Source organism: Cnephaeus nilssonii (genome assembly GCF_951640355.1).
Source record: "Cnephaeus nilssonii genome assembly, chromosome: 1".
Taxonomy (NCBI): Eukaryota; Metazoa; Chordata; class Mammalia; order Chiroptera; family Vespertilionidae; genus Cnephaeus; species Cnephaeus nilssonii.
Window position 1 is genome coordinate 113,432,171 of NC_137072.1, and position 72,089 is coordinate 113,504,259.

At 47.0% G+C, this 72,089-nt stretch overlaps 1 protein-coding gene across 1 annotated transcript; it reads left to right on the forward strand.

The window, feature by feature from the left end:
• The first annotated feature begins 26,497 nt into the window (after positions 1–26,497).
• On the forward strand, positions 26,498–56,025 carry HS3ST1 (heparan sulfate-glucosamine 3-sulfotransferase 1). Its single transcript, XM_079772763.1, has 3 exons — positions 26,498–26,590; positions 27,022–27,316; positions 54,695–56,025. The coding sequence occupies exon 3, from the start codon at positions 54,804–54,806 to the stop codon at positions 55,737–55,739; it is 936 nt and encodes a 311-aa protein (XP_079628889.1). The 5' UTR covers positions 26,498–26,590; positions 27,022–27,316; positions 54,695–54,803; the 3' UTR covers positions 55,740–56,025.
• Positions 56,026–72,089: the final 16,064 nt, after the last annotated feature.

Sequence of the window (72,089 nt, forward strand, 5' to 3'; positions counted from 1 at the left end):
AGCTGCCTCCTGCACACCCCCTGCTGGGGATGTGCCCGAAACCAAGGTATATGCCCTTGACCCGAACCAAACCTGGGACCCTTCAGACTGCAGGCAGACACTCTATCCACTGAGCCAAACCGGTTAGGGCTCTTGTTTGTTTTTTTAAAGAAAAAGATTATTTCCCTTTTCCTCTCCTCCCCTACCCCTTTGAAAAGAATAAAATAATGCTAAATTTGCCTAAACACAATTACAGACAGAGGCCATGCCACTGAATTTTTATTTTGATGATGGTAAATTACATCACCTAGCCTCCTTGGCACCCAAAATGATGAGATTTTTATACCTCCCATGGTAATTGGTCACCAAAAAGGAGTCACTATTGTATCAGTCAGGTTGAGCTGGGCTGTGCTACAGTAACAAATAAGTTTTACAATCATGACGGCTTCACACAACAGAAGTCCATTTCTTCCATACATAAAATCTATTGTGGTTTGCTTTGTATGCTTCTCCATCTAGGAACTCAGGGATCTAAGCTCTCTTCATCTTATAATATAGCCACCTTAATATGTTTCTTCTAAGGTCCCTTCACACAGGGAGAGTGATCAGGAAGAAACACGCTGGCTGGTAACTGCCTCAGCCTGGAGGTCATTCTGCTTCCGATTCTTAAGAGTCACCTGGCCTCAACCCAAGTGCAAGGGAGAGTGGGAAATGAGGGGAACACATGGAATATTTGGTAAGCAATAACTCCTTCTGTGTTAATTACGTGATTGACGGCATTCGGTTCTATGCTAGGCCGAGTTCAGAAGAGGCACACGGACCGCATGGGTTTCTGCATACTGAAATCATGGTCCAGGAGTGACCTGGATTGCACAGTATATGTTCTGGAAGCAGTAAAATTGCTGCCTGGCCTGCCACTTTGCAACCATAAGACCTTTGGCGGATCTCACTGACATTCTGAACTGCAGTGTCTTCATCTGTAAAGTGCAGAGAACACCAACAGAGCAAGGCAGCTGAGCGGATCAGAGTAATGACCGTTAAGCACCCAGAAAAGGGTCTAGCAACTGCTTCCCATTCAATTTTTAAAGTAGCAATTATTATTATTGTATTTCAGGGAAAATAATGAAATGGGAATATCATTATCATCACGCCAAATAATTAAATAGTTACATTTAATTGACCCAAAATAATGGAAACAGTTTGGAAGTGGAAGCCTCTCTGAGACGTCCTGGCTGAGTTCAGAATCAGCTTTAACCCTGCATTTAGTTTACTTTTAGCAGAAAATGTAATATATCATTACCTTTAGAATTTCTCATTTCAGATGGAAAAAAAAATTGAGCTTTTAGAGTAATTGCAAAATTTTTAAAGGGACCTCAGTGAAAGCAGGGGGGTGAGTTTCCATGGCAATATCTGAACAACAAGCAGGGAAGGGGAGGAGGGATGGAGACATTTAATGAGCACTTACATGATGTTAAGCAGCGGGCCTGGCACTTTACCTCCAATGTCTGTCTCAAACCCAGGCAAATGCTGTGCGGTCAGTACGATGGTCACAGTTTTACGGAAGAACACACCAGGCTCCATGGGACTGGGATTTGGCTCAGCCAACCATGTAGAATGTGGCCGGAGCGGGACGGGACCGCCTTTGCCTGCAAGGTGCCGGGCTCTCTCTGCACATGGTCACTTCTGCTCAATGCCCAGTGCTTTGTGGCCTTTCTCAGAGCTTCCCCAGGGTTAACGTACCCGCCTCCCTCTCCAGCCTGAGTTCCCCCAGCACACGAGGCTCCGCTCTGCTTCTGAGCATAGAATGAAGTGCCTTAGATGCCTGGCTTTGGCTACTTGTAGAGTCAAAAGCCCGTAATAAAAACCTGCGAGCGTGGTGGAGTAGCAAAGTCGCCAGGCAGATCCATCCTGGACGAGATTCATGGATGGACTTCAGGTCGAGGAGCAGGGTACGCGCGTGGTCTCCAAAGGTCTCCCCATAGACTGCGAGTGAGTTGAAAGGGGGAAAGCAGAGCGACGCGGTGGTGAAAGCGATGGCATTTGTGTGATCAGAATTGGCCCCAGCACTGAGGAGCGATGGGAATCACCTGCCCGGTGGCGCAGGGAAGCAAACACGGCCGAGGCCCAGCATTGGGCTGGGAGGCAGGTCACCTGCATTTAATCATGAGACAAACCAGACAAACCCACGCTGAAGAACTATGAGGAGCCTGCATGCAGGGAAGTCCGAAAGACGGAGAACATTCCAGATCAAAGGACATTAGACAGACGTGGCCACTGAATGGACCAGATTCTGTAAAGGGCATTATTGAGACATTTGGCAAATATGGCATATTGGAAGGTACGTTAGATAAAAGTATTGTAACAGTGTTAAATTTCCTAAATGTAATGGTGTTGTGGTTAAGAGGTTATTCTTTTCCTTTTTAAAAAATAGTTTTCGAGTTCAGTTGACCTTCAATAGCAGTTTCAGGTGTACAGCACAATGGTTAGACATTTATATAATTTACAATGACCCCTTCCCCCCCCCCCCCATAGGTCTAGTACCCACCTGGCACCACTCATTGTTATTACAGTATTATTAATTATAGAGAATATTTTTAGTCTTAGGAATTGAAATATCAACTGTTAAAAGGGAAGAATAATGTCACCTACTTTCAAATGGTTCAAAAAACAAATAATCATTTTAGAATTTATAATGTACACATACATACATGTATGCAGATATATGGCTCTACATAAAATGTGCATATATATATATATATATATATATATATATATATATATATATAGAGAGAGAGAGAGAGAGAGAGAGAGAGATGATAAAACAAACATGGCAAACCGTTACAATTGCTGAATCTGGAAAAAGTCTATCCAGACGAAGAGCATGCATTTGCAGCAATTCAATGAGCTTCAGGCGTTGAAACAAATTGGGATTCCCATGAATAGCAAGCAATTACCGTGAGCCCATCGTTCGCTGATTGTCTCAGGCTGATCACCTGAGTTCTTTCTGAGTGTTTTTCAGAGCTGTGGATGTGCAATTGTCTTCATTGTCACCTTCAGATCCGAGGAAATTGAAACAGGTTACTACTCCCTGCAAGACAAGGCAGGGTCCTGGATTCGCAGATCGGGCTCACTTCCTTTCGCCGCAAGAAGGAACAGTTCATGGATGTCAGACAGCAAGAGGGGAGGCCCCAGCTTTAGGAGCAGAAAGACAGACAAGTAACTAGAGGAGGAAGACAGACAAGTAACTATAAACCCTGGAGTGGTGGGGTGAGTGCTGTGAAATTCTTCCAGCCAGTGCTGATGGGACACATCCCAGGTGTCAGGTGTTCTGCTAAGCCCTCTGGGACCAGAGCTGTGGACCACAGAGCCCCGAGCTCCATCCTTCAGGAAGTCCCACTGCAGTGGACATGGCTGTCACTAGTCGGCACAGTGCTGTGGGGACCTCAGGCCCAGACCAGGGAAAGGCAGGCTTTGAGGGGTCCTGACTGTCCTTGTAATGGATGTTCAGAGATGGAGCAGCCTGTGCAATTTTTTTTAAAATATATTTTTCTTGATTTCAGAGAGGAAGGGAGAGGGAAAGAGATAGAAACATCAATGATGAGAGAGAATCATTGATCGGCTGCCTCCTGCATGCCCCACACTGGGAGATGGAGCCCACAACCCAGGCATGTGTCCTGATTGGGAATTGAACCATGACCTCCCAGTTCATAGGCCGAAGCTCAACCACACCAGCCAGGCACAACCGGTATAATCTTGCTCTTCCTGATGGGAACTCACAGGTTGGTGAATCTGGAACAAGGGTAATACAGGTTCTCCAGTGGGTGTACTCTGCCTGATTCCTGATTGAGTGAGTGAATGTGTGAATCCCACCTGTAAGGGTAGGAGCCCAGTGGGATGAGCCAGTCTAGGAGGTTCTCCCCTCTGTCATCCTTCCAGGTCACCCCATTGAACTGGCAAGTCCCAGCAAGCTGTCTGCGAGGACAATGTCGGGATGGCAGCCTGGTGACTACCCACAGCCATGGGGGTTCCCTGGCTTCTGCATTTCACTTTCAGATGAGGAGAAAGGCCTGATTAAGAAAAACCATTCAGAGAGCAATCTCTCTCTTTCTCTCTCTCTCATCTTTCCTGAGTTGCTCAATACCCTTTCGGACTGCTATTCTCTTGGAGGAGAACAAAGCTGCCTTCCAGAAACTGCACCTTGGGTTTTGTTTGCCCCCATGCCATGCCAGGCCAGCAGCACGCATGCCCTTAAATGAGGCCCAAGGGCTCTCCACTGGTCCCAAGATCACAGTGGTCAGAGTCAGGAAACAATATGCTTTCCCTTTTCCTGGGCACTTGCCCTTACATGATCTCCTTTCACTTCCGGAATTGACTTGCAGAATGTTAGAGACCCTTGTGCATAAAATGCCCCGGGGATTTCCAACACCCCTTTTGGGGAAGTCCCAGGAAGCTGTGGCAATGCCTTGACCTGTCCCTGGCGGGGGTGGGGGTGGGGCTTGATCTGGGTAAGAAGCCCAGCTGGTTGGTGCTCTGCCCTCTGCTCAGCCAACCGTGCCAAGGGGAGCTGCTTCCCGGTGTTGGTCCCACATTCTGGAGTCCCAGCTCAGATTTCACTAGAAAAACCAGATCTTACAGCAAGGGGGAGGGAGCAGGGGGGAGGGGCGACTTTGGAGACTGCTGATCAGTTTCAATACCTGTGAAAATAAAATAAAAGTAAAAGTAGAGGCCCAGAAGGGGAAGCCATTTGCCTAAAACCACAAAGCTAATTAGTGGCAGAGTGGGGACTAAGCCTCCTCCTGGGTGTTGTTTTGGTTTCTATCTTAGGGCCTGTGATCACGGGATTTGGCTAAACCATTGTAGTGGTGGAAAGGCCCAATGGTTTGGTCCAAGAGGAGAGAAAAATAATGTTTTTTCAAAATCCCTAAAAGGTGAAGTTTCTGGCATGCCCTCCCCCCTTCCCTTGCCCAGCCATGTGCCCATGGGATCTGAACTCCCTGACTCTGAGGGAAGAGAAGGCCTGTTGCCACCACCTCTTCCTCCTGGAGCCTCACTTTCCCCTCCCGACACTGACCCGGGCACATTAGGTAGCTCACCACTATCTTGTCTGGCTCCTGAATGCCCTTCCCTCACCCCTTTCCTAACTAAACGTGAACGTGAGGCTTGACAGAAATCATGGATGGGAATACAGGCTTCTCTAATGTGAACTGTGAAGGGCCTGTCATGTTCTGGGTCCTCTAGGTGCCCCCAGGATCACAGAAAGAGGGTCACCTTCCAGGCAAGGGAATGAGGCTTCCTCCGCTTTCAAAAACCATAGTAGGGAGGACGTTCCCAAGCTGCAGAGCGTTCCTTTGAGAAGGTGACCATGGGTCTCTTTCAGCTCCTTCCTGTGAGGGTGCTGGGCCTGGAGAAGGTTTCCCAGAGCAGGGCCACCAGAGTAACACTGGGCGTGCCATCGAGAGGCCTGGGGCAGGAGGGGGAGGCCAAGGCAGAGGCCGCAGTGCAATCAGCAGCACCTGGAGGGTGAGGGGCAACATCCCCAAGCATCCAGCAGGCCCACACATGCTTAGACCCACTTCTTTCCTCTGTAGAGAAAAGGTGTCTTACAGCTTCCTCACCTGCAGCTCCTTGGATGGTTTTCATAGTCAGTTATTTCCTTCCTTCCCGGTAAGTCACTCTCGCTCTCCCACTCTTTCTCCGGCTCCCTTATTCTCTTCCTACCTGTGGCCAGAACAACAGTACTTCTTCCTGTTCAGTCCCTTTAGAGAGCACCAATTATATTTATTTTTTAAATGATGACAACAGTAAAATTACTGAAAACCATAGAAAGCAGTTAAGAGCTAAGAGCATCAAGGGCTGGTGCTCAGTGCAATGAGGCTGACTTGATAGATTCTAGGGTCCGTCCCAGCTTTCTTATGTCCTGGGAGTAAAATGTGGTCTTATCATTCAGTGGGTGTGTTGCTGACGTCCAAGGGGAGTCCCCCTCCTGTGAAGACTCATTTTCATGGTCTCAGAGGAACCAAGGGGTGTATACTCAGTGTTCACTGCTCGAAGCAGGCACTAAATGTCTCAGCTTCTCTCCACTCTGACTGCTTGGAGGAGCCAAAGGTAAGTGGATTTTATTGTTGTTTGTCACATTGCAAGAGGATGATATTGTCCAGATAAACAAATTGGGTGACCTGTCAAATTTTCCACGCATATCATAGATGAGAGTTGACCAAATGCCTCACCTCCAGCTCCATGACTATGCATATATATATGTATATATGTGTATATGTATACGTGTGTGTGTTTGTGTGTGTGTGTTTGGCAAACATGCACACATTTAGGTTCCATAGAGTGCTATTTCTTGAGCTTAAGGTCTAATTGCCCAAGGATATAACTTTCAGGCTGAATAAACTTTACCCTCTCTCTTCCCCTCTCTTGGACCTTACTTAACTCATCTACGGTGTATGTAGGGTATCCCCCCAAAATGTATCCACACACTTTGAATAATTATGAAAGCAGTGCTTATTAAAATACATTTCAGTTTCAAAATTTTTGAGCTGTCAGTTTTACAGTGTGTATACATTTTGGGGGGACACTCTATTTTTTTTTTAACTAAAAAAAAAAAAAGGTCATATCTCAAATTCTGTGATTCTGCAGTGAATCAGGTCCAGGGTCAAATCTGCTTCGTGGATTGAGGGTCTTTACAGGAGCAACATGGAGGGAAGGATAGAGAGCCCTGAGCACCCCCAGTCCTGGGAACCAAATGCTGACCCATCAGCCAGTCCTTCCCTCTGAACTGGAGATTGAAAGGGTAAGACTTAGTGAAAACACCATATAAACCTAAAATTGTGTAAATTGCATTTTTATTACCAACTATAGCCCCGGTGCATGAAATTCCTGCATGGGTAGGGTCCCTAGGACTGGCTGGCGATCAGGGCCAATCTGTGGGGTGACCAGTGGGGCAATTGGGGGGCCCCCCACTCTCACCTGCCTTGGCCTGGTGCTGCCTGCTCACCGGCCTCACCCCTTGCCACCACCACCGTTTGCTGTCTGTGGGGCAACCAGCAGGGCAATCGCCCCCCCCCCCTCCGCTCACACCCGCCTTGGCCTGGTGCCGCCCACTCACCTGCTCCACCATCCCACCACGGTCCCGCTCTCATCAGAGCCCATCGGGACCAGCAGTGCCTCCACTGCCACCCAGTACCAGTGCCGCATCACCAATGCCCACCATGTTCTGCGCCACCCCCTAGTGGTCAGTGTACATCTAACTCCTGGTCAGTCGAACTCCCACTCATGGGAAAAATTTGCATATTAGCCTTTCATTATATAGGACTAGAGGCCCGGTGCACAAAAATTCATGCACTTGGCGGGGGAGGGGGGTTCCCTCAGCCCGACCTGCCCCCTTTCATAGTCTGGGAACTCTCAGGGGATGACCTACTGGCCTCTGTGGGAGGCAACCGGCCAATCAGGGGAAGGCACTGCCCCATCACCCCCTCGCTGCTGCTGTCTCTGGCCTCCCTCTGCGGGAGGCGACTGGGCCAATCAGGGGAAGGCGACGTACCCATCACTCCGCCGCTGCTGCTGCCACTGCCGCCACTGCAGCTGCCTGAGCCTCGGCCCTCGCAGCAGCAGCCACCATCCGTGGCTGCCTGAGCCTTGACTGCGAGGGCCAAGGCTCAGGCAGCCACTGCAGCTTTGTCCGGAAGGACATCCGGTCTAATTAGTATATTACCCTTTAATTAGTATAGATTACCAATCATGATAATGCTTGAGTTCCTCCAGGCATTAAGCTGCTAAGGCACTAGCCTAAGGCAGCAACGTCCTTACAAAATCCAAGTTGCCTGAGTCTCCAATTCAGTGCTCAATCACCAGATTATGCAGCATTTCAATTATGAAAATGAATTCCATGGGTGAAAAGCAGTCACTAGCCCCTGGGCCAGGCTCTCATCTGTTCCTGCACACCTGTAGGGAAGAAATCCAACCAGAAAGGCCCCAGTTACCTGAGATAAAGGGCCCTGGGCTAAGGACTGTGAGGCCAGGTGCTGTGCCCTCAGGCCCCGTAGCAGAGAGCTGCATGGGATGTGAGGCATGCAAGCCTTCCTGGCCTGTGTTATTCATTCTGGTGTCCTGGGACAAGCCTCCAAAATGAATTAGAGGCATTCCTTTGTTTCCGTTATCATACAGTCCAGGAAAGCAAAGTCAGGACACAGCAGTGCAAGCAGAGTATGCAAACTGTCCTGTTTCCCTCTTGTTTGTCCTGTGTCACAGGTCGTGCCTATATATAGGAGAGGAGAACACAGCTCAGCAAAGGGGGGATGAAAACAAACAATGCAAGCAGTCTGCATCCTCCACATCAGTGTGGGAGGAAAGGTGGTGAGGGATGAAGGGCCACCAACTTGCTGCCACAGGTGCCATCCATCATGCGCACCATTCACCACACTGCCTTGTGGGATGCCTTTGGTTAAGCCATGTCTCTTTGGCATGGCAGAAGAGTGAAGCATATACATTGCAAACAGTACATTTTTTTGGTAAATTTATTTTGTAAATATGCATACATGAAAGGACTCTTTTTTATGTACAGTTTTATGAGATTTGACACATGCCTGGGGCGGTGTAACCACCACCACAATCAGGATATGAAACAGCTCCTTCCCCACATAGGTGCTTTGTGTTCAAAGACTCCGCCTACCCTGTAACCATGGTCACCATTATCAGCTCTTCATCCCTATAGCCTCATTCATTTGCATAATGTATAACGTATTTTAGATGGGTCCATGTACTTGTGTGTATCAGTAATGTGTTCCTTCTTGTGCTTGTAGCATTCTGTTCTATGGATGCACCAGTATGTGTCTAGTTAGAGGACATTTGGGTTATTTCCAGGTTTTGGTGATTACTAATGGAACTGCTGTGAACATTTAAATACAAGTTTTTGTGTGCCATAACTTTACTTACTTCCCCGGGTAAATACCAAAGGGTAGGACTGCTATGAATAATATGAAGAGTGTGTATTTAACTTTCTAAGACCGTTGTCCAACTGCTATTCAAAGTGACTGGCCTAGTTGGCATTCCCATCTGCATTGTACCAGAGCATACTTAGTCCATGGAAGCAGAGCCTCACCAACACTTACTAGTAGCACTGGCAGGTATTATTACGATTGTTATTTTTATTGCAATTCTAACTCTGGTTTTAATTTGCATTCTTATGACTAATGCTGAGCATCTTTTCATGTCCTTTCTTGCCATATTTTTCTTCAGTGAAATTTATCTTCAAACCTTTGGCCCATGTTTGAATTAATTATTTTCTTGTTCCTGGGTTCACTGAATGATTTCTAAGCTTAACATTTTCATTAACTATTTTTTTTTATTAAATAAAAGGCAAATACTGAGATTATTATCAGCAGCATTGGGATTAATGATAGCAACAGAAAGCTATGTCTTAACGAGGCCAAATATTCACAGTTCTAGAACAATGCTTCTCAAAGTTTAGTGTCTACATGAATCATCTGGGGGTCTGGTTGAAAATGTAGGTTGTGCTTAGTAGGTCTGGGTGGAGTCTGAGAATCTGTATTTTTTTCAGCCCTCTAATTTTTTTTCATGCATTTGCACTACTCTAGAGCTTCTATTTATTTATTTTTTTATTTTTTAAATTATTCTTTATTGTTGAAAGTATTACATATGTCCCCCTTCTCCTCCCATTGACCCCCTTCAGCCGCCCCTGCTCTCCCTCCCCTCCCCCCACCCCTGTTCTCCCTCCCCTCCCCCCTCCCTACCCCAGGTCTTTAGCACTCTATTGTCTGTGTCCATGCATTATGCATATATGCATACAAAGTCTTAGGTTGATTACTTCCCACCCACCCACCACCCACCCTCCCTCACCTTCTCTCTGAGATTCTGCACTTTGTTCTATGCTTTGAGTCTCTGGATCCACTCCATTCATCAGTGCATTTTGTTACTTAGGAGCATCAGTATTTCTAATAAGCTCCCAGATGCTGCTGCTGCTGGTGTCTGCATCACATTTTGACTAAAAGAGTCTAGGAGATCCTGGCTCACATTTCCTTGTATAACACCAAAGCTGACCAACACTCATTAGATAAGTAAATATTTTATTTTGGAAGCAAAAGAAACACGAAATTAATAAATACATCAAGATAATTACATCTCTCCCTTAGGGCCTAATGCATGCTGGTAGATCTTGAGCAGGTATATCACGAGTCTCTGTACCAAATATTGGTCCAGAAATTATGCTGGCATGTCATTTAACTTTGCTACTAAGAAACATAGAGAGAGCTGCCCATTGAAGTCACTCCAATGAAGAAATCTATCTATATAAAGAGCCAGGTTTGTAACGACCGAAGGCTCAACCGAACACCAGGCTGCATGCACAGCAGGGAAGCGGGTTGGATTGCTGACCTCTGGGAGAGAGATAGAGGCGGGGCTGATCAGCAGCAGCTGGCTGCTGGCGAGAGGGAGAGAGAAGCCTTGCCAACAGCCAAGCCTCTCTCTCTCTCCCAGAGGTCAGAAGTTCAGCCCTGCTGATCAGCCCCGCCTCTGTGATCAGGCCCAGAGATAGGCCCAGAGATGCTAACTGGCATAGAAACTGACCAATCAGAACCAAATCTGTGTGAAGTGTGAGAAGCCAATGGCTGCCTAGAAGGCAGAGCTTTTGACACTGACTGGCATAGAAACTGACCAATCAGAACCAAATTTGTGTGAAGTGTGAGGAGCCAATGGCTGCCTAAGAGACAGAGCTTTTGACACTGACTGGCATAGAAACCAACCAATCAGAATCTAATCTGGGTGAACTGTGAAGGCAGAACCTAAGGTGGGGGCTGAGGAGGGGTTTCAAGGGCAACAGCTGTTTGGTGTAAGGTGTAAGAAAGTGATTCAATTTTTTAATGACCGGTTTGGTGGTATAGTGCATTTGGCTGGCTATTAGTCCAGAGATAGGGATTATGTATTTTTGTTTGCCAATCTGCCAAGAGCATCTCCTCATGCTCCCCCACCTCTCCATTTAAGCAATCCTATCCTATATAATCTATCTATACTTCTATCTATACTAATAAAAGGGTAATATGCACATTAGTCTGGGTCGACCGGCCATCTTCCAAATGTCTGACTTCCTTTCGGACAAAGCCATGGTGGTGGGGGCCAAGGCAGAGGCAGTTAGGGGTGATGAGGCAGGCAGGCAGGCAAGGTAGGGGTGATCAGGCTGGTAGACAGAGGGGTTAGGGGTGATCAGGCAGGCAGGCAAGTGGTTAGGAGCCAGTCATCCTGGATTGCGAGAGGGATGTCTGACTGCCGGTTTAGGCCCAATCCGTGATTGAAGAGGGTGTAGGCCTGGCTGAGGAACACCCCCTCTGTGCATGAATTTCTTGCACCAGGCCTCTAATAGTTATATATGTCTCTTATTAGAATTCATTTTTTTTTGCCCCCCAAATAGTTTGATGTAGTCACTGGTTGCAATAAAATCTTCATTTTTCTCCCCATAAACAATGATGTGGGAGTTGGTGGGTAGTGTCTAGGTATGCCAGGACCTTATTTTAAAGCCTCATCCACAGAGGGGAGGAGTTAGGTGAATACTAGCTAACTGATATGTAACATTGCATTGGATATAAAGAAGAAAAACATTTTATTGTCCAAGTCTCCTTGAAGCCTGGGATTTCTGTTGCATTTCTGAATTTAAAAAAAAAATTTCTACTAGCCCAGAGAAGGCAATCATCTATGATTTTGGCAAATGCAAACACTGGTTTTAAGGGTGCTGTTTAGATTTTAGAGAGGAACCAAGATGAGCCAATTGGGATTCAGGAGAAAAAATATTAGAAGGTTTATTTCCATTCATTTTTAAATTAAAAAATAACAAAATTCCATTTCACCAATGTTGACTATATCAACACCATAGAGTGGATAATAAAGAATTCAACTTTGAATGTACGTCTGAAATATCTGAGGGACACTTTAAATGAGATGCCAAGGAGGCAGTTAGACTGTCGATTCCAACCATCTGCTGCCTTCAGGTTCCTATTTCAGCCACTTGGGGTCAGAACTAGACAAAAGGGATGATATGCAATAAGAGAGATAACCTCTGACTTGAGAAAGATTTTAGTCTGGAAAGATGGACAGCCCATTTACAGCTAACACTGACTCAAGGCTGATTATGAGTATGGATGTTTCTGTCTGACTGAAGGCAATGGGGACGCAGAGGAGGGGATTGTGAGAGTAGATGGCAAGTTGTGGAGAAGGTGACAGAGGAGGCTTTTATTCTAGGTCCTAAATGGATTGCAAGAAAAAAAATAGATAAATAAATAAACAAATAACTGAAGAGTCCCTTCAAGGTTGGCATTTGAACCAGATTGTCTTGGAGGAAGAATCAGCTGATGCTGAGGCTCTGGCTTCATTTTCTCCAATTCTTTTTTCTTGGCATCCCCCTCTGGTTCCCAATAACACCATCCAGTGGCCTCCCAGGGTGGTAATCTTATTCACACACTGGCCCAGACAGAAAAGACCTTTCCTTTAACTCCTCCAGTGCACAGTCAAGGTGAGGCTGGAATTAGAAATAATGGAAATCAATAGGCCTTTTACTAAGTGCTCAGGAGAAGTAACAAGAAAATAAACAGTCCTATAATATCAAAACTTGGACTAAGAGGCTGCCATCCGACACGGAGGCCCTGGGGACAGATTCCATGCCTGACTTCTCCTCCTAGACCGTGGTCTCCCCAGGCTTAGCAGGTACTATTCTCATCCCTACCAGTTATCCAGACTCCTCACAGTCTAGACAGAGATGGTGAATTTCCATCTTTGGCTCTGTTGCCTGTTTTCTCAGGGCCAGCATCCTTTGTTCTAGGTCACCTCTCCTCCAAGTATTTGGAGTGATTGACTGTCCTCTCTGGCCTTTCATTTCTTTATGAACTTTCAAAGAAAAGCATGGCTACCTCGCTTGAAATCAAATCTGGATGCTGCCATTAGTTCACTGCATAAATTAGATCTAGGCATTTCACCTTTCCGAGTTTCTGTTTTTCTGTTGATAAGATTCAGGGTTTGAATAGTCGATAGCTTAGTCCTATTTCTGATCTCTCTATAAATCTAGGGCTTCCCCTGGGTGTGATTCAAGTTGCTCATAGCATATGTTTTGCCTCAGCAGTAATACATTAAGGGAAATTGCCTGAACCAGAAAGGTCAAGTCTAAGAGGAGACCCATGTCCCCAGCTCAAAGGTCCTTTTGATTTTAAAGAACAAACCTGAGTGAGCGGGACCTGGGCTCCTGGGTTCTCTCTCTATATAAATACATTGCATTTAAAGTGCATTAGGACTAAGGGAATCCAGGAGCCCTTTTTGTCTCTGCAGCTCAGCTGCGTGTAAAAATAGCCTGGCTGGTCAAAACACAAAGGCCGAGTCATCAGCTTCTCCCTCAGGCCCCAGTGTCCAGTCTCTGAGCCATCAGAGTTACAAGCAGGATTTAAGTGAGCCTTATGACTTCTATCACTTTCCCAGGAACTACAAACCGTGGCCTGAGGTCATTCACCAATGGTCCATCGGTACATGTATGCAAGTGACTTAAGACATAGCCACTGGTACTCATAAGTCTCTTTTTACATGTGAAGATGTGCACAGAATTTTATTATGATGATGGCAATGACAAGGATGGTGCTCAAAGCGGAAAAGAACCCCAGTGGAAATAACAAAATGCTTGAGTTGACCCCACTGACATCACCAATATCTATTATTGTGTCAAAGGCAGGAGGCTTTTCACCATTAAGAGGCCAAGAACATTAGGTGTTTCTCCTTTGGCAGGTTGTCTGGTAGAAAGAGACCTGGAAGATACAAGTATAACAAAACCAAGATGGAAATGCCTCCCAATGAGAGTGCAGGAGAGATCAAAACTTGGAACACTGATTCAATAGAGTATCAAAGTTCAGAGGCTGGGAGGGCAGGAACAAAATACTCGGGCCTGGGTATAGAACCAAGGGATCCAAAAGGCAGGAAAAGAAGAGAGCTGAACCACTGAATGAGATAGATGGGCAGAAGGTCATTCTGAACAAATACTAGGAAAGAAATCTCTATTGTCTGCGATTGGGATATTAGGTGGTCTTTTAACATCCTGGTGGGGTGGTACATGGGTCATCTAAGATTCTGTAAGTTGACTCAACCTGCAAAAAAGAGACAATGGGTGTGTTTTCTGGGCTTCATTATGTCATTGGATTCCAACTGAATTTGGTTGCTATCATATGATTTCATGGAATATTAGTTACGTATTGCTAAGTAATAATTTGCAACAAACCTAGCTACTTACAACAACATACATTTATTGTACCATAGTGGCTGTGGATCAGGAGTCCAGGCCTGAATTGGTTGGGCTCTCTGCTTCAGAGTCTCATCTGAAAGTGTCAATCAAGGAGTTGGCCAGGGCTGTAGCCTCACATCAAGGTTCGACTGAGGAAGGAACCCCTTCCAGGTCCATGTGACTATTGGCAGCATCCACTTCTTGCAAGCTGTAAGACTGAGGAGCTCAGTGCCTTGCTGACTGTCACTTAAAAGCTTCTCTCAGTTCCTTGCTTTCCTCCATAGGGCAGCGCACAACATGCATGACTTCTTCACAGCCAGCAAGGAGAGTCTCCTCAGCCAACAATGCGACAATCTCATGTGATGTAACCACGCACATGCAATCACACCTGTCCTACCACATTTGCCATATTCCAGTAAATTGAAGCAAGTTAGAGGACACAGCCACACTCAAGTAAAGGGAATTAGCAAAGGCATGAATACTAGGTGGTGGAGATCATGGGAGCCAAGTCTGTCACCCATAAATAAAGATGCTTGTTGGTGTTAGAGCTCAATGCTACTCTTCTGTTCTGGAGAAATGAAGCAAAGACACCACAGTATGCAATGCAGTCAAGTACATGCTCCTGAACCTGACGTTGGGGCTCACTAGTCATGCCAGAGTTGATGGGACAATGTTGTTTTTCCTGTCTGTTGGCTTGTAGTTGAATGACCATTCCCAGAAATAATGTCTTTCTTTCCCAAATAGACAGGACCAATGAACCAAGTGAAATGAGGTGGAAAATTTAACAAGGAAAAGTGTTAGGATGTACATTGGAGGCTCCTAAACCTATTGCACAAGTTGAGGCAGAGCTTGGTAATAAAAGCTTGTGAATAAGGCTTAAGGGATTTGGTTGACTGCATATGAGTCAGCCTTGAGAAGTGGCTGCCAAAAATAGCAAAGGCTATGTTAGACTCAGTGTAATTAGTCCAGACAGAGGATTAGTACAGAGGAGATGACCCTTTCTAACTTGTGGTGCTCCTACCCCACATGGAGGCTGCAGCTAATTCCATATCCCACATTCGAGAAGAGACATGGGCAAATTAGAACACCTCTGAAGGAGAGTCCTCAGGAGGTAGAGGAGGCTAAAACCATGGAAGGTAATAAAACGGTGAGGACAGAAATATTTAGTCTGCAAAGGCAAACTTCTGAAGTGAGTATAGTAGCATTGTTTTAAAACCCTAAAGAACTCTCTTACAAATGAGGTGTTAGAGTTTTTATATGAGCCCAAGGAACAGGACCAATACCCATAATAGAAGCCTGGTAGGATCAGATTTTTGCTCAGGGTGACAAAAATCTCCCAGTAGGCAGAGCTGCCTTAGTGAAGGATAAGATACTAATCACTGGAGGTCTTCATAGAGTCATTTAGTTACTCAACAAACATTGATCAGTTCCTACTGCCTTCCAAGCACTGGACTAGAAAATCATAAAAGAAGGTGCATCCCTGTCTTCTAGGAAGGTCCCTTGAACAAGACAAGTGAACAAAGAAATTTTGATGAAAGATGGGAAGTAACCAATGAGCCCCAAGCCTCAGACATTTGCCTCTTCCTCATGTCACAAGTAGGAGGCCACTGCTGGGCTCCTGTGGCTCCATGTGCATTCTCATCCTGGGAATCAGGACGAAGGAACTTCAAATAGAAGAAGAGAAATAAAGCTGGTGGAAATTTGTTAGGCCTTAGAACATTTCCTCTCAGGTAATGTTGATCTGCTCACATTTCATTGCCTGAAGCATGTCACAACACCAACCCCATCAATGGACAGAGAGGTGCCACAGGGAGGCACTATACAGAGATAGGCGGGACTGAATAACCCCCTACAAGGAAACAAGAGCATATAACCAGAAAATAACAGTTTTCTACAATGCCCTGGGAGTGGAAGTTAAGAGGACACGATTTGTGAGAGACGTAACTCTTTCAAGAGGCTTCAAGAAAGGAGAAGATCATTTTCGCTACACTCTTGGGCCAACCATTCTCCTTTGTAAAATCACTGTTCACACATACAGTGGTCGGCAAAAGTTTGTTTACAGTTGTCATACTGAGTAGGTATACAGTTGTGTAAGTTTACAGTTGTCATACAAAGTAGGTGTATAGTTGTGCCCATGCCTGTATACTTATTAATGGGATAATACATTCCAGTGTGAAGGTCTGTAAGCTAGCTCTGATCTAAGTGGGCCGGTTTTCTTGCCTCAAGAGAGAAATGAAAAAATATACAAACTTTCCACTGGGGAAGGGAACTCTATAGACATTTAAATGAGGGAAATGAAATTTAACAGTTGAGAAATTACAACGACGCACGACTAGGTTAATCCAGGAAGGAAAGAGAGTAAATCAAGAGAGGAATATAAGAAACTGAATTTCATTAAGGGACCTAGAAGGGCGATATTAGTGGCTGTTCTCCCTGAGGAATAATAAATGAAAGATTGTCATTTGAGGTTGTAAAGGAGGAAATTATGGTTCTCCTCACGCTTCCCTCCTCAAAAGAGAGTTTATTTAATGTATTTGTGAAAATTTCACACATGGAGGGAGAAAAGCCGGGTGATTACAGTTTATTTGTTTGCTTTTAAGAAATCATTGCTGCCTTGGCCACGGGGAGCACAGCAATTCCCAACAGGGAAAAAGAAAAATGGTCCCTGTTTTCCTAAGCGTGGCTGGTGAACCAAGGGAAGTTGGATGGGGCAGAGAGGGACACTTAGCCTAAAACACTTCATTGATCACATTGCACATCCTTTAATTTTTAATGCACTTTATATCTGAGTTCGGAGAGGTTTTGTTTTTGTTAACCTACTGGTTCAACATCATTCTGTTAAAACTTTGGGAATGAAGAGGCCAAATGCCAGGTGCTCCATGCAGTGGCTATGAGCTGGATGCTTCTTCAGTCATTTTCAATTTGAATGCCACCACCTTGGTCTTCTCAGAGGAAAAGAACAGGTTTATTACTTTAAAGGTAGTGAGGTGATGCTAAGGAAATCACACCAGCATTTCTCTGTAAAGCTACCCCGAGGGCCCTGGTTGGACATCATTAGGGGTGGCTACGGTGAGTTCCTGTCCTGGAAGGGTAAAGTTGCTTTGCCCAAGGTGAAGTCTGGTAGATGGAAGTTAGGCCTCTTGAGAGTCTACAACCTGCTAGCACTGTGATCTTGGCTAAGCACCACAGTAAATGTCTATGGAGCCCTTACTGTGGGCCGCATACCATTCTAAGCTTTTACATGTATTGACTCATATAATCCTTATAACAACATTATGTGGGATAGGCATTATTATTCTTCCCATTTTATATATAAGAACTAGAGGCCCGATGCATGAAATTTGTGCAAGGGGCTCATCCCTCGCAGCCCCGGCCAGCCCCTCACATTCCCTCACAGCCTCAGCTGGCCCTTGCAGCCCCAGCTGCCATGGCTGAGCCTCACAGCTCCTGTTTCATACAGAAGGTCATCCGGAAGGATGTCTGGACGGTCATTCTGCTGTTCAGTCTAATTAACATATTAGCTTTTTATTATATAGTATATAGAGGCACAGGAACTTGCCCCAATATGTCAAGGTCTTCTATTAATAACAAAAAGATAAACAACTCAATGCAGAAATAGGCAAAAGACATAAATAAGCACTTCATGAAAGAGGACATCCCAATAATCTTTACACATAGGAAAATGTGCTCAACTTCATTCACACAAAAGTCCAAATGACTTAGGCTACCTACTTAACAGAATGCCTAAAACGAAACAGACAATGCTTCCAAGTTCTAGGCAAGAAGCAGAGAGATGGAAACTCACATGCTACTGGTGAGAGTGTGCCGGTTTAACCTCTTTGGAAAACGCTTTGGCATTAACCACTCAGACTGGACATTTGAAGTCCTGCAAAGCAACAATCCCACACCCAAGTATAGAGTGAATGTAAGCATCTGCACCTGTGCACCAAAAACATGCACAAGGGTGTTCACAGAAGCATGACTTGGGAAGGTCCCAAGTTGGAAACACCCAAATGCCATTGACAGTGGGAAGCCCGAGGACGTTCAGTGTACTCACAATGCCACTCAGAGCAACAATGCACGTCAGCTCCATGCAAAGAGAGGCTGGATTTCACACACTTCGCTGAGGATTGAGCACAGAAGAATACTGTAGCCATCTTTACATTCATTTATAATAAATATTTTTAATATATTTTTATTGATTTCAGAGAAAAAGGGAGAGGAAGAGAGAGACAGAAACATCAATGATGAGAGAGAGTCTTTGATTGGCTGCCTCCTGCACGGTCCCTACTGGGGATTGAGCCAGAAACTCAGGCATGTGCCCTGACCAGGAATCAAACCCAGGACCTTTTAGTCCACAGGTGGATGCTCTATCCACTGAGCCAAACCGGCTAGGGCTACAATAAATAATGATACTTGATCACTTTAAATATAAAATGCTATTTTTTTTCATTTAAGAGCTATGTTGCCTCAGCATCAAGGCATTCTGTGAAATATGTAGTACTACCATAAAGGGGAAAAAAACCAACTATATATAGGTAGCTCCTATGGGTGTCATTGTAAACCCTTTCATAAGACAAGTGTATCAAAAGTGGGGAAAGAGAGTTCTCTGAGCTTTGGCTCTATTTTAAATCTGGATTGAAACCAAAGCTTAGAAAGGGGAAGGGAATTCTGTTGATTTTCAAGGACAATAGGGCCACGCCCCAGAGGACTTCAGTGGGGACTCCAAGAGGAGAGAGCTGCTAGAAAAATCATATGCACTTGAAGCTGAGAGTTTAGGGTAGACACGAGAGTGTGCGAACCACAGTCCAAATGCTCCTTGGAGCTTCCTAGTATAGTGAGGAATTCATAATGATTATTGGACTGAATTGTAATTTTCCTGTTCTTGCATGTCTGTGAGCTCTTTCAGGTAAGGGGTTACATTTTATTAAATTTAATAAAATAAATCATTTTATATATTCAATTTATTTTTATAAATCTTTGCCCATATACCTACCACAGGACTGCTATATAAGACGCACCCAGAAAGTGTTTCAATGGAACTGATGGGGCTGTGGCTGGAGAGAGAAAAATACCTCTCTCTCTCCCTCTCTCTCTCTCTCTTTCCGAAGAGTGTGAACCTCCTAGTATCCTTGAATAAAGCCTAAAAGAGAAAAGCATCAAGACCTGCTCATCAACGCATCAGTCAGTTTTATTCCCAGCAAACTTGGAATCAAAGAGTGCGCCACAATTTCTTCATAAAGGAATCCTGTGCTCAGCAGGGCCACTTTGGGCCTGCAATATTGCAATTCTTGCAGCACCGATCTGTGTAATTTGGGGCAAAGTCGGACACGTGATCAGAAATCAAAGCCATGTGTTGTCTAGAGTTGTTTATCCAACACAAGAAACGGACTGTGAGACATGGCTATGAAATTGCATTTATTGTACATACCTCACCTGAATCCATGAAGCATTCATTCTCTGTAACATCTCATCTATGTAGGGCCAACCTCTCCATCAGATGTCAGAGGAGCCCCAGGTACTTTCAGGGGCTCTCCAAAATGTTTTAATTCCTTTTGAAATCAGAAGGAAAATGAACTTCTAGGCCTCAGGAAATCTACACTAATAGAAGAGTAAGATACAAATTGACCGTACCATCCTGACACCCACCAGCCAACCAGGAGTGACTATGCAAATTAACCCAACAAACATGATGGGTTAATTTGCATATGCAGGTACCAGTGGCCTGGTTGGGAGCGGGGCGGGATGCTTGCGTCATCGCCATGGTGATGATGCAGGCATTCCGCACCGCCCCAGCCGCTCAGGGCCTCTGGGCAGCATGGGAAGGCGGAAAGGCAGCTCCAGGCCAGAGCAAAAAGGCAGATCTGGCCAGAGCGAAGGCGGTGCTGGCAGCCAGGGGAAGGAAGGCCCATTCTTGCATGAATCTTCATGCATCAGGCCTCCAGTATTTAAATAAATAAGAATAATATTTCATCTTTACATCAATGCAGTCATGATATGTAATTTTTAGTTAATTTATCAATTTTGTTGAAGGATAGCTCCCACAAGGACAAAGGTTATAATTCCACCCAGTAACCACATGTACCAGGAGTAGATTGGTGTCATTTTGGGGAGAAAAATCCCATTTTCAGAAAAACATCAAACAATATATTAATTGTAGAGGGCTGGATTCTTTTCAAAGACATACAGGTGAATTTGGGGTAGTAGGGTGGGGCTGGTGGGAGGAGGCATGTGATGGGTGAGCTGAGTTGGGATGAACCACAATCCTTCACAAACCACATGTTTGGGGAATATGACCCTCATTTTTTTTTTCCTCTCACAAGCCCAGTGCTCTAGGAATTAGCAAATCAAAAGAAATAGAAAGAATTCTAAACTTCAGCACCATCAAATTAGGGGAGTTATTTGAGGATACCACGTTCACACAGTGTAATCATGCTCTCTTTGTTTTGGTCAAAGGAGTGAAAAATATCTTTCAAACCCAATGCCCTCCCCTCCACCCAACCCGTTCTATATACAGCAGCATTTCATAGCTGCTCCCATCAGTTTTACACACAATCTCTTCTATGAACACAGGGAACCACAATTACCATTTGACAATACCCATCAAGCTTCCCATACAACACGGACCTTTTAAAAACCCACTTGACTTTTCGGGCAATTCAGCAGGAAGAGCCATTAGTGTACCATCTAAATCAGGACTTGGAAAGTTTATTAAAATTGGATTTTTAACCTGATCCCAATTTCCTCTGTTTATAAAGAATCCCACTGGACTGCTTAATATTCATGCTATTAACCTGAAAGATTCAAACGGCCATTATGGGAGGAAAGGCTTTACAGGCGAGCCCCACACACAGGAGTTACAGATAAAATCACATGGAGTCCCAGCCGGCAGAGGGACTGTGGATCCTGGACATCTCCCCAAAGAGCAAGCTCTTCCCTCTCCCTTCCCACCTCCTCTTCTCCTGGCCTCCCTCTTCCATCACGTACCTAGGGGAAAAGACGACAACCAAAAAGAAAACATAAGCAAGCCATTCAAATACAGAGAGCACTAAACAAGGAGTTTAGTTTTCACTGGAAGGGCAGCTACCTTGGATAAATTGCCTCCTCCAATGGTGCCGGAATTACTCCCACTCACGGATGTCATGACTTGAAACTTCCGTGTTCCATTTTTGCTACATGAAGAAATCATACCTTCTAAGAAGGTTGGGGCAAGGACAAAATGTGCAACCCATGTAATTCATCTTGCACAGTGCCTGGCACAAAAGCCTTGAATACCTGTCTGCTGGTGTGATGACTGATGATGGACCAAACTCCTAGGTCGGTTGCTTTGTTTCCATTTTACCCTTTCAGCCTCTGTTTTCTGCAGAATGCAATTTGCAACTGAACTGATGTCAGTGAGTTTGGGTAGTAATAGGTTGTAGGTGTTAATCTTGCTTCCCCTTGAGATGCAATTTTCTGCTCCTTTAGGGCAATGGTGATGTCTTCACTTAACATAGCAGAGTCTTTATTGAGCATCTAGAACATGTACTAGATGCTCAATAAAGAGTTTGCTATGTTAGCATATAAGCAGCTTAGAGGTCGTCTATTAAAACCCTTTGATTTTCCTGTTGATGACACTGAGGAAGAGGGTCTCGGGCCAAACACTGAGGAGTGACAGCCACTTTTCCAGTTGACGACCACTATGTCTGACCTAAACCATAAGCCATGACTCCTCGAGGAAAGTTCATTTAGAAGCCTGCCCCCTTTTTGGAGCGTATACTACGTTTCAGACATCATGCAACATTTTGGGAGAGATAACTAAATTATGGTGCCTACACTCAAAGCCCTTCTAATCTAGTGCAGAAGACAGATCTTTAAGCAGACATTTTAAATAAAACGTTCATGTTATAATAGAGCTGAGTTTTGGTGATATGTAAATGCCTGTTAGGAAATCTAACTCATGCCCAGAAGAGGTCAAGGGTGGGGGTTTAGGAGAAATGACAAGTGTCTTGGCAGAGACATAAAACTAAGTAAGAACAAAAGAGCCAATTAAAACTGTCTTATTTGTCAAACCATAAGACCATTGATCCTTGATCAATGAATGTTGGCTGAAAGGAAAAAAATGAGAGAAGCTCAAAGTTCAGTCCTCAAATTCTTGTCGCTTGCCAGATCTGCTCAGAGTAACTTCTTGCAAGTGAAGCTTCCAACAGAGACTTAGGGCTGAGACCTGGGTTCTAGTTCCTTTTTGGGACTTGCAGTGGGGAACTAAGCAGATTCATTAACCTGCCTTTGACTCCCTGAGTACAAATCACATGGCCCGCCTCCCTTTGCATCTGGCAAATGAACTGTGAGATTCAGACTATGAGCACAAAAGCACTTTGAACTCTCGTGGAAAAATAATCATAGCGACTTAGGACATCAAAGCAGTTCCTTATTTTGAAGAGCTCATGATCTGCACTGGGCTTAGCTGCTGGTAGGAGCTTAAGAACACCAGTAATTGGCAAGGGCTTATCGTCGACTACCATTTGACCCACACAACCTCGTACATGGTTTTACACAGCTTCATAGAATGTGGGAAAAAGCACTTCTTTTAAAAGTAATGTAAATTTAAATGCTAAGGCTTTTCAAAGTGGGGCTTTAAGTTGACTTTAAAAAGTCATACATATATACACCTATATGTATATATAAATTCATATGTATACATGTATGTGTGTGTGTATATATATATATATATATATATATATATATATATATGTTATATATGTTAACATTATATAACACTAGAGGCCCAGTGCATGAAATTTGCAATCCGGGACTCCTTGCTCCTTACTGCCTGCCTGCTTGCTGCTCCTTACCACTCAGCTCGCTGCTCCTTAGTGCTGCTGCAGAAGCGGGAGAGGCTCCCGCCACCACCACTGCACTCACCAACCATGAGCCCGGATTCTGGCTGAGCAGCGCTCCCCCATGGGATCACACTGACCACCAGAGGCAGCTCCTGCATTGAGCATCTGCCTCCTGGTGGTCAGTACGCATCATAGCGACTGGTCGTTCTGGTCATTCTGCTGTAATGGTTGCTTAGACTTTTATATAGACTAGAGGCCCAGTGCATGAAATTCATGTACAGGGGGGGGGGGGTCCCTCAGCCCGACCTGCACCCTCTCACAATCTGGGACTGCTGGCTCCTAACTGCTCACCTGCCTGCCTGCCTGATCACCCCTAACTACCCCCCCTGCTGGCCTGGTTGCTCCTAACTGCCCCCCCCCCGCCAGCCTGGTAGCCCCCAACTGCCCCCCTGCCAGCCTGATCGCCACTTACTGCCTCCCCTGGTGGCCTGGTTGCCCCCTGCTGTTCAGTCGTTTAGTCATCCCTCACTAACCCACCTGCCAGCCTGGTCACCCCATGCAGCCTGCTGTTCAGTCGTTTGGTTGTCCCTCACTAACCCCCCTGCCTGCCTTGTCGCCCCATGCAGTCTGTGTTTGGTCATCCATTTGGTTTTTTCAGTCGTGACAGCCCCTGGCTTTTTATATATTAGGACTAGAAGCCCGGTGCATGAAAATTCATGCACTGGAGGAGGCATCCCTCAGCTTGGCCTGCCCCCTCTAACAGTCCGGGAGCCCTCATGGGCGGGAGGCGACGCAGTGATCAAGGGAAGGTGATGCCCCATCACACCTCTGCTGCTGCCACTGCCGGCAGTGCAAGCCTTGGCCGGCCCTGGTTGCCTGTGCTTCGGGCCAGCCCTGGGAGGCTGGGCAGCCGCCATCTGAGGCTTGCTTGCACCTTAGGCCAGCCCTGGGCGGCTGGGGGGCTGAGGGCGGGTCCAGCTGCACAGTGTGCCTGCCACAACCCTCTACCCCCCCTTCCCCCCCCCCCCCCCGGCGTGGCTGAAAGGACTTAGGGACTCTGGTGGTGCTGAAGGGACTGGGTGCCGCCATCTTATGGCTGTGGGCGTTGCCATCTTTCAGGGTGGGTCAGTCAATGAACATGTTCCCTCCTTATTGGCTGTGGGCGGCCGCCATCTTTTGTGACAGTGTGAGGGTCATTTAGCATATTCCCTCTTTATTAGATTGTATATATGCATATCAACATTAGCCTGGCTCAAAGAAGTAGCCAAAGACATTAAAACTCCTAAAATCTTATTTTCCAAAATAAGACTTGGCCTTGGCTTCACAGATGCTCCTGGCTTTTGCTTTATCAGCCAGAAAATGATGGTCATTGCTTTGCTTTCTGAAAGGGCAGCCAGTCTAATAAGGGTAGAGTAAAAGAGTTCCATTTCCCAGGTAGCCAGATGGAGAGCTTTAGTATTAGATCCTCCCTTCTTTCCTGAAAAGATACAAGTTATCAGGTACCGATTTAGAGTTAGGCCAGTGACATTCCCTATCACTTCCTAGGTAAGGAGGAGATTCTATTTTTCCATCCTAAAAAGTGATTTCTGTCTAACTGAGTTCCTGTCCAGCTTTGAACCTACTGACAAATGCAACAATGTCCTTGAATACAATAGTAGCAAAGAGGCAAGCAGAGTGTAGGTCAAGCAGCCCAGTAGGGCAGGTGAGGTGTATTAAATTGTAACAACGCATGGATGCTAGGATTATACACTGAGAATGTGGGTGCGGGAAGTCATGACTGCGAGAAGAATTCTTGGGGATCAATGTGGTGGGTCAGAGTGCGCTGCTTTTGGAGGAGGCGCCCAGAGGCCGTGAAACCTAATATTCATCCTCCATCCGCTGACGTGTCTCGGTTTCTCTCACCACCTGCCTCTAAAACAACCGTGAGGATCCAGAGTGCTGGGCGACCAAACCTTATATACCTTCCCTGAGGGGTCAAGTTTAATTACAGTTGTATTCTGGAGGCCCTGGCAGTTCACGAGAGTGACCCTCCGATACCTCCACAAGGACCCTCAGGCCCCAGTCTCCTGAGAGTGTCTGCTTGCACAGACTGGAGGGAAGATGTGCCTCATATCGTCGGTGCCAGTTCATTGCCGGGCACTCAGATTTTACTTTAGTTTTCCGCTTGCAGGCAGTTAGCCCCTTTTAACTAGAATTGCTGCTCCCCCTCCTGATCCTGGACAAGAAGCCCTTTCTCCAGCCTTGTGGCCAGAGAACTTATGGTTTGTGCAATCCGAGTCACGGAGCCAAAAAGATGTTACTGGTTGGGGTTATTTGCTAGGACCTTAGTTCTTCTCATCAATGCAGAAAAGATTTGAAGGCCAACCAAATGAAAGTAAAGCAAAGTGGGAGTTATGGGAGATACATTCCAAATAAGGAGTAGGCCAGTGAGGAGTCAATGGCCCTGAACTCCTGGTTATATGGCTTAAATGAGGTATTTTCTGGGTGGAGACTTTGATTTGCATTCAGGGATGATTGACAGAAAAATGCTCTGTAACAATATTCCTTGTTCGCATGTCCTTACCCAGAATGCATACGAAAAAACCCACAAGGTGTGTGTGTGTGTGTGTGTGTGTGTGTGTGTGTGTGTGTGAAAACCTCAATGTAAATTTTATTATAATTAGTCCAGGGCCTTAGTAAGGTCTCATGGAGGTCGTGTCATTTTGCTCTGAGCTTGCTCAAGAACAGGTTTGGAACCTGCCCCCTCGAGGTCTGCTGGGTGCTGGGCCTCCCATAGAGAGGCAACGCTGGTCTGACAGCTGCCAGCACCCCAGGGCCGGCCCCACCCCAGCTGCTCATGGGTAACTTCCTACCGAACACTATGGGAACCATTCTTTAGATGGAAGAGTATTTTTAAGCTAAGCAAAGTTAATGAAAGACTTTCAAAACTCTAGTGACATATTTGAATTTGTCCAAAAATGTATCTTCCACTATTTTAGACATGGAATCTCATCTAAAAAAATTTTACTGTTGTATTTTGATGTTTCTTTGGAATTTTTTAAAAACAAGTTTGATGACCTGCCTGAGAAGTGACTTGCTTTGTGTTGGGTAAGTGGGTAAGCAGGCAGCCCCGCTTTTCCAAGGAGATCCCAGCCCCAAGCCCCTGGAAATCTTCACTGTGAAGGTGAACTACTGAATGCTAGTCATTCTCACAGAAAACCTCCCACCTACAGGAACGGGGGAAGGGCAGGGAGACCCTACTCAGTGTCAGAGCTGAGGTTGCAATCCAGCGCACTAGCAAAGCAGAGCTGAATTCTCTGAGCTCTCGTGGAAGATCCTCACCCACCGCCAGGCGCCGAACCGAACCGAACCGGAGGGAGAGGGCGTGTTCAATGGCGACAAGAGCGCTGGGGAGCCCGCTCCTCACGCGGATGCTGGCTCAGGCAGCCTTGCGGCGGGTGTCCCAGCCAGGCCCCTCGGTGAGCCTGAGCCGGAGCGGATGCCTCCCTCTGCTTCCCAGGCGGTGCAGGGAGAAGCGGAGCCTCAGGTGGGTCACCGACCGGGAAGGGAAAACGCGGTGCAGACCCATTAGGAAGGGGCGCGGGTCCCGGGGACCCTGTGGGACTGCAGAGTGGGGAAGAGGTGGCCTCGGGGTTCGGACCTGCCCTTTCCCAGCAGGGTAAGGGCGTGAACCGGACACGCCAGTTTTGCAGCGAAGGCACAGTCACTCCACCCTCCCCCGGCCCCACCCTCCGGGCCGCGCCGGTTCCCTGCCCCTGGGACGGCCACTCAGGTGGGCGGGGCCAAGGCCTCCTACACCTGCCGGCTGATGCCGAGCTCCGGTGCTGGCCCCGCTGGCCGCACGGAGCGCGGAGCGGACAGCCCAGCACCCCGCGGGCTGCACTCGGGCAGCACCGGAGCGGGCCTGGCAGCAGTGGGCGCTCGCGATCTTCCTCTGCCCAACGCGCTCTCCCCCAGGGCCCGGCCTCCTGCGGCCCCTCCTCCTGCTCCTGCTCCTCCTCCGGCTCCTCCCCTCGGAGGGACTCAGCTCCGAGCCTCCTGCCTGCAAAGTCGCCAGCGCGCAGGCAACAGTGAGCGGACGCCACAGCCAGCCGCGTCTCCGGGTGCCCGCGCCCCTTCTTCTCTCCTGCCTGTCCCGGGGCGTCCCGAACCTCGCTCCGCCGGCCACCGCTGCTCGACGGCGCTGCCCATGGCCCAGCCCGAGAGCCGACTTCTTCGGGGGGCGGACCTGCTGGACCGCAGCGCAGCTCAGGTGAGTGGCGAGACACCGGGCGTGCCAGGTGCTCCGACCGGGCGTCCTGGACTTAGTGCCAGCTCAGGGCTCAAGGTGAGTGGGGGCTGGAGCAAGTGTAGTGGATGTAGGGGGACAAGGAAGGAGAGACGGGGTTTTCCTATCCTCCTCACCTCCCGCCCTGCCCCCCAAAGCCCCCACCCCCAGCTCTGCAAGTCCGGAGGGACAGTTTATTTTTTGCTGGCGGGTATCGGGGTTTCTGACTATTCGTGGATTGGATGGTGTTTGCCTTCGCAGAGCGGGAGGTTGGATCCTGGCCGCCGATGCTCCCTAGGACCATTAGGGAAAGCCGGAGGGCAGAGCGCAGCGATCCCGGTACCACTGGAGCTGGGAACTGGGGCGGGGAGACAGTCAGCAAAAAGTCCTCAGGTCGAGGGCGCATCTAGGCTGGGGAAACCTTGTCCGGTTGGAGTGGAAAAGAGAAGGAGCATCTCCGAGGGGCGGGGATGCTTGGGAGCGGGGAGACTGAGGCTGCAGGCCTGACAGCAAGTAGCCTCTTTCCCCAATGGCAATTATACACTACCCTGATTTTTCCCGTTACTTTTTACATCCTCCTCTTTTTTTTTTTCCTGCCTCTGTTTCTATTTCGAGCAACTTGGGTGGCGGCAGCGGATGAGGGTGAGGGGTGGCGGGGTGCCGACCCGCGGTGGGAGCCGGAGCCCCAGCTCCAAGCGATGGGCGCCCTCGAGGAGGAGGCTGACTTCTCCAGGTGCGCTCCGGAGCCCAGAGACAGAGCGCGCTGCGCCCCTGCTGGCCCCGCCTGCCCCGGAACAGAAGGGAGAGCCCGGGATGGGCTGGGGAAGCTGGGGGATCCGGAGCCGGGCACAGGGTGTGCTAGGTGCCACGGCTTGGGTTGGCGCTGTATGTCTTACCCTTCGTGGACTCGCCAGGCACCTCCTTGAACACGCGGGCCCCTCTCTCCCGAGCGGGGGCGCATCCCTCCTCCTCGGCCCCCCTACTTTGCACGACCAGTCGCATCCTCGCCTCGACTCGCGCGGGTCTTGCTCCTCCCCCACAGTTCTCTGCCGGCTATTTTTATCCGGTACTTGCACCAAGCTGCTTTGGGGGAGGGAGGGCGATTGGGGTGGTGAGTCCAAATCCACTGTCTTCGAATTGCGATCCCAGAAGCGGTCCACCGCTGGCAGGGAGCAGCCGCCGGGAGCGGCCCAGGGATCACGGAGGAGCACAGCGCACCCCACCCGCTCCTCCTCCAGCCGCCGGAGTGCTGGGAACCCGGGTACCGCTGGCTCCGCTGCGCCGCCCGCGGCTCGCCCGCCGGGGGAGCCCGTCCCCTGCGCCCGGGCGCCCTGCTTCCAGGGCGTCCGCGGCAGCAGCCCGCGCGCACGCAGGAGTCTCCGGATCTGACTCCTGAGTTCTTGCTTTGCAGCCCGATCTCACCCTAATTTGTTGAAACCCAATGACCAGCTTCCACTCAAAGGTTAATTTCAGGAATTCCATCTTTAAAAAAAAAAAAAGGAGGGGGAGACACCCTAACTTCTGCCTCCCTGCGTTTGTAAAGCCCACCTTTCTGCGCCGGGAATTCTGATTCTGCTTTCTGCTTTCCCAGTAACAATTGGGAACAGCATCCGCCTGACCTGGTGAAATTCCAGGACAGGAACGCGTCTGCTGCAAAGAAATCCCCGCCTTATGCTTTGTATTTCCAGGGCTGGGATGCGTTCCTCCCCTAGGACTGCAGAAATAGCACCTTGAAATGGACCACGCTGTTACATAAGGTCCCCCCAGCGCCAGGCAGAGCGAGAGCTCCTCGGAAAGGAGCCTCTCCTGGCTTCAGGAGGGCCCTCTAACTCTGCCAGCGGAGTTTGACAAGGGGGCGACTTTGTGACGAAGCACTGCTAAGCCAGCAGTGAATTAGGACAGTAGCTTGACGGAGGGTCCCTTCCTGAGGATTCTGGAGCATTTTTTCTGGGCTGCAGATCCAGGCCGGGGCTGCCTGGTGAGCAAGACACTGTAACTTTAAGATGGGAGATTTTCTATCTGTTTTGGAAAACTGGTGAGAAAGTGGTACCTTGAGCTTGCGGATGGGAGCAGGGAACCCCCAGGCTCTAGGCTCCGTTGGGTGCCTGGTAGGAGGCCTCCAGGCCTGTGTGTAAAGCAGTGCTTTGCAAGGTGTAGGTGTCCCGGAACCCGGGCTCCGCAGTCTAGTTGGGGCTTGTGCTTGTGTTGTCAAAAGAAGAAATTCTTTTGCTGGAAAAGTCCCCCAAGCTCTTGAAAGAAAAGGTAATGCGGACGTTTGTCTTGAATGAAAATGTGCTGGTGATCAGAAAGGGGCCAGGCAGATGGACTGGCTGGGGGGCAACGGCTTGATCAGTGCCCCTGCTTTTCCCAGACCATGGCATTCACCCAGACTGGCACATGCCAGCCTGGAGTACTGAGTCATGTTCTCTCTGTTGAGGCTAGCATTTGGAGGGGGGGATGGAGGGAAGACAGTAACATGTATTGATGTCCCGATGGGACTGAGCCTGGATCCAGGGTCATGGCCCAGGCACCAGGTTTCAGGCCGTGCCTCTCGGCCGGGGAACCTCCTTGAGAGACAGTCCTGGAGGAGTGAGGAGTTACAGCTTTCTAGCTGCTGGTGGGAAGTGCAGGAACTTTCCAGCTCTTGTAGAAAGCCATAATTTTCCGGCTGGTACTGGGAAAGACCTGGGTTGTTCCCCATCACTTTGGGGTAAGTGTTGATCTTCTTTCAAATCGCAATAATGGCCCAGTGCTGTCTAGTATGGCTGCCCTTTCCCAGCGGGAGGATGGCGGTGTGCTAGCTGAATTTGGAGGCCACTTCTTTCCCCCACATGCTAGGCAAATGGTTTTTCCTCCTTCTGAACTTTGGATTCTTCCTCTGCAACTCAGAGATTGAAAGACTCTTATGAGAAAGCGAGACAATGCCTGTGAAGAGCCTTTTGCTGATTCTAAATGCGCAGGGCTATTTGCCTTTCCTACAAACTTGATTTCGTTTGTTGCAGTGCTCACTGTAGTCTGCATGTGTCTGTGTGGATTACATAGTCTGAATGGAGAGGATTTCACGCAAGGTGCCTTGTGAGCGCTCTACCTGAAACCCACCAGCACCAGGCCCCACGGCTTCTCAGGCCACTACTTGCTTGGTTTTAGGATCAGAGTAGAATGTTTTAGAGGTTTGTTTTTTTTTTTCTTCTTTTTCTTTTTAGCTTAATGCACTTCGAATGTCTTAAGATAATATATTTTTGGAGGAAGGGGCCTGCTACTGATGAATCAGAAAAGAAGGACAATTGCAGAGGAGTGTGTCCATTGGAGAAGTGACACATGATCAGTCTGGGGAGATGACCCGGGCCTCCCCGGTCTAAATCTGTCATCGGCATAAAGTACTGGCTCTCGATGGCCTTTGCAGCGTTGTTCAGAGTTTGTCCCCAGGACACAGCTAAGTGCCGGGCACCTAATCGATGTCTGATAAGTATTTCTGAAATCACGCACGGATGCTTGAACGGCATCTTCACGGCATCCCTGGGCTGTGCGCAGGCAGATGGCATCCTTTCTATTTTTAAAGGTTTGGAATCCGCAGATCAGAAACGTTAATGAACGTTCTGAAGGTACAAAGGGTTCCAGACGGAAGTTCAGGTCTGCCTGTTCTCATTCCGCACCTGTGCTGGCTCGCCCTCTCCCTCCCACCGCCACCGAGACTCCTCCAAACCCAGGGGGACTTTTGTGCTCTGGAAGGTGCCCAGCAACCAAGCAGCGCTCTAATCCAGGGGGCACAGCCTTCCTCTCCAGGAGAGACTTCTCAGTGGCCGTGGGCTCCTTCTCCTTGTCCATATCTCCAGGCCCTGGGCCAGAGCCCCATGGGTGATCCCACCTGAGACCTGGAGCCCTGAGGAATGAGCTAAAGGACACAGGGCAGCGGAGTGCTTGCTGACCGCCGTGGGTCATGAATCAAGTGGCATGTGCAGCCGCACAGGTGTTGCAGGGTGTCCCCGGGGTGCAGTCCTGTGGCGTGAACCTGGCACGTTCCTTAGTGCCTAGGTTCCCTTCATCCTTCTCATTTTCCAGCCCTGGCCCTGCAGCCTCTCATCAATCCCTGGAGGTAACTGGTCTCCAAGTAAACTTGCTTTCTCTCTGAGTTAGCCTGATCTGTCACGAGCGGACGCCCAGCCTCTCACCATTCATCTCTGGGCCTGCCTCTGGCGTGAGGTATTCTTGGCTTCCTCTACCCACAGGGAATAAGCTCCTAGCTTTTTCGGGCCATTAGAATAATACTTACAGGGCCATAATTTGTCAATAGTTATGTGGAACCATGCGAGTTCTAGAGAAAGGATACATTATTCTTCCAAGGAATAGCCTGAACGTAATGGAAATAGATCCCAGTGGGCATTTTTTCTTTACTTTTTTTCCTCTGTGTTGCATGTTTTCTGGTTGCTTTCCAGCAGGGGTCGCAAACTCAAATGCATTTCAGTGGCCCAGCAAGTAAAAACCTTAGAAATAGGCCTGGGTAGTGGAGGCGGGGTGGGGAGGGAGGGTGCTATGGCTAGGATCCAGCACAGGGGTTCCCAGTGGGGCCTCAGGCCCAGTCTTGCCAGATCTGGTGTGTGTGTGTGTGTGTGTGTGTGTGTGTGTGTGTGTTTTCAGCATAGTCTGTAAGTTCACAATTTTACATAGGATCTACTGACTTTCAAGTACTCACAGCTAATTCAATATTTTAAAATAATACCAAATGGGCCAAACAAAACACCTATGTAGGTAGGCCTCCGATTTGTCCCAAGGGCCCCCAATATGCGGCCTCTGGTTTTGGGGGCTAGAGAAGAAATTGGTTGCAATGTGAGACTTAGCGAAATCAGTTACCCAGAATATCAGGGCAAGATTGTGCTGGGCGTGCAGTGTAGGCTGTGTTCCAGTGAGCAACCTTCCCATTTACAGATGCATGCAGTGTTCCTTTCCCTGCCCTAATGAGTAGTTACAACGATCAAATGTTTTCCATTAACATGTGTTTATTGAGTTGCAACCATGTACCAAGTGATGTTCTGCTCTCTGGGGACACCCTAGGGAGTAAAACAGGGGGTGCCCTTGTTCATATCTTCTCATGGAAGAGACAGATATGAGGGAGATGGATAAGTAACATCTACCCCATGTTAGAGAGTGATGTGCCACGGATAACAGTAAGTCGCTGGAGGACCATAGGAAGGGTCAGGGGGTTGGGGTAAAACTAGGGATCTCAGAGTTCAGTCTCTGAGTCCATATGACCAAGTTTCATGGTCACACAGGAAAGGTTTTCAGGTGTGGGAGTTTGGAACTTTGATTATATTCTGGGAGTCGCTATTGTGAGTAAACTCATGATAACTGACTATACTCTTAATTTTAATGAGATTGATGATTGAGCACATTCATTGAGCACATGTGCCATTCACTGAATTAAGTGCTGGAATACATTAACAAACAAAACCAACAAGGGCGAGCCCTCTAGGAAATGATAGACCAGCATGGGAAACATTAATACATGATCCCAAACAAGTCGATTACTAAGGTGAGTGAAGAGTGTGGGAAGGAGGTCTTTACTATTGAATTTTGACTCTCAGAACTCTGACATTCAGCATCTTTTCTTTTATAACTTTAAAAAAGTGTATTTTAGAGAGAGGAAGTTTGGAAAGAGAGAGAGACATTAATGTGAGAGAAAAACATCTATTGGTTGCCTCCCCTACCTGCCCCGACTGGGGATTAAACCTGCAACTTGGGTATATGCTCTGACTGGGAATTCAGCCCACTGACTTTTGATATTTGGGTGGATGCTCCAACCAACTGAGCCACAGTGGCCAGAGCTTCATTATGTTCTTAACCAAGTATCTGATTAGTACCAGGAACTGTTTAGGTATGTGCTTCTCAACTTGAAGTCAGCACCCTATCATTAGTGAAGATATTTTTTTAAAGCTTTAATCTATTTACCTGGCAAAGACATTTTTTATTAAGCAATTTCATTTTTGCATCACGAAAATGAAGTATTTAAAAAATGTGTTGTCTGTGTGGAAGGTACTTATGCCCTTGAAAGTCTGATACACCCTGTCTCAGCTCTTTCCCGGGCGTTGCTGTTGAGTGTTGTTGCCAGGGAGGCTGTGCACGAGGTAAAACATAGTTCTTGCTGAGGAACCTGCAGCCTAGCATGGCAGTCAGATGAGCTGGGAGCTTTACCTGTGAGGGGTCAGTGCATAATGGTTGGGCCTCTGCCTGTGTCATTGGGCAGACCTTTCCCAAGACCCCATCCCTTCCAGTCACCCACTGCTTTCTTTCATTGCAACACGTTCTTCCACGGCATGCCTTTGTACAATAGTGTTTACCTTGTTACTTCAGGGGCTCCCCTGGCTACTATCCTTCACCCCCCCTTCAGAGTAGGTGCCCTCTGAGAGCAGGATGTAGACGGGGTATTATTTCTGACACCAGTTTCTGGGACACTGTGTCTGTGCTCCTAGTAGTAGTTAGTTGCTCAGAAAATAAACAAGAGGATGCATTTCTGCCTGGGAGAATTTGGGAAGGCTTCAAGAAGGAAGAAGTAGCCCTAGCCGGTTTGGCTTAGTGGATGGATAGAGGTCCCGGGTTCATTCCAGTCAATGGTACTTGCCCGGGTTGCTGGCTTGATCCCCAGCAGGGGGCGTGCAGGAGACAGCCACTCAATGATTCTCTCTCATCACTGATGTTTCTATCTCTCTCTCCCTTCCTCCCTGAAATAATAAAAATATTTTTTTAAAAAAAAAAAGAGGGAAGAAATATTTGAGGAAAGACAGGGACATAGAGAGACAAGCCAAAGAAGGATGATCAAATAGAATCAAAATTGCGGGAGCCCCCAAACCCTTCCTGAGAACTCATTTGTCCGTTTCAGGGGTTCCCAATGTGGTCAGCCCATTCACACAAGCCTTCGCTGAGTAGTTTCTGGCCATGCAAAAGCACTTTGCTTATGAAAAGAATGAAACCAATGGAAGAAGAGTGAAAAAAAGAATAAAAAGAATGACAGTGACAATTCCTTACTTTTATATAGTATGATAATACCCACCATCGCCTTTTCCTCCTCGACCCAGTCCTTCAAGGGAGACGGAAGCTTGGAGCCTCTCCATGTTCTGCTTAAGGAAACTGAGGTCTGGAAGTGAAGGACTTTCCTCAGACCCTCAGAACGAAGGCTGCAGACCCCGGACCCAGGGCCTAGACTCTCCACCGGCCTCGAGGGGATGGCTCAAGGTGGAGGCTCCTGAGATCCTGGGAGGACCGAGTGGCCCACATTTTCTATAAGCAGAGAGAAATATTTAGATTTAAAACACTTCCCTTTGTCCTTTATTCATCAGGAACTTCCATTTCAGCACTTTCCGGGCTGCATTTTGTGTCTTGTTGAATTTCCCCTAGAATTCCTGCAGATTAGGTACACCGCGCGGTAGATGGTTTTATGTAAATGTCCTCACTCTTTCGTTTAGGAGAGTAAATCAGAGTCCTGTATCAGCAGTTAAAATACAGGGGAGGAAGGTGGATTGCAGATGCAGCTGAAATGAAAAGCAAGCTCGCCTCGCTGTGCTCAGAAAAAGAAACCCTTCAGTGGCTCGGAGAGAAAGCGCTGAGCGCCTCCTCCGGAAAACTTGCTTGCACTTTCCTTCAATGATGTCTTAAACCAGATTTTTCTCTGTGTCCTGAGTGGGAAGGAGGGAGAAGGTATCAATGACAGGTTTCCAGATTAGATTTTGGAGTTATTCATGTGGGGAAAGACATGGCTTTCAAAGTCACATCTGTTGGAATTTTTCATCTCCTGCTTACTGACTGTATCTTCCTGAGAAATAGACAGTCTTTCTGGGGCCTCACTTTTTCTACATTCTAATGAGGATTAAAAGGGGCTGCCAATATGAAGTGGCTAGCATAATGCTCAAGAAAACTTATACTCTTCTCCTGTGGAGTTGCTAGATTTACCAAATAAATATAGGGGACACCCAATTAAATCTCAATTTCAGATCAACAACATAGACTGTTTTAGTACGGGTCTATCCAAGACACTAAATCTTAAGAAATTACTTATTGTTTTCTGAAATTTAAATTTAATGGAAAGTCCTATAGTTTCTTAAACATCCCTATTCTTTTTTAAAAAATAGTTGAGAGAGAGAGAGAGAGAGAGAGAGAGAGATGTTGATGTGAGAGAGAAACATTGATTGTCTTGGGAATTCACCGGACCTGGGATTGAGCCCACAACCTGGGCATGTGCCCTGGCCTAGGATCAAACTGGTGACCTTTCAGTGCACAGGACGATGCTCCACCAACTGAGCCACACCAGCCAGGGCAAACATTCCTATTCTTCTGCTGACAGTTCTGAGAGCTATTACTTTGGGGAAAGTTCCAGAACCCTAAGGAGTTAGGGAGGATAGAGTCCAGAAATCTTGAAGGTAAAATGACTTAGCCAGAGTCTGGTTGAAGGAGAAAAGGGAGGGTCGTTTGCTCTGATGGGCTATGTAACAGATCAGAGCAAGGCAGTCTTACTTTTTTGCTGAAAGAAGCAAAAGGATTGTGGACCAAATCAGAATGTTCAGTGCCTTTAATAGGTTAGCCAGATTCTCTCCCATGTCTGGAAGGCATGCACAGGTTATTCCCAACACCCCCTGGGAAGGAGGTATTTCAAACCCGTGAGGCCACCAGGGCAGCGTTTGGCCCACGAAGGCAGCACCTCATCTCTGGAGGGCTGGATGTGGAAAGATGAGGCTCACACAAGGGCCCCAGTGAGTTCACTGAAGGGGAGCTTTGTGCTTTGCAAACTCACACCTGCAATTGCTCCCTCCTCCTTGAACCCAAGGCTTATAAAGCTGTTAGAGGGCCTTTCAGACTGGTTCCTCCTAAGGCCATGACCTCAGGTTGTAAAATTGAGCAGGTTTCCCCTAAGGCTGCTGGAGTATGTTGTTCCGAGGGTGGCTGTGAAATGGCTGTTTCCATTCCAGGTAGTAACCTGGTGAGGGACTAAAGTAACAAGACTTTTGTTGCATGCAGACTTTTCCAAAGAAGAGTTTTGTGCTTTCCTAGGTAGTGAGATATGGCTTCTGCCAAAATAACCAGTTTCTGTTGCATATAATATTACTAACCCCTCATGTAACCTGAACTGCTTTCTAACGATGTATTCAAATGGAATATGGACCAGAAAAAAGGCAGAGCCGCCTAATGGTTAGCATGCAGGCTGCACCAGCCTGAGAGATCCAGTAGAGTCCACTTTGCGACTTCTCAGCCACATAACAAGAGGTGAGTTACTTCTCATCTCTGAGCCTCAGCTTCCACGGCTGCAGAATGGACATAATTAAAATTATAGCAGAGGGTCACTTAGCAATGCATTAAAACAAAGTTATGTCAAACATTTACAGGGCACCTTAGACAAAAAGGTGCTGTTACTGAGATGACAGAAGCAATGTCGGCCTCTAGCTTGCAAACTCGGTGTCACGTCACAGAGACCACAGACTGGAACTCATGCATGGAATTCATCATATTCATGGGAGAGTGTCTGAGTCCCGTGCCCTTTGTGTCTTTAAGTCTTCACTTATATAATTCAAGCCAACATCATGCTTTCATTTTCTGAATCAAAAGATTAGAAGGAGCAACGTAGAAAAGGGATGGAAGACACAAGGTACAGAGAGAGAAAGGGAGGGAGAGAGGGAGAGATCCAGGGTAGGAGGGCAGGGACGAAAAGAAAACAGAAGAGAAGACGGGCGGTAAAAGTGTTCCAAGCAGACCAAAGGTTTGAAGAGCATGGAAATCAAGTGACATTTAGTAGCAAGGCCGACGTCGGGATTCCCTGCTTATATCCTCTGACCCAGTCATTTAAGTAAGTCCACACCCTCTCCCCTTCCCCAGGCTTCTCAGGACTCCAATGTCAAGCCCCTGACCTTGAGGGAAGGGCACAGAGTCTGTTATAGTGAAACTGGGAAGAATATGGAACATGATGTAAACAGTGTTCGTCCATGGCATAACATCACCAGTAACAGCTGAAGACAAGGGACCCATGTGCCACCTTGTGCTGGGATTGGCCACGGTGCCCCTTGTTCTCCTCGGACTTCCAGATGATTGGTTGTTTCTTTTGGCTTGGTTGTAATTTTCCATGTATTCATCATCAGCTCTTACTAGAGAGCTTTTCAAGGAGACATCTCTCCCTCCCTGACTCCTCCCTGTGAAATGCTGACCCCCTCCTGATCCCTGAGCCCCATCCTCACACACAGGCCAGGAAAGGGCCATTTCTGGGAGGCCTGAGCATCCGTGGACCCTGAACAGGGAGGAGTTCCTGGGGACTTAGCCCTGCTCCCAAAGCTATTTGGCACTGGGGAAATGACTTTGTTTTCCCAAATCTTGGTTGCCTTACCTGCTGAACGGAATTGTACGCCCTCATTATTTTTTGCTGGGAGAATCACATGCTGTAATGTACGCCAAACACCCATTTGAGAGCCTGGTACTGAGTGTCCATAACACAGCCCTTAGTAGTCTTCATTAGCTTTTCTCTCTGATAAACCTGATTTTGTTTGAAAAGCATATCAAGAATGCCATTAAAGATCCAGATGTGGGGTGTCTTCTAGTCCCCTCTGTCCATCTGGCTGCTGGCTGTCCAGCAGGAGAGAGGGCCATGGTGTGCCTCAGGAGCCTCCCTCATCTGCTCCAGTGTGGGAGGGGAACAAGATTGGGAGACTCTTTTCTTTTCATCAGAGAAGTAAATCTTTCTCAAAAGCCTGCAGGTCCCATCACCCAAAAAACTAGGTCATATGCTCACAGGCCAAAATCACAGAAGGGGAAACTGAGGCATACAGACATCTGAAACAGTGGACGAGGATGGTTAGTGGATACAGCGACCCTACAATGATCCCTTGTCCCCTTGAGCAACTGTTTACATTCGTGCTTGTATACTGCAGTGTGCTGGATCCTGCTCAGCTTTAGGTCTGTGTTATCACTGGCCTCAGCTGAAATACAAACGTCATATTCTTCTGCTTTCCCTTTCTTTTTTCCTCCCCAGCTTTGTAACTTGTGGGCAAAAGTATGTTTACAGTTGTTCATATGGAAAATAATGTAATAATCCTATATTATAAAAGCCCAGCGACTGAAATGGCAGAACGACCAGAGACCAGAACTACCAGCCCCTTGCCCAGGCCTGCCGGGACCCACCGCCCCAATCGGGGGCATGGCCCCTTTCCCAGGCTTTCTGTGCCCCCCCAGCGGGGACCTCCATCCCAATCCAGGGCCCCCATGCACCGGACCTCTATCCTATATAATAAAAGGGTAATATGCAAATTGACCCTAATGGCGGAACAACCAGAATGGCTGCTAGACCAGTCACTATGAGGTGCACTGACCACCTCTCGGTCCCTTTCCCCAGCCAGTAGGTTCCAAGCACCTGATGGCAAATAGGGAACTGGGGGATGCAGGGTGCCAGGCCAAGGCCCTGCCCTGCTGGTCACCCCACACACAGAGGGTGACCAGCAGCGGTGGAGGGGCTGGCGAGCAGGCGGGAACAGCCAACCTCTAGGTCCCTTCCCCTGGCTGTCAGGCACCGATCACCCAATGGCAAATGATGAACCAGGGTTGGGTGGCAGCAGGGGGCGGGGCCAGCTGTGGGAACCCGGGAAAGATGTCCCTGGTAACAGGCCAGGCCTAGGGACTGTACCCATGTGTGAATTTCATGTGCCGGGCCTCTAGTCCTATATAATAAAGAGGTAATATGCCAATTGACCCTCACTCCGTCACACCATCATAAAATGGCTGCGCCACAGTGGAGGCCAGGTTCCCGTAACAAGCCATAATGAGCCATCAGCAGGAACCTGAGGCTGTGTGGCACCGGGCCAGGGTGGGGGACCTCAGGCCATGCCCCCCCGGCGCCAGGCCAGGGGACCTCAAGCCAAGTCCCCAGCCCAGTGGGGCACAATGGGGGACTTCAGGCCATACCCCCCACCCAGCAGAGCTTGTAGGGGGAACTCAGGCCATGCCCTCCGCCCAGCGGGGCTTGACGGGAGACCTGAGGCTGTGCTCCCCACCTGGTGGGGCTTGACAGGGTGGGGCCAGCCAGGTCTGGATCTCGCCCAATGGGAGTGGGGCCGGCTGGGTCTGGATCTCTCATGATTTTGAGCTGCACGCGGGTGGGTGGGGACTTGACTCTGGGTCCCATGGTGAGCCCCAGACTCTGACAGGAGGAAGATTTTCATATAGATTTTACTAATTTTCTTTCATCTCTGACACTTCTATTTTAAAGGGCAAATAGCAATCTTAAAATATTTCCTCTAATTAATTCCCTTTTAATGTGCATGGATTTTGTGCACCGGGCCACTAGTTAATAAATAATAATACAAGAATAAATAAACTCTTTCATGTACTCACAACTGTAAACCTAATTTTGCCCACCCCTGTATTTCTCTGTTAATCTCTCCTTCGAACTGAGCAAACTTTGAAAACCATCAGCAGGCATCTTTCCTGTCCCCTGATGCAGAATGTCCCACAGATCCCCATTATTTACAGGATCAGGACTCTTCACCCAAGAAGATATCTGAGCTCAGATACTCCACTGTATGACCATATCCCCTTGGGAAAGGTTACAATCATTCTAAACCTCACATGTTCCTCAGGATTTTTAATCATGTATTTGTTGTTGTTGTTGTTGTTGTTGTTAACTCTCACATGAGGGTATTTCTCCATTAATTTTTAAAGAGTGGACAGAGAGAGAAACATCGATGTGAAAGAGACACATCGATTGGTTGCCTCCCACATGAGCCCCTACCGAGGCCAGGGATCAAGCCTGCAACTGAATCAAACCCTTGTCTGGAATCAAAGCCCAGACCCTTCAGTCCATGGGCCAATGCTCTATCCACTGAGCCAAATCGGCTAGGCCTAATTGTATATTTTCATACCCTTATTTAATCTGTTTCAGTAGATTAAATTTTAGGAGGATGGGGATGTCGTCGGGAGCGCCCAAACCTGGGTCAAACCTAAACCAGTGCCTGGCACCAAGGAATAATTGTTGAAAAAAATATAGTCTAAGGGCCCAGTGCCCTCTTTTTCATAGAGTCCTTAGGATTAAATGCGATGTTTCACCCCGAGCGCTGCAGGCATGCGGGGGAGCTCAAAGCGGGCTCATCTTTGCCTGCTTTGTTTCATAGTAAAAGTCACAATGGAATTCAAATCCCGCAGGCTGGCAGCCGCATCCTCATCTTCCAGGCATCGTCTCTCCCCATCCTCCCCGCTGTGCACACACCTCATATTCTGACCTCAGGGCCACCACCCCTTGTTCCCGGATAAGCCCGGAATGTGGACGTTTCCACATTTTCCACATGCTGTTCCCTCCACCTCACATCCTGCACCTCTGCCCTTTCTCCTCCAGGTCGGAATGTGATGTTCTTTCAGGTCTGTCTTGGATGCTCTCCCGATCCACCTCCTCCCCGACCGGTGATAAATAACGGTGCGCTTCGTGGCACCGGGCATGGAAGAGGGCTGCACCTTCCTTCCTATCAGAAGGTCAGCGTGGCTGCGACTTTGTGTGGTTGAGAAAGCTCAGGTGCATCCCAGCCTGGAGCTTTAAGAGGCGGCAACCTGCACTCTTCAGCTCAGTGAGCACAGTCCTGCCACCAACCCTTGGGGAAGCAGCAGCCACAGGGCGGAGGCACTGAGCTATGGGTGTTTGTCTCAGCTTAGCCTGGCATGCCCGCAGTCAGGCACTGCATTTTCCCTTGTCCTGGGAGGCTCCTCACGCACAGGGGACATTGTTAGGATGCTGTGGGCTTGGCTCCAGAGCAGGGCTCCCCCCGCCTTGTGCCTGATCCAGGAATCCAGGATTTTCGGCCAAATGAACTGTGGCTTGAAGGGTGAAGGACCTCAGGTCCTGGTAGTTGGGAAGTGGAAATACCATCATTATATCTAGAAACACCAGTCTTTCCCGAAAGGAGGACAATTGGGCTGAGGTTCCCAGAGCTCAGATGGGCAGCCAGGCTTTGTTGCCCCACTCAGGGGTCAGAGTGACCTGAGAAAATGTTCTCTGGGCAAAGTCAATGCCAGCCTGTGTCCCGTCCTTTCCGGAACTCTCTCATGGTGGCTACGTGGGCATTTCCCCAGCTTTGCAGGCCCCTGCTCCAGGGCCATGTCTGTGGCTGTGGTCTTGAAGGAGGAGCCTGCCTTTGCCTGTGTCTGAGCCCCCACCACTCTGGTTCCCAGGCCGACTGGCTCTGCTGAGGGAGCAGTCCGCTGTGTTCAGAATTGCCCTCACCTGCTGCCTTTTCTTACTCGAATGTACTTTATGGGCCAGCTTGTTTCAAATAGTTTGTTATAATAAATGTGTATTATTTTAAAAGTATAAGGCATGAATCATCCAGAAAGAATACTTGACCAGTCTGGAGATGGTTTACCTTAACATGTAGTATTATATTTAATCGGATGACATTGAAACTGTAAGAAGAGTTAACGGGAGGTCCCGGCGATGGCTGTGTCAAGTGCAGTACCAGGTGGTGTTCTTCTGAATGGATTAGGTGGCATTTAAAGATTGGAAGATGAGTAAGATAATAAGGCAGGCAGCCCTGTTTAAAGTAAATTCATTCTGGCTAAGTTAAAGCTCGTGTCAGAGGGAAATGAAATACTAATTCCTTTTGCAGAACCTGGAGCTTAAGACTTTAGGAATATTTAACTTGAGTACTATTTAAAAAAAATTCAAGTAAAGGCCAAATAGAAATAACAGCAGTGTGTGGATGTGTGTGGGGTGGAGGATAATGCTATGTGCTATGGCTTTATCCAGGGCTATTGCATGAATGGCAATGCTTTAATTCCGAAAAGGATAAAATTCTGGCAATGTAACACCAAGGCCAGCTACGATCTGTGTTTTCATTGCTTCCATGCCTGTCTCCCGTCAGCTCCTTGCAGGCAGGGATGTGTGAGTCAGTGTTTCATCCCCCGTGCCGTTCACCGTACGCATCAGTACTCAGGGCTCACTGAAATGTCTCTGTGTAAATGATCAGGTTAAACAAGGACATGCATATCCAAAGGAAAGACTAACAGAAGCCCTTGGGCCAAACCTGTGGTTGCCACGATTTTCCATTACCTTGCCCCAACTTGCCACCTGCTGGGCTTCGAGCGCAGGACTTTGTGCTTCCTCTTGTTGCCATGGTGCTTTTCTTTCCACTGTTTCCTCCTTCTTTTTTCTTTTTTTTCTCACTCCCCCTCCCCCAGTTCCCCTCCATCAGCTTGGCAACCAGCAGCTTGTTCTCTGTATCTATGGATCTGTTTCTGTTTTGTTTACTTTATTCATGGGTTTTGTCTTGTTAGATTCCACATGTAAGGGAAATCGGATGGTATTTGTCTTTTTCCCTCTGACTTGTGTCACTTAGCATAATACCCTCTAGGTCCATCCATGTTGTTGCAAATGGCAAGATTTCATTCTTTTTTATGGCTGAGTAATATTCCATTGTGAGAAATATGAGATCTTTATCCATTCATCTATCGATGAACACCTAGGTTGCTTCTGTGTTTGGGCCATTGTAAATATTGCTGCAAAGAACATAGGGGTGCATATATCTTTCTGAATTAATGTGAGGTTTTTTGTTGTACTGTAGTGTTGGTTTTTTTTGTTGTTGTTGTAGTTTTGTTTTGTTTTTATAAATACCCAGAAGTGCAACTGCTGGGTTGTATGGAAGCTCAATTTTTCTTTTTTTGGAGGAAACTTCATACTGTTTGCCAATAGTGGCTGCACCAGTTTACAATCCCACTGACATTGTTTGAAGAGTCCCCTTTCTCCTCCTCCTCGTTGGCACTGTTATTTGTTGATTTTTTTTTTTTTTTTTTTGGCAGCCACTCTGCCAGTCTACTGTGTACCTAAATCTCAGGTCATGGCCCTCCTGGCTGGTGCGGCCTCATATCCCTACTGCCTCCCAAGACTGTATCCAGTGCCAACCCCAGCACAGCCGAGTGCCGGCACCGCCCAGCCCTGCTCCTGCTGCAGACCTACTGGCATTCATGTTCCCGTGGGACTCCCTGCCCAGCAGATTCCAAGTCTCTTCCCAGATTATGCCTGAACGTTGGAGGCCTTTCCCAGGGAGTCAGACCAGGCAGGCCCTCTCTGCTCCTCCACCAGCTCCATCCTCTCCTCTGTGCTCTCACGTACCTGTGACTGGATCGCTGCTCACACCCACATGGTGGCTGGTTTCCTTTACAGAGAGCTCCTACGGACAGCAGCTGCATTATCTCTGAATCCCCAGGAATGCCGTGCAGTCTTAGAAACGTCATAGCTCCATGTAAAAGTTCAAGCGATCACGTGTGGGCCAAGTATAGACCTCAGGCATCAGTCTCTGCAGACTTGCCCTCCAGTCTTTTTATTTTTCTCAAGTTCACCTTATGTGGCAACTAACACCCATTTATTCCATTCATAAAAATCAGGAGTTTTCACATAAATATCCATGGTTGGATCTGTAAAAGATCAGAGGGCATTGGTCCCTCGCCTCCAAGAGCATCTGCAGAGCTGTCGGCAGCTGGCGTTTTAGGCAGATCACATGCATGTGCACAGCCTCTGGCTGCAGTCCCTCCCAGGACACCAGTTTCATAGGTTGATGTCACCTGCCAGAATCCAGGAGACAGATGAGCACCACCCTGGAAAGACGTACACAGCAGAAACTTACTGTTTCTTCTAAGGGCTGAGTATTAGTCTGCTCAGCAGCCCTAACAAAATACCACAAACCCGGGGCTTAAACAGCAACAGCATTGATTTTTCAGCTCTGCAGTCTGGGAAGTCAAAGAGCAAGATGCCAATGATTCCGCTCCTGCTGGGAGCTCTCACCTGGTTCGCATGTGGTTGTCATCTCCTCATGTGCTCCTGGGGCAGAGAGAGCTCTGGTCTCTCTTCCTCTCCATACAAGGGTGGGGAAAGGCCAGTCCAAGGGCCATATAAGGCCCATGAAATCATTTGGTCCGGCCCTGCCAAGGCATTAGGGGTGGGTCAACTAAATGTTTGATCAAATTTAACAGGCTAATTTTTTAATTTATTTTTTCCTTTATTGATTAAGGTATTACATATGTGTCCTTATCCCTCCATGGCTCCCCATCCCCCCACTCACGCCCTCCCCCCTCTCCCCCCCAGTGTCTGTGTCTATTAGTTAGGCTTATATGCATGCATACAAGTCCTTTGGTTGATCTCTCCCCCTTACCCCCACCCCCTTACCCCCACCCTCCCCTACCTTCCCTCTGAGGTTTGACAGTCTGATCGATGCTTCTCTGTATATGGATCTGTTTTTGTTCAACCGTTTATGTTGTTCATTATATTCCACAAATGAGTGAGATCATGTGATATTTATCTTTCTCTGACGGGCTTATTTTGCTTAGCATAATGCTCTCCAGTTCCATCCATGCTGTTGCAAATGGTAAGAAATCCTTTTTTACTGCAGCGTAGTATTCCATTGTGTAGATGTACCATAGTTTTCTAATCCACTCATCTACTGATGGGCACTTAGGCTGTTTCCAAATCTTAGCTATGGTAAATTATGCCGCTATGAATATAGGGGTGCATATCTCCTTTCTGACTGGTGTTTCTAGTTTCTTGGGATATATTCCTAGAAGTGGGATCACTGGGTCAAATGGAAGTTCCATTTTTAGTTTTTTGAGGAAACTCCATACTGTTCTCCACAGTGGCTGCACCAGTCTGCATTCCCACCAGCAGTGCAAGAGGGTTCCTTTTTCTCTGCATCCTCTCCAGCACTTGTCTTTTGTTGATTTGTTGATGATAGCAGCACTTACTGTTTGTTGATTTGTTGATGATATCCATTCTGACAGGTGTGAGATGGTATCTCATTGTTGTTTTGATTTGCATCTCTCGGATGATTAGTGACTTTGAGCCTGTTTTCATATGTCTCTTGGCCTTCCTTCTGTCTTCTTTCAAAAGTATTTATTTAGGTCCGTTGCCCATTTTTTGATTGGGTTGTTTTTCTTCCTTTTGTTAAGTTGTATGAGTTCCCTGTAAATGTTGGAGATTAAATCCTTATCAGTGATAACATTGGCAAATATGTTCTCCCATGTATGGGCTTTCTTGTTGTTTTGCTGATGCTTTCTTTTGCTGTGCAGAAGCTTTTTATTTTGATGTAGTCTCATTTGTTTATTTTCTCTTTAGTTTCCATTGCCCTAGGAGCAATATTAGTGAAGATATTGCTTCAGTATATGTCTGAGATTTTGCTGCCTGTGGATTCCTTTAATATTTTTATGGTTTCCCATCTTATGTTTAAGTCCTTTATCCATTTTGAGTTTATTTTGTGTATGGTGTAAGTTGGTGGTCTAGTTTTATTTATTTATTTTTTTGCATGCATCTGTCCAATTTTCCCAACACCATTTATTGAAGAGAGTGTCTTGATTCCATTGTATGTTCTTTCCTCCTTTGTCAAATATTAATTAAGCATAGTGGTTTGGGTTGATTTCTGGGTTCTCTATTCTATTCCATTGGTCTATCTGTTCTTGTGCAAGTACCAGGCAGTTTTGAGAACAGTGGCTTTGTAATACAGCTTGATATCTGGTATTGAGATTCCTCCTAATTTTTTCTTCTTTCTCAGGATTGCTGCAGCTATTCGGGGTCTTTTTTTATTCCATATGGTTTTTGTAGAGTTCATTCTAGGTCTGTGAAATATGCCATTGGTATTTTAATATGGAGTGCGTTGAATCTATAGATTGCTTTGGGTAGTATGGACATTTTAATGATGTTGATTCTACCAATCCATGAACACAGGATGTTCTTCCATCTGTTTATATCTTCCTCTATCTCTTTTTTCAGTGTCTTGTAGTTTTCAGAGTATGGGTCTTTTACCTCCTTAAGTTTATTCCTAGGTATCTTAATTTTTTTGGTGCAAAGGTAAATTGGATAATTTTTTTAATCTCTCTTTCTGTAAGTTCACTATTAGTGTATAAAAATTCCATAGATTGCTTGGCATTAATTTTGTATTCTGCTACATTGCCGAATTCATTTATTAAATCTAATAATGTTTTGATGGAGTCTTTAGGGTTTTCTATGTACAGTATCATGTCACCTGCGAATAATGGCAGTTTTACTAGTATGTCTTCTTTTCCAATTTGGATACCTTTTATTTCTTCTCCTTGTCTAATTGCTATGGCTAGCACTTCTGTGTTAAACAGGAGTCGTGAAAGTGGGCATCCCTGCCTCGTTCCTGTTCTTAGGTGAAATGGTTTTAGTTTTAACAGGCTAATTTTTAAGTTGATAATTTTGTATGGTCTTTGAATGATGTTATAAAGATCCAATGGCCCTTGGCAGAAAAAAGGTTCCCCACTCCTGCCTTAGAAGGACACTAACCCCATCATATGTCTCATCTTCAAGACCTCCTCTAACCCTGAGTCCCTCCCAAAGCCCCCATCTCCAAATACACAAGATCTGGGAGAAAACAAACATTCAGTCCCTACAGGCTAGCCCCAGAAATGAGGCCAATCCTCCCCGCCTTTGCCAGTCCAGGGGAAGAATTTAGTTTGGTTTGTACGTATTTATTTTTTAGTTACAAACTATTCAATATTTTCTACCCCAACACAAAAGGAGCCCAGCCTTCCTTGTCTTGTGCAGTGGCAAGGGCATCCAGAGACCTCCGTTTCTGATTCAGCTCTGCTGCCTCATGCTTGACCTTGGGGTTCCTGTTCTCTGCCTGCCTCACTTTTCCCTTCTGCAGCGATCTGGGCAAGACAAGGGGATGGCTCGTGGCCCTTCAGCATCTAATGCACCTTGTGTCTTTCCTGGTTCTTTCTGGGAAGATGTATGGGATTTCTGGGTGCTCCCATCCACAGAGTGATGTCAACTGTCCACTCCAGCCAGGAGACTCCCACATTCAGAGGGCACCAGTGTGGAGGTTAGGTCTCACCTGGAGCAGGATCAGAAGGCCATGCCCACTGGCATGCACTGAGGCAGCCACTCCCGTTCCTTGTCTGCTGGCACAGCCCCCCTTTCCACTCAGCTGCACCAAGTAATAAGAGAGGCCCATCCGCCCTCCTGTCACGAAGCTCCACGTGTGCTGCCTCTAATGAAGGATTTATTTAGGTCAAGGCTGCCTCCTGTGCACAGCAGTGCAGATTAAACACGTTGAGGAGAGGTAGCTGTTCCTCCTTTTCCCTCCCAGACTCACGGATCTGGCTGCCCATTATTCCTGAGGGGGCGGGGCAGTCACAAAGGACTCAGTGGCTGTGCGCCCCTTAGAAACAGAGAGCCAGAACCCGGTCCAGGCGATGCTGTCCTTGTTTCCTCGAGCCTCCGTTTGGTTGAGTCACTGCAGTGCTGTGGATCGTGAACAAATGAGTTTGACTAATTATCATGCCTGGATCCCATTTATACCACACAGCTTTCTTTTTTAGAGACAAAAATAGCTCCCAGGATTTGAGGGCTTGCCATGGGCCAGGCGATATGCTAATATCCTCAGTATCCACACAGCCTGTTGTATTGAAGCCTCGCAGGTGAAATGTAGGGCCAGTGCATTCGACCTAAGACTACGAGCTTCAAAGCTGCCTGCAGGATTTTTAGCAATAGAGCTGAGATTTGAGCCAGGTTTGGGCCCCAAATCCTCTGTGAAATACAGCATCTCCCCTCCGCCTGGCTCTGGGGATAACACCACCTCTGAAGCCAGATCAATCCCTCTATTTTGTCTTCTGCAGTTGTTTTCATCCTGCAGTTAAAAACAAACAACAGTAAGAACGAAAACCAGAAGAAAATTGGCCACCCTGCTCAAGGCAAAGGTGATTAGAATCCAAATCCAGATTGGCCCAGAGATTCCAAGCTCACAGCTGTGCCCGGAGGTTCCAATATCACAGCTGGGCCCAGAGGTTCCAATATCACAGCTGGGCCCGGAGGTTGCAAGATCATGGGGTCCTCACCATCCAAAGGCCCAAATGGGCGGCCAATTTCCTGGGAGTTTGTTAGGAACACAGACACCCAGGCCTCTGAATCTGCATTTGGAAGTAGATCTCCAGGGGATTAGAGTGTGCCTCTGAGTTTGGAAAGCATTGGGCTGAGCTCCTGGGAGGGAAGCTTCAGTCACCTCCCACCTGCAGCTTCTATTCCAGATCCTTCTGCCCTAATCCCTCACCTTATTTGGAGAAGACTGGGTGGGTTGACCTCAGACTCCCTGTGGGACAGGCCACATTGCTCATCCCCAGTGCATCCTGGAGTTCTCAGAGGCTCGGAAACGACATTGCCAGTTATTTCTGGTGACCCCGAATCTCTGCGCCTGCCCCACACCACGCTGCCCTTCCTGGCTTGCCTGGGTACCTCCTTCCTTCAGTCCTGGGAGTCCTGCTCAATATCCAGTCACCCTTTTGAAACAGGGAGGAACCTCCCAGCATTGCGTGGATGCAGGGGAGCATGGAAGGCTGGAGGGGGAGCATTGAGGGTCCACCCCCTTTCCAAGGGGAAAATGGGCCAACACCCTTCTTTGTCCAAGATGGTAAATGCGGCCCAGGGAAACTTACCAGCATTCCCGGGACTGACCTTGGGTGCTTTCCATCTTACCGCGCAATAATCGCCATCAGTAAATCCAAACAAAAGCGAATGTCAGCATTTGTTGAAAAGTGTCATGTGTAGGCAATTTCTAGAAAATAAATATTTATGCAAGCTTTGAGATACCACTGTCCTTTCCCAGACTGACAGGCACAAGCTAAACCTGTTTCCTCTTTCTCGGTTTCCAAGAAGACCTGCCAGGAGGGACATTTGACACCCCTGCCAAGCATTCATCAGTAGTTGTGCAAGGACAAAAGTGAAGACGTGTGTGACTCTGAAAGTGAACAAATGATCTTATCCTGTTGATTGCTCCGAAGTCGGTTGGATAGGGGAATGACAGCTCCGTTGTTCGAACTGTCTTTAACCAGGTTTCAGTGCATTCCAGAAAATGAGATCACTCAGCACCCGAAGCTGGAGAGAGGCAGTCCTGCATTGCAGTAGAAAGGCTCTGGTCCTCTCTGCTTGCTCATCCTGCTCTTGCTAAACTGCCCCTGCCTGGAACACCGCTGCCCACAGAGGCATCACCGGTCATGGGCGGTGTGCAGCAGGCTTCAGAGATGGCCTGTAGAATTTTAGTTTTCATACTTCCTGAGTCTGTGACCTTGAGGAGGTCATTCAACCTGAATAGCACGATTTCCTATTTGTCATGGGGAGAAAGGCACTGTGATTTATTTATTCAGTGTGGGGAGTCTTGTTTAATCACGATGGCATCCATAGGAAGTAGGTTTTAGCCCATTGTGCAGAATTGTACATTGAACCCTGATAGGTAAGAAGCTTCTTATCGGAGGTCAGGCAGCTGTAAGAATTCTAGCCTGGATCTTTCCAATTGCAAACACTTCTTTGTTTTTCCACATCTGCATGCTATCTTCTTGTTGCTTAAAAAATGTAAAATAAGCCCTAGCTGGTTTGGCTTAGTGGATAGATCATCGACCTGTGAACTGAAGGGTCCCAGGTTTGATTCTGGTCAAGGGCACATGCCAGGTTTTGGGCTCGATCACCAGTGGGGGACGTGTAGGAGGCAGCCGATCAATGATTCTCTCTCATCATTGATGTTTCTACCTATCTCTCCCTCTCCCTTTCGCTCTGAAATAAATAAATATATATATATATTTTAAATGTAAACTAAAATGAGAAGAACCACCTCTTGGTATTGTTGCGAGTATTCGAAGGGGTCATTTATATATGAGTACTTACCATCTGTCACACAATGGGCACTCAATAAGTAATCTTTTCCTTCCCAACCCTTTTGTTAAACCCTTAAAGGATGTGTGGTTGAGTGCTTTGCTCATCCCTGTTCTCTGGGGGTGACTCTTGCCTGTGACAGCTGTGTCTCTCTCACGTGCAGGGGCCGGGGAGGTGTCCTGCAGAGGGATCACCGACACCACTGTTCCCGACGCACTGAATGCCCCTCCTGTGAAATACTCTTGGTATTTCATTCTATCATGAATCTTCAGGGGGTGGAACTTGGAGAATATATTGTAGTTAATTACATTTGAAATCTAGGTCATGATGTGAATCATGGAATAAGAAAACTTAAGGACAAAATTAAAATATTTTTGAAGGGTTATTTCACTGCTTCCCCTCCTTTTTTAATTAAAATATTTTCTAGACTCTCAGGTGACCCTGTCCAACTATCATTAGAAATGCTGAGCCCGCCTTTCAACATCTGGTTTCTGTTTGACTCTCCAGGGGCTGAAAAACTCACTTTTGATGCAGTCGTTTTTATAGACAAACTATTGGGTTTCCCTTATACTGAATTAAAAGTCTTTCTCAGGACCTTTGAACATGTGTCTTGCTTTCCATTACATTTGACATGTCCATTCAGCAAATAGGATCTCCAGCACCCACTGTGTCCCGGAAATCACCCGGGCCCTGGAAGGGTACAGCAGGGGGGCCTGGACTCTGACCAGGAGCCGGCACTTAATTGCATTGTTTTTAGTGTGGCTCCTGGAAAATTTTAAAGTGCACATGTGGGTCATTTCCGCATTTCTAATAAAAGTGGTAATAATACATGATTTGACATAGGGCAAGATTTGACTAAGTACCAGAGACACATAAATGAATAGTGGTTACCGTCACCTCAGGGAAGGGTTACTCTCACCTTCATGAGCACCTCTTGATTGCCAGTGAAGATTTGAGTTTTCCTGAGAATGAACTAAAACTGTGGTATACTTTCATCTATACAATTCACATGCTGTGTGCCTGCTGTGGAGGAGGCTATGGTTGGCATTATGGAAGGGAGAAGGCATTGGTAAAAATGGGCACCCGTGTCAATGCTTAGGTAAAATGTTAGATATGTAGCATAAATTCAGTCAGTATTTGTTTGATAAGGGACAAAGTGCATATGTGGCTCACAGTGGATTTCTTTGGACGGTGCTTATTGATCCACGGCATGTCACTGATACACAGTCCAAAGGTAACCACTGGAGATGGGTGGGATTATTACTATTCTATGGGTGAGGACACTGAGACTAAGAGAGGTTAAGTCACTTAGACTCAGATCAAACCTAGATAAGGACTCCTGACCCCATCACCTGTGTAAGTCCTTTGACTCTTCTACTGAATAGAACTAGGGAATGGGTTTCACCCTGTGGGTATCAACTGATGCTGGAGTTGGTGGCCAGGGGGTTGTCATTGCTGGGTAGGTTTTGGGGGTCTTTCGGTTTAGGACCCCAAAACCATTGCCATTAGTGGATGTCGAAACCCCACGCTTGGGAGGCAGCAGTAATAGCAGATAGAACACAGAACTGGAACTCAGGAGCCACAAGTTCAAGCCTGGATTCTCCATGTGACTTTGGGCAAGTCATCTCGGGGCCTCCTCACCCACAAAATGAAAGGCAGTGGCTCAATGGCTCTCTTTTGCCTTGATGTTCAGAATCCCACTGTCAGGATCCATTCGGCTCAGATGTTCTGGCTTATAGGTTCACCTGAGCATGGGGATCTTTGCTTTTCTACGAGTGTTACTAAGAGGCCCAGAAATTATGTCTATGCCACTGAACAATTATCAGACTACTACAGAAAGACTGATACAGAAAGACTGTGGCTCTTGATGGCCACTGTGTTTGTGGTATATTTTATATATATAAATTTACATATACAGATATATATGTGTGTGTATGCATACATATACACATGATATACACTGAGTGGCCAGATTATTATGATCTCTGAACGCATAATAATCTGGCCACTCAGTGTATGTATGTGTGTGTGTGTGTGTGTGTGTGTGTGTATATATATATATATAAAAGGCCTGGTGCATGAATTCGTGCATGGGTGGGGTCCGGCAGCCTGGCTAGGGAGAGGGGACATGAGCAGTTGGCCGGCCTGCCTGCTGGTCGAACTCCTGGTCGAGGGGACAATTTGCATATTAGCCTTTTATTATATAGGATATACACTGAGTGGCCAGATTATTATGCGTTCAGAGATCATAATAATCTGGCCACTCAGTGTACATGTGTATACATATTAATTGGCTAAAGTTTCATACATGCACATGCTATATACATAGCTCTCTCTATATATAGCTCATATATGTGTGTGTGTGTGTGTGTGTGTGTGTGTGTGTGTGTGTGCTTTTCTCTCTCTCTGTTTCCCTCTCTGTCTCTCTCTGTGTATGTAAGATTTTGCTAGTAGCTAAGCTTTTGCTTTCCATATAGCTTGAATATTAAATATTTTTGGAATGTAGAAAAAAGGATTACAATAAGTAAATACATTTTTAGAAAGTTTAAAGTAGAAATGAGGAGCTTGTAAACTACTAACTTCCCAGTTTATTTATTTTTTATTTTTCATTTCTGTTTTGAAAGGGCAAACTACATTTCATTTCTTCTCTCTGGGACTGCTGGTAATTCCCCTTTAGGAGAAAGATCTCCTGTGCACTGTGCTAACCAGGATACCTCCTAACAGGGTGGGAAGGGTGGTCAGACAATGTGACTTGCAGATCTGGTCTCCAACTCTGTCACTCAGGTGTAGCAGGGTTGGGGAGGGTTGGGGCCTGGAGTCAGGCACAAATTTATAAAAGCACACACACTGTACATGTGCGCACACACATAAAAACATGTACAAGGCAAGCATAGCCGGCCCGTTCTGTTGACCCACATGAACAGTTGAGAAGGAAATGAAATTTGCCTGAAACACACTGAAATATTCAATTGATTAAAGCAAATGGCCCATTAAATTGAGCTTATCCAATCAGTAGAACCAACCTTGAACCACATCTTGTCTGACCAGTCATCCTTAAACATTTCCCTTCCTTTCCCCAAACAGTTATGCCACCCGATCTTGCAAGTCTCTTCTCCAGCTTTCTGGGATTCTCTAGAGGTTTCCAGCTATTTAATTTCTTGTTCTTTCATATACATTTTCCCCAAACAGTTGATATTTGAGGGAAATAGATCAACTGGTTTGATCATTAAAATGGAAGCCCTGGGCATGGTTCTTTGTTTACACATTCTGGACAAGAGTTAAACTAAGTGAATTTTAAACCTGGTCTAAAGATGATGGGCCCTCTTGATGAAGAACACTTGTACTGATTCTGGAAACCCCAGTGCCCAATCCCAGCCTGACTCTACGCCAGTGGTTCTCAACCTTTCTAATGCCGTGACCCTTTAATACAGTTCCTCATGTTGTGGTGACCCCCAACCATAAAATTATTTTTGTTGCTACTTCATAACTGTAATTTTGCTACTGTTATGAATCGTAATGTAAATATCTGGTATGCAGGATATCTTAGGCGACCCCTGTGAAAGGGTCGCGACCCACAGGTTGAGAACCGCTGTTATAAACGGTAAGGCTTTGCACAGAGGAAGGCTTTTTGCTCTTTCTAATAACCTCACCTGTTTATCCCTCTAGCTCCACGTCAAACATTTCCTCTGCTGTGAAACCCTCCCCAACTGTTTCAGGCCAAATGAATGACCATATGCCCTCATGGGACCCTGCCTAGAGTGTAATCATAACATATATCGTGTCGATGCCTGCAGTCAGGTTGCATCTGTTAACCTTTTCCATATGAGTGTTGCTGTACAAGCCACACCAAAACTCAATGGCTGACAAGCACCAGAGTGCATTCTCACTCATGAGCCGGGGTGCCTCTGCTGCACCTGTCTCCCCTCTTCCTCCTGGGAGCAGGGGCTGCCAGGGCACATTCTTCTCATGGCGAGGGGGCAAGTGGAGGCACACGTGGCCTTTCACTGCCTGGGCTGGGGACTGACCACAGGCCATTGGCCAAACCAAACCAAATTGTGAGGCAGTCCCCTCACAATGAGGCCACAGCAAGAACTGGATGGAGGGTGGGGTGAAGTGGGGTGAAGAATTGGAACTAAATGACCAATCTTTCGACAGGTTCACCTGCCCTATTAGATCAGGAGCCCCATGGTGGAAGGGGAGTGTGGGTGGGCAGGGAGCAGGAACAATGTCTGCTCCTATATCACCTACCCCTAGGCCTGGGGCTAGGTGTTTGTTGAAGTCCAAAAGGCCTTTCCAACCCTTTCCTTTACAGCAGAGTTTGGCAAACTATGGCTGCAGAGCCAAGTCTCTCTCCCTCTCTCTCTCTCTCTTTCCTCTTGCAAACATAGAACTAAACATATACATTGTTGGAAAACAAAATAAAAATAATATTTAAAGTTGTATCAGGACATAACCACACCCATTCCTTTGTGTGTTGTCCATGGGTGCTTTAGAGCAAAACAGCATTCTTAGAGTTGCCATGGAGACTGTATGTCCCTAAGCCTAAACCATCCCTACCTGGTCCTGCACAGAAATGTTGCCGCCCGCCCCTGCTTTACAGGTCAGGAACCTGAGAGAGCCCCAGGGAGGTGGACACCCTACCCACGGCTACAGAGTGGTCCGCTCCATGAAGCCTGTGGATTTGGGGTTAATATTTTCCCTTCTTTGTTTCCTAGTAATTGGCTGCCTGCTACGCCCATGTGTCACTGACCAGGAGGCATTTCCTGCGGTGGCGCTTCATGACCCAGCGACGTCCGGCCTAGTGAAGCCCCCGTGGTGTCCAGCATGGCCACGCTGCTCCTGGGCGCGGCGCTGCTGGTGGCACAGCTCCAGCTAGTGCCTTCCCGCCCCGGCGCGCCCTGGGCGGGACCTGGACCACAGGAGCTGGTGTGGAAAGCAGCCACCCTCCAGGACCAGGCCCTGGACGGCGCGGCCCCCAATGGCTCTGCCAGGCAACTCCCGCAGACCATCATCATCGGCGTGCGCAAGGGCGGCACCCGCGCGCTGCTGGAGATGCTCAGCCTGCACCCCGACGTGGCGGCCGCCGAGAACGAGGTGCACTTCTTCGACTGGGAGGAGCACTACAGCCAAGGCCTGGGCTGGTACCTCAGCCAGATGCCCCTCTCGGCCCCCCACCAGCTCACCGTGGAAAAGACCCCCGCGTACTTCACGTCGCCCAAAGTGCCTGAGCGGGTCCACGGCATGAACCCGGCCCTCCGGCTGCTGCTCATCCTGCGGGACCCGTCGGAGCGCGTGCTGTCGGACTACACGCAGGTGCTGTACAACCACGTGCAGAAGCACAAGCCCTACCCGTCCATCGAGGAGTTCCTGGTGCGCGACGGCCGGCTCAACGTGGACTACAAGGCGCTCAACCGCAGCCTCTACCACGTGCACATGCGCAACTGGCTGCGCTTCTTCCCGCTGCACCGCATCCACATCGTGGACGGCGACCGCCTCATCAGGGACCCTTTCCCCGAGATCCAGAAGGTGGAGAGGTTCCTGAAGCTGTCCCCGCAGATCAACGCCTCAAACTTCTACTTTAACAAAACCAAGGGCTTCTACTGCCTGCGGGACAGCGGGCGGGATCGCTGCTTGCATGAGTCCAAAGGCCGGGCGCACCCCCAAGTGGACCCCAAACTCCTCCATAAACTGCACGAATATTTCCACGAGCCAAATAAGAAATTCTTTGAGCTCGTGGGCAGAACATTTGACTGGCACTGATTTGCAATAAGCTAGGCTCCGAACCTTTCCGATACTGTAAGTTCTGGTGTACATCTAGGGGGGGAAGACGTTTTAAGCTATAATTTATTTGTAAGATCCATAAATGACTTCTGTACAGTATTAGATTCACAATTGCCATATATACTAGTTATATTTTTCTACTTGTTAAATTGAGGGCATTTTGTATTGTTTTTCATGGTTGTTAACATTGTGTAATATGTCTCTATATGAAGGAACTAAAAGATTTCACTGCAAAAAGAAATAATAATAAATTCTGGAGACGCTGTCTTTTTTGAATATAATTAACTTGCCCCTGACTCAAAATAGCTGTCCATGTTGCACCCATTGGAGAACCCATATTCCTTTGTTACTGAAAACAAAAAGAAAAACAAGTTTTGACGGATATTATGTTCATCTTTCCTCCTTTCTTTCCTTCATTGCTCTTTTGAATTTTGACTGTCTTGCTGTGGTCATCAGATTTACTATTTTTTACTTGCATTGTAATATTTATCTTCACTGAGACCCCCTGTTATTTTGGAGGAGGCAGTTTTGCCCACTCCTGACTTCAGCACATACCTGAGTATGGATTTCAATTCCATGTAAACTCAAGGTGGACAAAGCAATATTAATAACTAGTAAGAAGCTCTGTGATATGCCTGTGACTCAGAGGGTACTTGTATAAATACTGGTCTCAGCAAAGGGTGTAACCTACTATAAAGGTGGGCGAAACCTGCAATAAAGTGCTGAAAAGCATTGGCCTTCAGAATGACCTTGGGACTCTGTATACTGCCCCAGGTGGCAATGGGTCTCTGCAGAGCCACTTAGAATAGAAAAGAGGGGTTGCAAAATCTATGTGTGTCCCCGACTTGAAGATTCTGGGAAAAGCTGGTTAAAGGGGAAGCCTTTTGCTAAAGTTGGTGTCTATTGATCTATCTCTTGAAAGCTCACAATGCATTTGTAGACACATATGCCAAATGCTTTGAGACAGAGATATGTGTATGTTTAGTAATCACCTCTTAACTTGGAGACCTGAAGGTGGGAGAAATGTAAACTTCAAGGGTTAAAATTAAAAAAAAAGAAAAGAAAAAGAAAAGAAAAGCACAAACCGGAGGGTAGTGCGGAAGGAGCCCTGCCCACCTGCGCCCAGATGTGAGAACCCCATTTCAGTTTGACTTCTGCCCCCAAACAGCTGGTTCATTGGAGGAGCCTCGGTTTTCTCTGCTGTCTTCCTTCAGTCGGCCTTTTACAGGATTAAATATATTGTGTGAGGTTTTTCTCATGAAAGGAAAACATATTCATTATGGTAAAACAAAAAATACAATCAGGCAAAATAAAGCCATTTCCTGACATAGTTTAAACTAAGGCAAAAGAGTGAAGTGGACATGCTTGATCATTTTCTGCAAACAGGACCTCATTGAAATGTTGCCCCAAGTCACCTCAGGAAGTGTAGGAATCATTATGGCAGGTTCAAAAAGGAGGAAACAGGCACGAAGAAGATAAAGACCGTGCCCAAGTTCACACTGACTGTAAGTCAGCCAGGCTAGGAGTCCTTGCATAGCTAAAGCACACACATTTCATTTCTTACTACACAGTTCTTTCTGAACTCAGACTAAAAGGCCCAGATTGAGGAAAGTTCTTCCCTATTCAACCGGCAGATTCCTTCCCTGGTGCCAAAGGTCTTCCATCTTGGGAGGTGTGAGTGAGTCACAGGGAAGGGGCAAGAATGAGCCTGCATTCTCAGGAGTGCTACCAGGGAAGTGAGTCACCTTGGTTCTGTATCAGCATCTGCAGCCGGGCCTGACCTTCGCATGGCCCACGCCCCGCCCCAAGCCCTGCCTGGCTATCTGATAGAAGGCCCTCCCTCTTCTTCAGAACCTATTGAGGTTGTCAATGACCTCAGCTCCCCAGAGGACGTGTCAGAAATCCTTGTAGCAGGACCCCCCTTTGCACTGCAGTCTGCACATCACTGGATCTTGCTTTCCTTACCCCCGTTTAAGAGCTGAAGAAACAAGAGGCCCCGAAAGGTTAAATCGAGTTTCCAAGGCTGCCCAGAAATGTGGCGACCATGGAGACCCTAGTGTGAGTTTTCCAAGTCCCAAGAGGATGGCTTTTGCAAAATACCTATGAATGCCTGTGTGCTCATAGGGATGGTATGCTTGAGGCGTGGAGTGTTGGGGCACGAGGTGTTGGGTAGGAATGGAGGAAGGAAGGACCGAGCACCAGGAACATGGGGCTGGCACAGCTGATGGTGGGGGTGGTCCAGTGTAAAATGGTCAGTGGGTATCCTATCTAATAATAGAGTAGTATGCAAATTAACCATCACTCCGCGACAAAAATGGCGGCGCCCATAGACACAAGATGGCGGCGCCCAGGCCCGCAGGAGTCCCCCAGTCCCAGGGAAGGCTGCCGCTGAGAGAAGGCAGAGAGCAGCCCATCCTGTTGGCCTAGGAGGCGGCTTTGCCCTCCAGCCAGATCCTCTTCTAGCCCTGAAACTGGCCGTGGGTCGGGGAGGCGCCCACGCTCGGCCGCCATGATCAGCTTCATGCCCCACCCGGGCTGTGGGTCTGGAGGCGCCCGCGCTCGGCCGCCATGATCAGCTTCATGCCCAACCCGGGCCGTGGGTCTGGAGGCGCCTGCGTGCAGCAGCCTCCATCAGCTGCCCTCCCGGACCCTGGCTGTGGGTCTGGGAGGAGCCCACGCACGGCCGCCTCCATCGGCTGCCCTCCCGGACCCGGGCCGTGGGTCTGGGAGGAGCCCGCGCACGGCCGCCTCCATCGGCTGCCCTCCGCGACCGGGCCCTGGGTCTGGGAGGAGCCCGCGCACGGCCGCCTCCATCGGCTGCCCTCCGCGACCCGGGCCGTGGGTCCGGGAGGCGCCCGCGCACGGCCGCCTCCATCGGCTGCCCTCCCGGACCCGGGCCGTGGGTCCGGGAGGAGCCCGCGCACGGCCGCCTCCATCGGCTGCCCTCCCGGACCCGGTCCGTGGGTCTGGGAGGAGCCCGCGCACGGCCGCCTCCATGGGCTGCCCTCTGAGACAGGCTGCCTGGATCAGCTGCCCTCCGTGACCCGGGCCGTGGGTCTGGGAGGCGCCTGCGCACGGCAGCCTCCATCAGCTGCCTGCCCAGACCTGGGCCGTGGGTCTGGTAGGCGCCCGCGCTGGGCCGCCTCCATAGGCTGCCCTCCGAGACCAGCTGCCTCCATCATCTGCCCTCCGAGACCAGCTGCCTTGATCAGCTGCCCTCCGCGACCTGGGCCGTGGGTCTGGGAGGCGACTGCACAAGGCCGGTGCGATCAGCTGCCCACAGTGGCCTGAGCATTGGGCCTGCGAGGTTCCAGTGCATGGCAGGAGCCGTCTGCTGCCTGTCCCAGCCTGGGCTGTGGGCCTGGGAGACCCAGGCTGCCTATACACCTCCCTCCCACCCCCCCACCCTGCCCCCTCTGAGATCAGCTCCCATCTGCAGCTGGGGGGTGTAGGCCTGGGAGGCAGCCATGCCCCCCAGAGCTATTCCCTCCAAGAGGCAGCCTGGGGTGTCAGGGTGCACCCCCATGGAGTGATCCCCCACACACACTATAGCCTTGGAACTTCCCTTGCCGCCAGCCCAGTGATTGGAGAGGGAGGGGGTTAGTAATCTGGGCGATGCTGCCCAGCAAACCTCTCCCATTGGGTAGAAAGTTCTGACCAGGTTAGGGAGGTAAATGGGTTTTGTTTAAAATCTTTAGGAACCACATGGAAATGTCTGAGATAGGCTTTCACATCAGAAGTAACTTACAACTAATTTCTGAAGGCAAACCTGGACATTGCAGTTACATTACTGGAGAGTACCCCGAGGTCCGGAGGTTGGCTCTGCAGAGGTGGTGCAGAGTGCTCCCCACCCTGGTTCCTCAGCACCTTGGGCAGGGCTTGAGCCTACCCAGGAAGGCCTTTTCCCCTACAGTTTTCACCAAGGCAGGGAGGTTTTGTAGACATGAATAAGAAGTGCCCATGCACAAGTCCTGAAGATGCCGGGGCCGGCAGAAATGACAATCAAACCAGGAAAAGAGCAAAACCAGAAACACCACCAATCCCATCATAGATCATCTTTTTCTTCAGATGACTGTGTGTTTCCCTCTTCTTTGTCTTCTGGAAGCAAGACAGATTCAAGTACTGACAATTCTACCAACGGAAAAGTTAAGAGAAAGAGAGGACAGAAAAGGAATAAAAGGAAAAAAGAAAGAAAGGACAAAAGTTGAAACATCAAGAAAAAGAAAGAAAGAAAAAAGAAAGAAACAACCACATCATATCACCTTTCTAAGGTCTCATGAAATTCCTGTTTAAGTTTATTTTATGACACTTTTAGTTTGGGTTTACATTTTTTACTGGTTTGTGAAGACCACGGCAGGTACACAGTCCAATATGTTAAAGAAAAAAAACCCTATCTACTAAAGAGGTAATAGGAGGGGAGAGCATTTGGGGGTGACCGGGCTGTCAGGGGAAGGCAGTTGGGGATGACTGGGCTGGCAGGGGAACAGTTAGGCATTGATCAGGCTGGCAGGAGAGTGGTTAGGGGGTGATCAGGCTGGCAGGCAGGCAAGCAGTTCGGAGCCAGCAATCCTGGATTGTGAGAGGGATGTCCGACTGCCCGTTTAGGCCCGATCCTAGGATCGGGCCTAAACGGGCAGTCGGACATCCCTTGAGGGGTCCCAGATTGGAGAGGGTGCAGGCTGGGCTGAGGGACACCCCAACCCCGTGCACGAATTTCGTGCACCGGCCCTCTAGTAAATTCAATAATTGGTCTTAACTAAGGATGTTTTCATGGAGGTGGACCATGGGAAAGGGGTTGGAGTCTTACTGGCTATGTCTGTTTGGAAGGTACAAGGATTCAGAGCCGTGGCTGCAGACCTAACCCAGGCACTTATATCTCATCTGAACACTGTCCAATTCAGAGGATGCACTGCACTTGACCTGTGCCTGCCAAATGCCATGACTCAGAAACCTGTTCCCTTCCCAAACACACCTAATACCAATTCTATTAACAAAGAGAGAGATGCCAACTGGACAGAGTGAGGTTCCTGTCCGAACTGGTCAGGCCCAGGGCAACCTAGGTCCTCCAGGTAGGGTCCTTTGGGAGAGGTGGCTGAGAGCAGCTGAATGGAGCCTCAGCTATTATACTTAGAATATTCATGGCACTTGAAGCTTCTGAGTCAAGACAGCTCCTGCCCGCCCTCTCTCCAGGATTCAGATAGAGCTGAAATCCTGTTAAGTTGTTATCAGCTCACAGCCTGAACATTTCCTCATTCAGCAAAAATGATGCTGCGCCTCTGAGTGCAGGGTGCTTGCTCCATATGTCCCAGGAGACTAAAGGGAGGAGTAGGAAGAGGAGGCCAATGCCCAGGGTGCCTACTGCTTACAGAGGAATCAGAAATCACGACTAAGAGTTCAAACGTTCATTAAAATTGTATTTTTCTTTGGAGCCCCCACTCTGCACTTAATGTGTTATTAAGCCCTTAAAAAAATAAAGGAAAATGCAGCAACAGGAACTGATACTTATTAACTGTCTTGGGTTTAAATTACACACACACACACACACACACACACACACACACATGTGCGCGCAAATCATGAAGGTATGAAGGTGTGGGAAATGACATTGTTAATTGGCCAGTACTTTCTCATTTAATTTAGGAATAACTAGTCCCATTATAGAGAGGAGGAAAGTGAGGTATAAGAAATGGACCTCCCTTATTGCTTCCAAAGAAAGATAGGACTGCTACTCATGCCAGAGGAATAGTTATCCCAGAGATGGGGAATGGTGGCATTGAGGATCATAAGCAGCAGGTGAGAAATGGCAGAGATGTCACTTATAATGCCATTATTTAGGAGTAGTGACAAATGAACAATCTTCCCAAAGGTTGCCTGGCAGAGCTATGACCAGACCACTTAGAACTGATGAGCTACAGGGACCCTGCTCTTTCCATGCGGAAGCTTCTTGAAAGATGTGCTAGTGAGTCAGAGCATGGAGGGTGGTGGATGGAACCAGAGCAGGACATTCTGGACAAGGACAGCTAGAGGAATCAAGACAGTGGTGATGGGAAAGGGGAAGGAGCTAGGGGACATGCAGGCAAGAGACCTGTCTACCTGACATGCAAATAGGTTAAACGCACTGAGAACTCACTACCCATCAGACATTTGTGGCCTTGACATCTGCTTTCCAAATAGTGGTAGCTTACTTAGCAAGCACCCGTGCATTCTGTCTCCTGTGCAGGTGTGTCTGTCACATAAAAATAACTATCATTTATTGCACACCAGCTATGTGCTTGGTATTTTAAATATATTGCTTCTAATCCTCATGACAGTTCTAAATAGGAAATGGCATGGTACTAATTTTAGAGGCAGAAACTCAAACTCTGAGATTAAAGGTTTTGCCCATGATGGAGGAGACACTGATAGTTAGAACTGGAATTTTATCTCCAGCATCCTTTCCCTGTTGCAATAAAGTCTACGCAGTTGTAGGTAAGGAGAAGAAGTATTGCATGAGCATCTGCCTATTAGGCTAAGCCTATAAGGGAAATGATGGACATCCAGGATGTGGGGATGCACAGAAAGGTTTATACCAGATCACAACATCTTCAAGCAAAAGACTGGCTGGGACTGGCTATAACTGGTGCCTGACAAAACATGTTCCTTACTGGAAGAAGTTCATGGAGGAAGCCTGGACTTGAGCTAGGGAACAAAGCAACACATCTCTTCAAATAGCCAACAAACAGGACCAAGCTACAGACACTCTGATTGATTTGCTTTACTGAAGTTTTTGATGTAGGAAATGGTCTTGGTTCCTCACCTCACATAGCTGGTGTGCAATAAATGATAGTTATTTTTATTTTTATATCAAGATCCATTTCTCCCCAATTTCCCAGTTAGGTAACTTGAGAGAAAAAGCAGTTAAGCCAGGAGACCTGGGGGTGAGTCCCGACTCTACTGATTTATTATAGACAATGTGGCCTTAAGGTTCACATTCTCAGAATCACAATTTTCTTGTCAATCTTAATGGGCTGGTATTTACTTAACTGTGTTTTGGGGGGGGGGGGGTGTGAGAATTAAATACATTCCAGTAGGTAGAAACTATAAATTCGTTGGATATGTGGCTTAGTGCCTAAGAGTGTTTCGGACTTTGGCAGACAAACCCAAACTGGTTTTAAACCAGAGAGCAGGCACCTACTACCTCTTTTTCCCCATCCACTTCCACTATGGGACTGTAGCCATCACTAGGAGTGTCCCATCCAGATCCCATTTACCAGGGAAGTATTCCCACCCCACCACCAGGAGTGTTTGCAGCTAATAGCTCACCCTGCACTCTTTTCTGGGGAATTTCCTTTAGTCAGCAGAAGTTGCCTTACCTGGAGGTGCCTAAGAAGTTAGGCTCACCATGTTCTCCATTTTCCTTAGGGTTGCCTGTGACTAATGATTGATGTGAAATGAAGGGTTGGGCTGTGGGGTAGCAGCCCAACATCCTAGTCTCTGGGCAGGACAATCTCTGTTATACAACCCATCAACCCATGTTCCAGAGATCCTTATGGATCAGGCTGAGGCCTGAACTCTCCTTTATCCTGTGTCCCTACTCCCTTGCCCATATCTTCTGTAATTCCCTTCCCAGAAAATGACTTGCCCAAGAATATAGAAATCTGCATCTCAGGCTTTGCTTCTAGGGCATCTGATCTAAGATAGTCAACTTGCAAAAGTGTCTTATTCTCCATGAATTTCAGAGATGAGAACTCTGAATTTACTTCCTAATACTTTTCTACATTGCATTTTTTGTTGTCTAATTACTGTCTAACTCCCCACCAGACAGTTTGCTCTCCAGGTAGAAACCAGCGGCTTCACAGTTCTTTACTTGCAGAAGATACCAGTTGATAGTGTTGATTGAAGTCATATTCCTCACTTACCAGTGCAGTGGGAAAAATGATAAAAGCTAGGTAGACTTGGTTTCCAGTTAGTTGTGGCTGTGTAAGAAACCATCCCAAAATTTGGTGATTTAATGTAATAATCTAGTATCTTTCATAGTTTTCTGTGGGGAGCTTAGCACAGCTGGGCAGGTCTTGTTTGGCTGCTCACCTGGTTGTAGCCAAATGGTGGCTAGTACTGAAGTTGTATGAAGGTTGGAGAGGGTTGGGGATCCAAGATGGCTCCTCTGATTACATGTTAGATGCCTCAGGTGGGGTGACTGAAAAACCTGGGGACTGCCTAGGCATCATCCTCTCTTTCTCTCTCCATGTGGCCACTTGGGCTTCCTCACAGCATGGCAGATTTGGTGTCATTAGTGGGACTTTGGATATGGCAGCTGGCTTTCTCCAGGGTGAATGCCCCAAAAGACCAAAGCAGAAGTTGCAAGTGGTGCAATGTGAGACTACTGCCACATTCTATTGTTTCAGTGGTGCCAGCCCAGATTCAGTGTAGGAAAGAACCACATGAGGAGCTGAACCACCACAGGAGGGGTGGTTCACTGTTGGGCCCTCTTTAGAGACTAGGTGCTACACTTGATTGTTCCTTTACAAATAAAATGGACAGAACACCTGCTGAATGGACCTTTGATCATACTTAAAAAGGAGATTAATACAGGTGTACGCTCTCATGAGTCCATTATACTAATGTAAGCTGTCATTATTATAAGTCCTTGGGCCTGCTATGTAATTTCAACTATTTTGACCTAAGGCATTTGACTATATTCAGTCCAATCATTTGATAACATGTGGCAGTAAGTGATTTTGCCGACACCTTTTGTCCCAAAAGTAGAATACAGCCACGGACAATGTGATACTTTCCCTGTATTTTGTTATAGCCCAACCAAACCATCTGAGAAAAAGGTACACTTGGAACAAACTGTAGACTGAGGTCAGCTTGGCAGACTTTGTCTTGTGCAGGCACAAACCCTGGCAGACCTACAAACCTCTTAGATAATTTGTCAAACATGAAAGAGTGTTGCTGAGACTTTTCACACTGCATGATAAAAGCTGAATACAGCGCTCAAAAAAAGGAAGCATGGCAGATTCCATTTCCACTTCCCGTAATTTGGAAGTTCTATCTTTAGTAGCAATTTACATTTTCCACACAATTGAAGACTGTACCTATTCTAATTTACACTTCAAGTATCCAATTCAGCTGTGATTTGCATTTTTTCTCTATTTATCTGTTTATCTGCTTCCCAGTGAGAATGCTGGGCTTTGAATCTTGACATTATCACTTAAAACGTGGGTAACACTGGACACACTTGATTAACCATTTCAGAGAGTCAGTTGGTTCATATATTAAATGGGAATAAGACAATATTTAAGGAGTTATTGTGCATCATAAAGGCTCTGAGCACAGCCAGGCACATAGTTGTGCAATACTGGTACATGTGCACTCATTGTTCTTTTAATGCACTTTCTGTGGACACATCTGGAGGGTCTGTGAATAGGAATTCACTAAAGGTATTAGAGCAGTTCTTCAGCTATCACTGTTCATTGTGAATGTCAAGGCCAACACATTCAAAATCAATGAGATTTTATGTGTGTGTACCTCCAAACAAACTTTCATATAAATCCAAGCCATCAACAAACACAACTTTTGAGACAATTGTCTGGGTGATAAAGATCTTTATGTTTTTCTGAAATATTCAAATGAAGAAGAAGAAGAAGAAGAAGAAGAAGAAGAAGAAGAAGAAGAAGAAGAAGAAGAAGAAGGAGGAGGAGGAGGAGGAGGAGGAGGAGGAGGAGGAGGAGGAGGAGGAGGAGGAGGAGAAGAAGGAGGAGAAGAAGGAGAAGGAGAAGAGAGGTTGAATGGTTTCTTTGTTTCTTTCTTCTCTGTACATGACCGATACAGAACAGAGGTAATTTGAACAGAAAAAAATTTTTTTACTAATCATTTGGAAATGTACCCATTTTGGAAAGAAAGCTTTTGTTCTATAAGTACATAAAATGACTATTTTTCAATCAGCTGTCATTTCTCTCGTTTTTTACAAAATTATGCCTTTAAAATTCAGTTTCTCCCCTCCCCCAATGTATGTCCTACATAGATTCCTTTCCCCACCATGGGGGTTATGGCAACTTTAGAAAAAGAAAAATAGATGGGCATGGCTAAAATATCTCTTGAATTTAAACAAGTTTTCAAATTCAAGAGATATTTTAGCCATGCCCATCTATTTATTAAAATTCAAACTTATTCTCATTCACAATCTTCAAAAGGTAGAAGCATGGCCAGTGTCCTTCAATAGATGACTGCGGAGACAAACGCCATCCATCCATGCAATGAAGTGTTCTTCACATGAAAAGGAATGCTGTTCTGATGCATGCCACCACATGGATGCTCTTTAAAACCTTATGCTAACTGAAATAAACCAGACACAAAAGGGTGGGTATTATATGATTCCAATTATATGGCATATTTAGAATGGGAAAATCACAGAGACAACGAGTAAGTCAGAGGTTATCAGGGGCCAGAGAGGGAGAGAGCAGTGAAGAATACTGGTCAGTAAGCACAAAGTTTCTGAGAGATGGGGCCAGTATGGTTGGGCTTGTCTTCTCTCAGTTTCTTTCCTACTCAAATCATTCTATCCTGTCTTCCCTTTTCATAGTTTGTGTCTTCTGGGCCGTATCCCAAAATCCTAGAATATGTACTCTTGGACGTTCTTTCAATAAATTGCACAAGGCATCTGATGTATATAAAGTAGGGACAAGTGGCTCAGACAGTCCCTGTCCTGGAGGAGCCCACAGTGTGGCTCAGTGGTTGAGTGTTGACCCATGAACCAGGAGGTCACAGTTTGATTCCTGGTCAGGGCACATGCCTAGGTTGCAAGCTTGATCCCCAATAGATCAGGGCATGCAGAAGGTAGATGATTGATTAATCTCTCTCATCATTGATGGTTCTATCTCTCTCTCCTATCTCTGAAATCAATAGAAACATTTTTTTTTTTTAAAAAAAGAGAGTGATAATGATACCTCTTCACTGGGCGATTTGAGAGCTGAATAATTGAACACGTGGAAAACTCTTAAGAACTGGACTTGCTTAATTACGTGGTTAGTAAATATTCACTATGATTGCTACCTCACTTTAACTTAGAGATCAACTCAAATACCACCACCCTAGCAGGGGCTTCCCCTGCCCCATATAACTTTCTACTTCTTTTACTCTACTATATTTTCTTCAAACAACTGATTATGATCAATGATCTATATTCATTTGTAGATTAAATGTTTTTCTTTAAAGGTTCTCCCTTATTCCAATTTCATTGTGCCAAATGTAAATTGTTCAATTACAATATGAGTATTAACTGAGCAACTACTATGTGCCAGCCACTGCTCATGGGACTGGTATTGAAGCATTAAATCAAAGGACAGAGTTCTTTCTGTCATGAAGCTTTTATTCTGGTGTTGACTTTTTGCTCTTCCCTGCTAGAGTCCCATTTCCATGAGAGTTCTGCCTTCAGTTCATTACTGAATCCCCAGAGTCTAGAACAGTTTCTGGCCCATTCTATCAAAATTTAGCGAGTGAATGGAAAGATCATCTTTTTATTTGGTGCTGGAAATTGACACCAGGGAGAAAAGGAGGACCAGCCTTGAAGATCTCTTACTGACAGAGAAATGGTGATGGAATGCATCTCATATTTCATCCTCAGGATTCCCTATGGCCATCTGTGGAAAGTGAGACTCAGAGACATCAAATACCTTCCTCAGGGACACACAGCCAGAGAGGTCAGAGTCTGAATCCCAGTCCAGCGGCTCCATGCTCTATCTACTGCATCTGTTCAGAACAGCACACACTTACCAGTTAGTGACCAGAAGACATACGAAAGGGTTGGTAAAGACCTCAGTTGCACAGAAAGTCTCTGCACTGCTGGCGCCACCACACACTCCATGTAAAATAGGTGCTTGGATTTCTAATCACCTCGGGGTTTACCCTGAAAAAATAAGTCACCTTGGGGCTTATGAAAGAAAGAGAAAAAAGTTGGGGGAAAGAAGAAAGGAAGAAAGTAGGGCATTTAATTGGCTTTTTGCTCACCTCTGTATGTTATCCTTGGCCAACAATTGGGCACTTGCTGTTTTTGACCATCCTGGAAGGATTTCTCAATAGTTCCTTGTAAAAGATTCCTATGCATTCCTCAGTGGAGAACCAAGATCCTCTCCCACCCCTCTCCCATTCACTGCCACCCTCCCCTCCCAAATCCTTTCCCGAGCCCCAATTCTTTGGAAGGTGGCCAGATGTTTAAACAAACATTATTCTCTTTTCACAGAAATGCAGTCAATTTATACAGGTGGGCAGCTGGATTCTCTGGTTTAACACTGGGAGCCATAAAGCCCAGCAAGATCTTCCTCTCATCGAAGCTGTTGTTTAGACAACACAGGCTTGTGAATCTGCTGCACAACATTTCAGTCCATCTATTTGCTGGCTCTGTGGCTTTAAACAAATATCTTGCCCTCTCTGAGCCTCAGATTCCCTTCTCTGACGAAGGTCACAGAACTAGATGATCTTTAAGTTCCTGGCAAGTTCTAATGCATTTTAACTTTTCCTAAGTAAAAAAAAAAAAAAAAAAAGGAAAGTTTTGTCTTTTCTTCTCTCCATGTTTTTCTCCTCTCCCTCCCTCTCTTCTTCTATTTTCCTCTCTGTCTTTTCCCTTTTTCTTCTCTTTTTCATGTGCCAAGATTTTAAGTAACTGGCTGTTCTAACTGAAATGAATACCTTAAATGTCTGAAGTTGTTCTGGTCAGAAGCCAGAAAAATAATCTCTTCTGAGCTGTAACCATTTGGTGATGTTATCAGAGGAGAAAACTGAGAGTTCCTCCGTGGACATGTTTCCTCTGTCCCAAGAGCCGTCTACTTACCAGTCTCAGGTCTTGACCGTCCGCCCCTGCACCCTGACAGATTAGGCAGAGGGGTTCTGCAACACAGGCCCATTTTCCACTCCCCACGTGACACTGATCAGTGATGTGTGTGTGGGGTGTGGCCACGTCAGGTTGCCAGGGTCTTGCGCTGGGGACTGGCAAGGGGCTGCTAGAGACAACATTGATTTAGGATGTTTTGAAAACTGTGCCTTATCATTGTAGAAGCAAAGATAGCGTTTAAAAGTTTGTTTTCTGAGATTGCGTAGAGGAGAGAAAGCATGGAAGTGGGGAGCCGAGGGTGCTGGTTTTGGGAGGGGTTGGATGGAATTCCAGGGGAGGCAGCCACACAGACTGGGAACACGTGGTGTGAGGGACACCTGTGCCAAAGTCACCTGTCTCTCCATGCACTTTGTGTGAGCTGGAGACAAATTTGGGGTTCCGAAGTCTTTGAGATTCTGGGGTGTAGCTATGGCAGAAATTTTAAGTTGTATGAAGCAACCTAAACTTAACCAGATTAACAATTGACAGGTGGTGACAATAAGCTGATAATTGTGGGCACACGATATATGCTTTTTGGGGACCCAGGAAAGAATTGGAACTGAGAGGATGAGAGAAGCTGAGGCCTTGTCATCAGGCTGGGGGGTTTGATGGCACTACCATTTTTTATTAATTGTACATGTGACCTTGTTTAGACACAGACTTAATGTCTTTGGTGCACTCTGTCTCCTGGAACTGTGACAATGACTCCTTAGCGGAGGGCAAACTGAGGCTGGGGTTTGAGCAAAGGACCGTCTCATGTGGTGGCCAATGTTCTCCCCATCACGAGGCACTGACTCTGTCTTCCAGTTTGCTCTGCTCTGGCCCTGGTGCAGCCTTTTAACACCCGCACGATCCTGCCACATTCTGTACGTGGCTCTCCCTCCACGAGAGCTAGCGGGTCTTTCCTGCTGAAGGCCTTGCCACATTCATCGTATGCTAAACAACAACTAGTATTTGGAATATTTCATGCTTGCTTCTCTTCCTATGAAGAATCCTTGGAGTTTGAAAACCCTCAGCTCTTGCTCGGAAGCTGGGGAAGGGGCTGGTAGACTTGAAAGGGTGTCAAATGCAGACGAATTTTTGTGTTTTTGGCAATCTTGTAATTCAAACAACCTCAAGTTTTGAAATGTCACACTTGCAATGTGCTATAGAGAGTCATTAATAAACATGAATGGCTTTTTAGGTTAAGATAAATGGCAGTTCATAAAAGACAGGAACTCCCATATGGAAGGCAGGTGAATGACGCTGGAGGCCTGCTCCGCAGTGGTAGCTGGACAGTGTGTGCACCGAGTTCAGGTTTGCGCTGGCTGTGACCTTCACAGGGAAATCACCCCATTCGTGCTTGTATGGCTGCCCCATTGATGGAAGGCAATTTTGCTTTTTGGGTTTTGGATTTTGCAAGCTGGGCCAACTTTACTTCCCTGCCCTCCTTTTCTACTCTTCTACATTTTGGGCCACATTTCAAGCCACAGAAGTGCCGGACACAGTAGCCTGGATTCCCAAACAGGTCATAATTTTTTTATGCCTCTATAACTTGCTCAAAACATTTTCCTCCCTTTTCTACTCAGTGGTGGCCAGTGTAACTCTCAGAGCCCAGCTGGTACACCTCCTCTGAAATTTGACTTCCCCTGATTCTCACATGGTGAGCCAAGGTCTGCGTGATGAGAAGGGGCCAGATCTGTGAAGGATGGGGAAGATGCTTCTTACCAGAGAGAGGAGTGAGTGTGAGGCCGGAGCTGGGAAGATGTGATAGGACAGACAGCTCATGTGAGTCCCTAGTCAGGGCCATGGCTATCGCTCTTCTGTCTTCTAAACCCCGTCCTTGAGATTATCTCTGCAGCCCAGCTGTGCTCAGCTCACACTCCTGACTTTTTTTTAAATTGATTTCAGAGAGGAAGGGAGAGGGAGAGAGAGATAGAAACATCAATGATGAGAAAGAATCACTGATCGGCTGCCTTCTGCATGCCCCACACTGGGGATCAAGCCTGAAACCCAGGCATGTGCCCTGTCTGTGTATTGAACTGTGACCTCCTGGTTCATAGGTTGATGCTCAACCACAGAGCCACACCAGCCAGGCACTCCTGACTTTTTTTTAAATCTGGGTACAGAAAACAGCCTGGCAGAGAATTGTAGTGTGTTTTCTCCAAAGGCAATTTGTCTGTGGCTCTGTGGCTAGTTCTGTGGCTGGAAGAACTGGGATGGGAGCCCATACAGAGGGTTTGGTGTCTCCTGTCTCTCTCAAGCATCCTCTCCATCTCTCTGCCAGATGAACAAATGATGCAGGTCCCATAGCTCCTCTCCCCTCTAGTCTATTTCATATTCCTGGGTTGTGGATTGTATATTTTTAACTCCACTCAGTCACAGAGCTCAACAACATCATCCCATCAGGCACCTAAATTCAACATATCAGGCAAGTAAATCTCAGAGAGGTTGAGTTACTTACTTGAGGTCACACAGTCATTCAGTGGCAAGGCTTGGGCTAGGTTTCCCTTCCCTAAGCATGGAGCAGATGCTAAATACTGTGAAAGTCACTTTGCATAGACTGTCTTTCTCAGCAGTCCTAGATGCTAAGGAAAAGGAAGTGAGGGAAGGTAACTAAGTGGCTTGGAACAGAAATTTCTAACAGGAAAAATCTCTCTTTTCTGCATCTCACATTGTTTCTAGATGCATATGCCTTTCAGAATATATATCCCCTTGTCATAGGCACTTTTAGGAACCCTGAATGATAGATATTGGGTTTTGCTTGAATATTTTGCAAGCATCATACCCATTTGCATGCTGGCAAAGTGGAATGCACTTTACAGCTGGAATCTTTGGGCCAGTAACCATTTCTGTAACCAATCAAGTATGAGGAAAACCACACACAAAGCCAGAGCGGCTGGAACCGGAATTCTAGCAGACAGGCTTGACCCACAGACCAGATACAAGCTGGGCATCCTTCCTTGCGGCCCCCATGACCTTTGTACTCCACATTTTGGAAAGTGAGAAACTGAGGGGCACTGTGGTCAAATTTAAGAAATGTCTGAGCAAGGTGAGGAGACTTTTCTTCCAGGCCCATAAATCTAGGAGTAGGAGAGAAAAAGGTATACTAGGCAAAGTAATCGATAAGCAAAAATATAGATAACTGCTCAGACACTCTAGAAATATTTTAAGTTAACTATAATAAAAATGAGTGACTGCTTCACCTATCAAATTATTAAATATTTATATGTATAATCTGTATGCATGTATTGTTTAACACCAATAAGATCAATCAATAGGACATGATCATACAACTTCAAGTTCAAATGGTAAAAACACTCTAGAAAGCAATTGAACAAGATGTATCAAGGTCCTTAACAATGACGAGAGCCTTTCCCTGACTAACTCTGTTGCAACAAATCTCTTGTAAGGAAATGACAATACCTGAAGACCTGAAGCAAGGGTTTATGAACAAAGATTGCATTAAAATGATATTGTAGTAGTTATACCATAAAAGTGAT

Excerpts from the sequence above, each read along its gene's own strand:
- HS3ST1 (XM_079772763.1), top strand. The coding sequence starts at position 54,804 with ATGGCCACGCTGCTCCTGGGCGCGGCGCTGCTGGTGGCACAGCTCCAG.